The sequence below is a fragment of the Anolis carolinensis genome, chromosome 5 (assembly GCF_035594765.1).
Source record: "Anolis carolinensis isolate JA03-04 chromosome 5, rAnoCar3.1.pri, whole genome shotgun sequence".
NCBI lineage: Eukaryota > Metazoa > Chordata > Lepidosauria > Squamata > Dactyloidae > Anolis > Anolis carolinensis.
Window position 1 is genome coordinate 2,075,618 of NC_085845.1, and position 72,089 is coordinate 2,147,706.

General features: G+C 45.8%; 1 long non-coding RNA gene across 1 annotated transcript; it reads left to right on the top strand.

Annotated features, from left to right (window-relative positions):
• The first annotated feature begins 6,637 nt into the window (after positions 1 to 6,637).
• On the top strand, positions 6,638 to 33,758 carry LOC134299391 (uncharacterized). The gene is made up of 3 exons (XR_010006591.1): positions 6,638 to 6,808; positions 8,230 to 8,379; positions 32,576 to 33,758. It is a non-coding gene; the product is annotated as an uncharacterized LOC134299391 (long non-coding RNA).
• Positions 33,759 to 72,089: the final 38,331 nt, after the last annotated feature.

The window sequence follows — 72,089 nt, forward strand, 5'->3', positions numbered from 1 at the left end:
GGCTGAAGGGGAAAAGGAAAAGGCCTGAGGCTGTTAGGAATGGTGGGAGTTGGAGTCCAAAACACCCGCAGGACTGATACTCACTCTGAGTCACAGAGGAGAGAGAAAGAGGGATTTTTCATCTTCCGCTTAAGCGGCTGGGGGTGAAAAGGAAAGGGCCTGAGGCTGTTAGGAATGGTGGGAGTTGGAGTCCAAAACACCCGCAGGACTGATACTCACTCTGAGTCACAGAGGAGAGAGAAAGAGGGATTTTTTCATCTTCCGCTTAAGTGGCTGAAGGGGAAAAGGAAAAGGCCTGAGGCTGTTAGGAATGGTGGGAGTTGGAGTCCAAAACACCCGCAGGACTGATACTCACTCTGAGTCACAGAGGAGAGAGAAAGAGGGATTTTTCATCTTCCGCTTAAGTGGCTGAAGGGGAAAAGGAAAAGGCCTGAGGCTGTTAGGAATGGTGGGAGTTGGAGTCCAAAACACCCGCAGGACTGATACTCACTCTGAGTCACAGAGGAGAGAGAAAGAGGGATTTTTCATCTTCCGCTTAAGCGGCTGGGGGTGAAAAGGAAAGGGCCTGAGGCTGTTAGGAATGGTGGGAGTTGGAGTCCAAAACACCCGCAGGACTGATACTCACACTGAGTCACAGAGGAGAGAGAAAGAGGGATTTTTTCATCTTCCGCTTAAGTGGCTGAAGGGGAAAAGGAAAAGGCCTGAGGCTGTTAGGAATGGTGGGAGTTGGAGTCCAAAACACCCGCAGGACTGATACTCACACTGAGTCACAGAGGAGAGAGAAAGAGGGATTTTTTCATCTTCCGCTTAAGTGGCTGAAGGGGAAAAGGAAAGGGCCTGAGGCTGTTAGGAATGGTGGGAGTTGGAGTCCAAAACACCCGCAGGACTGATACTCACACTGAGTCACAGAGGAGAGAGAAAGAGGGATTTTTTCATCTTCCGCTTAAGTGGCTGAAGGGGAAAAGGAAAAGGCCTGAGGCTGTTAGGAATGGTGGGAGTTGGAGTCCAAAACACCCGCAGGACTGATACTCACTCTGAGTCACAGAGGAGAGAGAAAGAGGGATTTTTCATCTTCCGCTTAAGCGGCTGGGGGTGAAAAGGAAAGGGCCTGAGGCTGTTAGGAATGGTGGGAGTTGGAGTCCAAAACACCCGCAGGACTGATACTCACTCTGAGTCACAGAGGAGAGAGAAAGAGGGATTTTTTCATCTTCCGCTTAAGTGGCTGAAGGGGAAAAGGAAAAGGCCTGAGGCTCTTAGGAATGGTGGGAGTTGGAGTCCAAAACACCTGGTTTGCCCCTCCTGTTTTGTTCTTTAATCCGATCTGGGACCCACTCCCAAAGAATTGCTTCGTGACCCCCGTCCGCACCCCGTTTGCGGGTCTCGATATCCTTCCAGAACCCTGCGTTTGCTCCTTCCTTCTCCGTCTTTCTTGGCCACGGGTCCCTCTCTGCAGGCCTGCGTTTCTCCCCGGCTATCTCTCGGCCGAACCTGATCCGTCCACAAAGACAGAATAAACGAAGCAATTAGGCAAAAGGAGGTAAACAGGATGAAAGGAGGCCTTTCTTCACCCATCCCGGGCCCAGGAGAGGGAGAGAAAGAGAGGAGGGGAGGCGGAATTAACGTGCGGTTCAATTTCCCCGAGACGAGGGAGACAACAAGAGTGTTCGCTCTTTGTGTAAACTAAAAGAACATGGTCTTATTACATTACAAACTAATTCCTCGTGTCAGGAAGGGAGGGGAAGGGGGGCTGAGAGGAGAGAAGTGCACTCTGGAAAGCATCAAGGCCCTTTGGGTCTCAAGCAAGGACCACAGCTAGGGATTGTGGACCAAGGACTGGGTGCGAATGGTGCAAGAACAAAAACATTGGTGGCACAGGAGAAGGACCCTAGTCCCCCAAATGCCTCCTTAGGGGTCTTCATAGGGCATTGTTGGCATAGGAAAGGGTCCCCAGGAAATAAGAAGGCCCCGAAATGCCTCCTTAGGGGTCTTCATAGGGCATTGTTGGCATAGGAAGGGTCTCCAGGAAATAAGAAGGCCCCGAAATGCATCCTTAGGGGTCCTCATAAGGCATTGTTGGCACAGGAAAGGGTCTCCATGAAACAAGAAAGCCCCCAAATGCTTCCTTAGGGGTCTTCATAGGGCATTGTTGGCACAGGATTACTGCTTCTTAGCAGGGGGTTGGACTAGATGGCCCATGTGGTCTCTTCCAACTCTACTATTCTATGATTCTATGATTCTATGACAGGAAAGGGTCTCTATGGAACAAGAATGCCCACAAATGCCTCCTTAGGGGTCTTCATAGGGCATTGTTGGCATAGGAAGGGTCTCCAGGAAATAAGAAGGCCCCGAAATGCATCTTTAGGGGTCCTCATAGGGCATTGTTGGCACAGGAAAGGGTCTCCATGAAACAAGAAAGCCCCCAAATGCTTCCTTAGGGGTCTTCATAGGGCATTGTTGGCACAGGAAAGGGTCTCCATGGAACAAGAATGCCCACAAATGCCTCCTTAGGGGTCTTCATAGGGCATTGTTGATTCAGGAATGGATCTCCAGGAAACAACAAGCCCCCCAAATGCTTCCTTAGGGGTCTTCATAGGACATTATTGGCACAGGAAAGGGTCTCCAGGAAAAAAGAAGGCCCCCAAATGCTTCCTTAGGGGTCTTCATAGGGCATTGTTGGCATAGGAAAGGGTCTCCATGAAATAAGAATGCCCACAATGCCACCTTGGGGGTCTTCATAGGGCATTGTTGGCATAGGTAAGGGTCTCCATGAACCAAGAAGGCCCCTGAATGCTTCCTTAGTGGTCTTCATAGGGCATTGTTGGCACAGGAAAGGGTCTCTATGGAACAAGAATGCCCACAAATGCCTCCTTAGGGGTCTTCATAGGGCATTGTTGATTCAGGAATGGATCTCCAGGAAACAACTAGCCCCCCAAATGCCTCCGTAGGGGTCTTCATAGGGCATTGTTGGCATAGGAAAGGGTCTCCATGAAACAAGAATGCCCACAAATGCCTCCTTAGGGGTCTTCATAGGGCATTGTTGATTCAGGAAAGGGTCTCCAGGAAATAACAAGCCCCCCAAATGCCCCCTTAGGGGTCTTCATAGGGCATTGTTGGCATAGGAAAGGGTCTCCATGAAACAAGAATGCCCACAAATGCCTCCTTAGGGGTCTTCATAGGGCATTGTTGGCACAGGAAAGGGTCTCCATGAAACAAGAAGTACCACAAATGCCTCCTTAGGGGTCTTCATAGGGCATTGTTGGCATAGGAAAGGGTCTCCATGAAACAAGAATGCCCACAAATGCCTCCTTAGGGGTCTTCATAGGGCATTGTTGGCATAGGAAGAGTCTCCAGGAAATAAGAAGGCCCCAAAATGCATCCTTAGGGGTCCTCATAGGGCATTGTTGGCACAGGAAGGGGTCTCCATGAAACAAGAATGCCCATAAATGCCTCCTTAGGGGTCTTCATAGGGCATTGTTGATTCAGGAAAGGGTCTCCAGCAAACAACAAGCCCACCAAATGCTTCCTTAGGGGTCCTCATAGGGCATGGTTGACATAGGAAAGGGTCTCCATGAAACAAGAAAGCCCCCAAATGCTTCCTTAGGGGTCTTCATAGGGCATTGTTGGCACAGGAAAGGGTCTCTATGGAACAAGAATGCCCACAAATGCCTCCTTAGGGGTCTTCATAGGGCATTGTTGATTCAGGAATGGATCTCCAGGAAACAACTAGCCCCCCAAATGCTTCCTTAGGGGTCTTCATAGGGCATTGTTGGCATAGGAAAGGGTCCCCATGAAATAAGAATGCCCACAATGCCTCCTTGGGGGTCTTCATAGGGCATTGTTGGCATAGGTAAGGGTCTCCATGAACCAAGAAGGCCCCCAAATGCTTCCTTGGGGGTCCTCATAGGGCATTGTTGGCATAGGAAAGGGTATCCATGAAACAAGAAGGCCCCCGAATGCTTCCTTAGTGGTCTTCATAGGGCATTGTTGGCATAGGAAAAGGTCTCCATGAAACAAGAAGGCCCCCAAATGCTTCCTTGGGGGTCCTCATAGGGCATTGTTGGCATAGGAAAGGGTCCCCAGGAAATAAGAAGGACGAGAAATGCATCCTTAGGGGTCCTCATAGGGCATTGTTGGCATAGGAAAGGGTCCCCAGGAAATAAGAAGGCCCCGAAATGCCTCCTTAGGGGTCTTCATAGGGCATTGTTGGCATAGGAAGGGTCTCCAGGAAATAAGAAGGCCCCGAAATGCATCCTTAGGGGTCCTCATAAGGCATTGTTGGCACAGGAAAGGGTCTCCATGAAACAAGACAGCCCCCAAATGCTTCCTTAGGGGTCTTCATAGGGCATTGTTGGCACAGGATTACTGCTTCTTAGCAGGGGGTTGGACTAGATGGCCCATGTGGTCTCTTCCAACTCTACTATTCTATGATTCTATGATTCTATGACAGGAAAGGGTCTCTATGGAACAAGAATGCCCACAAATGCCTCCTTAGGGGTCTTCATAGGGCATTGTTGATTCAGGAATGGATCTCCAGGAAACAACTAGCCCCCCAAATGCTTCCTTAGGGGTCTTCATAGGACATTATTGGCACAGGAAAGGGTCTCCAGGAAAAAAGAAGGCCCCCAAATGCTTCCTTAGGGGTCTTCATAGGGCATTGTTGGCATAGGAAAGGGTCTCCATGAAATACGAATGCCCACAATGCCACCTTGGGGGTCTTCATAGGGCAGTGTTGGCATAGGTAAGGGTCTCCATGAACCAAGAAGGCCCCCAAATGCTTCCTTGCGGGTCCTCATAGGGCATTGTTGGCATAGGAAAGGGTCTCCATGAAACAAGAAGGCCCCCGAATGCTTCCTTAGTGGTCTTCATAGGGCATTGTTGGCATAGGAAAAGGTCTCCATGAAACAAGAAGGCCCCCAAATGCTTCCTTGGGGGTCCTCATAGGGCATTGTTGGCATAGGAAAGGGTCTCCATGAAATACGAATGCCCACAATGCCTCCTTGGGGGTCTTCATAGGGCAGTGTTGGCATAGGTAAGGGTCTCCATGAACCAAGAAGGCCCCCAAATGCTTCCTTGCGGGTCCTCATAGGGCATTGTTGGCATAGGAAAGGGTCTCCATGAAACAAGAAGGCCCCCGAATGCTTCCTTAGTGGTCTTCATAGGGCATTGTTGGCATAGGAAAAGGTCTCCATGAAACAAGAAGGCCCCCAAATGCTTCCTTGGGGGTCCTCATAGGGCATTGTTGGCATAGGAAAGGGTCTCCATGAAACAAGAAGTACCACAAATGCTTCCTTGGGGGTCTTCATAGGGCATTGTTGGCACAGGAAAGAGTCTCCATGAAACAAGAAGTACCACAAAAGCTTCCTTGGGGGTCTTCATAGGGCATGGTTGGCACAGGAAAGGGTCTCCATGAAACAAGAAGTACCACAAATGCCTCCTTGGGGGTCTTCATAGGGCATTGTTGGCACAGGAAAGGGTCTCCATGAAACAAGAAGTACCACAAAAGCTTCCTTGGGGGTCTTCATAGGGCATTGTTGGCACAGGAAAGGGTCTCCATGAAACAAGAAAGCCCCCAAATGCTTCCTTAGGGGTCTTCATAGGGCATTGTTGGCATAGCAAAGGGTCTCCAGGAAATAAGAAGGCCCCGAAATGCATCCTTAGGGGTCCTCATAGGGCATTGTTGGCACAGGAAAGGGTCTCCATGAAACAAGAAGTACCACAAATACCTCCTATGGGGTCTTCATAGGGCATTGTTGGCACAGGAAAGGGTCTCCATGAAACAAGAAGTACCACAAATACCTCCTTAGGGGTCTTCATAGGGCATTGTTGGCACAGGAAAGGGTCTCCATGAAACAAGAAGTACCACAAACGCCTCCTTAGGGGTCTTCATAGGGCATTGTTGGCACAGGAAAGGGTCTCCATGAAACAAGAAAGCCCCCAAATGCTTCCTTAGGGGTCTTCATAGGGCATTGTTGGCATAGCAAAGGGTCTCCAGGAAATAAGAAGGCCCCGAAATGCATCCTTAGGGGTCCTCATAGGGCATTGTTGGCACAGGAAAGGGTCTCCATGAAACAAGAAGTACCACAAATACCTCCTATGGGGTCTTCATAGGGCATTGTTGGCACAGGAAAGGGTCTCCATGAAACAAGAAAGCCCCAAATGCTTCCTTAGGGGTCTTCATAGGGCATTGTTGGCATAGCAAAGGGTCTCCAGAAAATAAGAAGGCCCCGAAATGCATCCTTAGGGGTCCTCATAGGGCATTGTTGGCACAGGAAAGGGTCTCCATGAAACGAGAATGCCCACACATGCCTCCTTAGGGGCAGGCCTGGTCCAAGTTGGAGGCCGTTGAAGTGTCGGGGGTGCACGTCGGGGGAGGGGGGGCACTGTCGAGGCCTCAACAGCGCCCCTGTGTAAATTTACCAAGGAGGGAGGCGGCGGCGGCAGAGACCATGGCCTCCCTCCTCGGCGAAGAGATAGGCCTCAGATGAGGCCTTTGCCAAGGAGGGAGGCGATGGTCCTCGCCGCCGCCGCCGCCTCCCTCCTCGGCGAATGCGGAAGGCCTCAGCTGAGGCCTAGCTCTTCTCGTGAAGTCTCGCGAAGACCTCGCGAGTCCTCACAAGACTTCGCGAGAAGAGCTAGGCCTCAGATGAGGCCTTCCGCGTTTGCCGAGGAGAGAGGCAGCGGCGGGGACCATCGCCTCCCTCCACGGCGAACGCGGAAGGTCTTGTGAGAAGAGCTAGGCCTCAGTTGAGGCCTTCGCCTGGGAGGGAGGTGATGGTCCTCCCAGCTGCCGCTGCGGCCACCAAAGGAGGTATGTGCAGGGCCTTGGGGGTGGGGGGCACAATTTCGGGTGGGGCACAGCCAGTAGGTTCGCTTACAAGGCGAAATTACCTAGGGCTGCCCCTGCTTAGGGGTCTTCATGTGGCATCATTGGAATAGGAAAAACATCACCAGAAAACAAGAATGCCCCCGAATGCCTCCTTAGAGAGTCATGTAGGGCATTTTTGACACAGGAGAGGGAGGGAAGAGAAGAAAAGACAAGAGGAGACGAGAGGAGAGAAAAGGGAGGGATGAGAAGGGAACAGAGAAGGGAAGGGAATAGGAGAAGATTAAGAAGAGAGAAATGAACAGAAGAGAAGGGAGGAGAAGAAAGAGGAGAAGAGAAATGGTAAAAGAGAAGAGGGAAGGGAAGACGAGAGGGAAGGGAAGCGGAAGAAGAGGGATGAAAGAAGAGATGAGCAGAGGGAGGGGAAGAGGAGAAAGAAGGGAAGGACAAAGGGAAGGGAAATAAAGGGAAAGAGAAAGGAAGCGAAGAGGGAAGGGAAGATATAGTAAAGAGTGCATGGCTCTCCTTTTCCGGGCCATAACCTCCTAGTTGCATGAGGAAGGAGCAGGCTGATGGGCTCCAGCTCAATGGACCTTGATGTCTCCCAAGGGTTGAGATCACCAGACTTCTCAGGAGCTCTCCAAAGTGCTGAACTGCATTCCCCAAAGCGCTTCAGCACCATGGATGGCACAGCTTTTTGAAAGCCCGGAAAGGGTCTCCCCTCTCCATTGAGATGGTCGGCCAAGAGGCAGAGCCTGCTGGCCAGATTCCCCATTTGGCATTCCTTTCCCATGTAGGGGCCTTTCCCACTTGGAATAGAACAACCTCATTGCCATTGTAAACGGAACCATGAAATTAAATGTTTTCCCTAGCACATGTCACAAAAACAACACGGCCATCCCTCCACACTTCCCACTGGATGCTATTTCTTTGGATTTTTTTTTTCTGTGTCAGGAGCAACTTGAGAAACTGCAAGTCACTTCTGGTGTGAGAGAATTGGCCACCTGCAAAGACGTTGCTCAGGGGACATTGCCTGGATGTTTGATGTTTGCCATCCTCATGGGAGGCTTCTCTCATGTCCCTGCATTGGGAGCTGGAGCTGACAGAGGGAGCTCATCCGCTCTCCCCAGACTCAAACCGCAGACCTGTCAGTCAGCAGTCCTGCCACCACAAGGGTTTGACCTATTGTGCCACCGGTGCAATGAATATTCTGCATCCATAATGCATGCTTTCCTGGTGACCTCTGGTCCTCCTTTCAGTGCTTTTCACCATGCTCCCAATTGCAAATTAGACAATGTAAAACAACGTAACAGTGTGCAGTATAATATCTGTCCAAATCTTGTGGGCGTCTTCTGTTATGAATGTTGTTCCCCAAGGTTGAAAGTCTGTGTTTTTCAATGTTTTAGAAGCAGAAGTCGAGATCTTAAATGGAGCTTGTGCAGCGGAAATCGATCCTCAGATGGTTACGTCGTGGTTGCAAACTCCATCCTTCCGTTAAGCACCCTGCATTATACTATGGACAAAAAAGGGCAACACATGCACAAGGGAACCTATGGGTATGTAAAGCACCAATGGTTGTCAGAGTAGTGCATGCATTGTCATTGCACATGCCTGTGCATTGCACATTGCATTCCATAGTTCAATGTTAACATGGAGCATAATAATAATAATAATAATAATAATAATAATAATAATAATAATAATCTATCTTGTTTGCTGTGCCATACAATGTCGTTGTGTTGATGATGATGATGATGATGATGATGATGATGATGATAATAATAATAATAATAATAATAATAATAATAATAATAATAATAATAATAAACTTTATTTATACCCCGCCACCATCTCCCCAAAGGGGACTCAGGGCGGCTTACATGGGGCCATGCCCAAAACAATACAATATAAACAGCATATAAAAGAACAACACATCACAACACAATAAGCAATACAATAAATAGTAATATCCATTACAAAATAAAACAAGGAGACAATGAAAAACAAGGGCAGTACTTCATAAGGTTTGGATGGCAGGATTAGAGCATACCTCAGCATACAAAGATTTATGCAACACAATCCTCATATAATAAAATCCTGCCAAGTCTGGATTGCAACTACAATTTCTCTCTTAAATCCCAGATGGTTCTTAATTCAAATGATTTTGCATTTCAATCCCTGGAAGAAGAAGAAATAGCAGTTTGTTGGCTTGATGGTTTAAAAGCTCAGATGGAAGGAGGGGATGCTTGCATGAAATATATGTCCAGGCCGATCCTGGCCCAACCTGTCGCATTTCTGACCATTATTAATGTTGTGGCGAAGGGGTAAATGTGAGAGAAAGGCTCTCTGGGCCTCCAAAACCCAGAGGCTGCCTTTCGAGTCATGCGCTGTGAGCTCACGGAGCGCATTTCTCCCCTCTCCTCTTCCACATTCAACCGTCTTGGATTTCACTGCTGAAAGATACATTTTGTAAAATACACAAAAGGAGGAGAATGTATTAAACAGAAACAGTTGTGTTTCCAAGCCCATAAGGATTGAGGATGCTGCCGTCAGTCGGACGGGTTGCCTTTGCCATACGGTTCATCCAGGCTCCAAGGCCCTTTCCAAAGTTTTGTGGAAAAGCCCACAAATGTTTCCAGGGAGTCTCTTCCTTCTGTCCAACATGAGGTGCATCTACACTGCAGAATTAATGCAGTCTGACACCACTTTAACTGCCATGGCTCAGTGCAGTGGAGTTGCAGCTTTGCAAGGCTTTTAACCTCTGCCCAAGAGGGACGGTCCCTCGCCAAACTACAACTCCCGTGATCCCATCGCATTGAGCCAGGAAAGTACAAGTGATGTCAAGCCGCATTCGTTCTGTAGTGTAGATGCACACTAGAATATGGAGACCAGAGTCAAGTCCTAGTTTCCAACTTTTTCTTGGACACACAGAAAGCTAAATGCATGCTTTCCTGGTGAGCTCTGGTCCTCCTTTCAGTACTTCTCACCATGCTCCCAATTGCAAATTGGGATAGATTTCCTGTTATTGCTGCTGTGTGTCGTCAGGAACATACAGATCTGTAAATGCCATATTGGATGCCCCACTCAGCCACGGAAACCAACTGGGTGATGTTAGGTGAGTCACACTCTCTCAGCCTCAAGGGAATGTCAATGTTGGCAAGCAATTGGGCTGGCATGTGCAAAGAAATTCAACAACAAGCACATAAAGGCACCCATTTTCCGGATTGTTCCCCTCCGTCCCGTAGTCCCAAATCCCAAAATGGGCACCACACAAGCCAACAAGATGTCAAGAGTCTAGAGTTGTGATTGAGGGAAGTCATGGTCATAACCTATTCATCCTTGGTGAGACCTCACTTCACCTGAAACGAGCCTGTGTCCAGTTCTGGGCCCCAGAATTCAGAAGGGAGTGGACAAGGTGGAAGGTGTCCAGAGAAGGGCAGTTCTTAATGAAGGATATACAGTAGAGTCTCACTTATCCAACATTCTGGAATAATCCAACACATTTTTGTAGTCAATGCTTTCAATACATCATGATATTTTGGTGCTAGTAATTACTACGTAGCATTACTGCGTATTGAACTACTTTTTCTGTCAAATTTGTTGTTAAACATGATGTTTTGGTGCTTAATTTGTAAAATCATAACCTAATTTGATGTTTAATAGGCTTTTCCTTAATGCCTCCTTATTATCCAAGATATTCGCTTATCCAACGTTCTGCCGGCCCGTTTATGTTGGATAAGTGAGACTCTACTGTAATAATAAGCTTTATTTGTACCCCACCCACTCTCCCCAAAGTGACAAACAATCCCAGAAAGGGTGGTATCTTAAACTCTAGTGCTTTAAATCCAGTTCTGAATGAAAGGATATAAGGACAAACAATCCCAGAAAGGGTAGTTTCTTAACTTTGGTGCTTTTAATCCAGTTATTATAAGAACAAACGAGCCCAGAAAGGGTGGCTTCTTAAGACTGATGCCGCAAAAATGATGGGAAGGGGAGCCTAGGAAGTCCCCTCCATTGCCACCAATGGGCAGGATCAAAACTAATATTTCGACTTCCTGGATCGAAAACAGATTTTTGTTGTCCCTTATTCAGGAAGCTCCCAAAAACAGATCGGGGGCCCTACTGTAATCCAGAACACCAAAAAGGATCACGGTTTACCCAAATGGCACAACCCTAAAAGATATATCTCCATACACTTGGAGGATCATGGATTTGATGCTGGTGGCCTTTGCTTCTTCTTCCAAAAACACTGACATTTCTCTGCTAGTCTTCTTCCCAAAAGATTTGAAGGGTTTTTTTTGAAGGCAACACTGATGGAATCATTCCAGAAGTTGAGAGGGACACTTGTAGAAAGTCCATATTCTTGCAGGCGTACAACAGAGTTGGAAGGACAATCCTCCCTGGGAATGTATGGCGGGCATGAATCCCTCGGAGGATCAGTTGTGGTTGATGGAAATACTTATCTTGGAGAAGAGATGGTTGAGAAGGGACATGAGAGCCATGTTTAAGTATCTGAAAGTATGTCTCATTGAGGAGGAATGGGCAAGGATTGTTTCTTGCTGCTCCATCGACTGGGACACAGTAGAGCCATGGATTCCAATGGGAGGAAAAGAGTTTCCACCTAAACGTTAGGAAGAAGAACTTCCTGAAGGCCAGAACTGTTCAACCATGGAATATGCTTCCTGGGAGTCTGGTGGAGGATCCTTCTCTGGAGGGTTTTAAGCGGAGGCTGGATGGCCATCTCTTGGTGGTGCTTTGATTGTGTCTTGCTGCCTTGCAGAAGGGGTTGTACCAAATGGGAAGTCTTATGATTCTCGTTATAAGAATTAAAAAAAGAATCAGCAGAGTATCATCTAAATACAGTAGAGTCTCACTTATCCAAGCTAAACGGGACAGCAGAAGCTTGGATAAGCGAATATCTTGGATAATAAGGAGGGATTAAGGAAAAGCCTATTAAACATCAAATTAGGTTATGATTTTACAAATTAAGCACCAAAACATCATGTTTTACAACAAATTTGACAGAAAAAGTAGTTCAATATACAGTAATGTTATGTTGTAATTACTGTATTTACAAATTTAGCACCAAAATATCACGATATATTGAAAATATTGACTACAAAAATGGCTTGGATAATCCAGAAACTTGGATAAGCGAGGCTTGGATAAGTGAGACTCTGCTGTACATAAATTCACAGACACTAACCCACCTTTGAAAAAAGATAAACTTGAGAGAAGAATGTAAAGTGTGTTTCATGTGAATGTACAATTATAAACACACCTGAAGAAGACTAAGTCGAAACCTGTTGTGTGTGTGTGTGTGTGTGTGTTCTACAAGCTCTTCAGTTTCAACTGATTGATTTAACAAGTGAAAACTTATATATATAGAGCAAACATTGATCAGTTATACATTCATTTTGATGTATGGAACATTAGCATCACATTGTAAATTCTGTACTGATTGTGCTTCATTCAATATAAGTTTATCTATATATATAGAAGGAGAATGGCATCGCTCCACCGGGCAAAACAACAAAATTAAAGGCCCCCCAACCTAGAAAATTGACAACACAACCCCTCATCCACGTCTCTATGTTCTTACAAAAAAACTACACCTCCCTAACCTCCATGGGGCAAAAAAAAAAAACCCAAAAACCGGAATGCACCCCTTTGTGACCCACCTTGATTGACACTAAACAGCCTTTCAGCTTCAAAGCCAGGCTGCCTCCTAGGCCACAGCAAAAAACCAAAAAAAAAACAACCCCAAAAAACTCCCCAAAAAAACACCACTTCAGTGTGAATTTTAAATCATTGTGTAGAAGGGGCCTCATATAAGCCTGTTCCAGGCAAATCATATAACATTATCAATATAATGTATAATAATTACTGTGCTCTAATAACAATACACAACAATATAATCTCTAAAATCACGACACTAAATAAACAACCACACTCAGAACCCAGGGGAATTCCACACAGGAAACAACCAGGCCCAGCTAACACCTCCCAACAAAGGATTCCCTCACGCAGGAAGCAGCCAGGCTTGGAAGCTACAAGACCATTCAATGCTAAACAACTTAAATAATCACACCCAGCTAACACGTCCCAGTAAAGGATTCTTCCAACTACAAACCAGGCAGACCTTGAAGCTGCAGGCCTATTCAATGCTAATCAAGCAGATCCATGGCAACACCTGCCTCAACCAGACAACAGTTCTTTCTACCACACTGCACGTTATTCCACACATATATCCACCCCTTTGTGGCCCACCTTGATTAACACTGAACAGCCTTCCACCTTCCAGACTCTGGAAACCACGAGGCTACTCCATCTCATTCAACTTGGCCTAGCAAGCATACCCTATGTAGAAAACGGCCAGGCTTTCAAGCAGCGAGGCTATTCACTGCAATTCCAATTGGCCACAGCAACGCGTGGCAGGGCACAGCTAGTATTTTATATCTGTTTATTGACCGCTTACTAGTGCATATCATTGTACTTGTGGGTATATATTCGCTTGGAAAGTCTCATGATTCAACAGATGCTGGATGTCCACCGTCAAGAGCAGGGGTCCCCAAACTAAGGCCCGGGGGCCGGATGCGGCCCTCCAAGGTCATTTACCTGGCCCCCGCCCTCATTTATAATATAATATTTTATATCAATTTTATCAGTTATGTATACATATGATATTGATAATATTATCATGTTATACAATGTAATACTAATAATAATACCATATAATAATATTAATTACATGTTATATATTACTTATAATATTACAGTATAGTGGTATAGTTCAATATAGTAATATATGATGCTAATATTGTGCTATGCTAATAATATAATATATTGTATGTACATATAATATTGATAATAATATTATAATGTAATACAATATAACACTAATAATAATACCATATAATAATATTAATTATATGTTATATATTACATATAATATTACAGTATAGTGGTATAGTTCAATATAGTAATATATGATGCTAATATTGTGCTATGCTAATAATATAATATATTGTATGTACACACAGCTGCTCTGAGTCCCCTTCGGGGTGAGAAGGGCGGGATATAAATGTAGTAAATAAATGTAGTAAATGAATAAATAAATCATTTTAGACTTAGGCTTGCCCAAAGTCTGAAATGACTTGAAGACACACAACAACAACAACAACAACAACAACAATCCTGATTCATGTGTTGTCGAAGGCTTTCATGGCCAGAATCACAGGGTTGTTGTGTGTCTTTCGGGCTGTGTGGCCATGTTCCAGAAGCATTCTCTCCTGACGTTTCGCCCACATCTATGGCAGGCATCCTCACAACCTCTGAGGATGCCTGCCATAGATGTGGGCGAAACGTCAGGAGAGAATGCTTCTGGAACATGGCCACACAGCCCGAAAGACACACAACAACCCTGTAATCCTGATTAACTTGACTATCTCATTGGCCAGAAGCAGGCCCACACTTCCTATTGAAATCTTGATAGGTTTATGTTGGTTAAAATTATTTTCATTTTTAAATATTTTATTGTTCTTTCATTATTGTTGTTTTGCACTACAAATAAGACATGTGCAGTGTGCATAGGGATTTGTTCGTATTTCTTTTTCAAATGATAATTCAGCCCCTCAACAGTCTGAAGGATTGTGGACCGGCCCCCTGCTTAAAAAGTTTGAGGACCTCTGGTCAAGAGGGATCGGATGGTGCCTTCCTGTCTGGCAAAATAGGTTTGGACTGGATGGCCTTTGGGGTGCCTTCCAACTCCATGAGTCTATGACTCTGTTCTATAGGGTTGTGTCATGCGCTACACACCTCCATGACTCTTCTCTTCTCCTGCTGGAAAAGCCTTCTCTTTTCCTGTGGGGTTTGCCATAGGGCAGGCGTGGGGCGTGGAGGCTCCTTCCCTGCGTTTATTTACTCCTTTGGATGACTTTCCTCCCGCCCTTCCTCGCATGATCCCATGTTTTCCGAAGACGAGGCCAATATGTCCGGGAGGGATTTCTTCCTCTTGCTCTGGCCCTCGTTGGGAAGCACCTACTTTGCAAAATGTATATTTTTTCCTGCTTCACTGGAGCATCCCGCGCCAGCTGGGCTTGCAACAAAGAGCCCTTAAGTGAATCAAAATGGATTTTTTTTTAAAAAAACACACACAACAACAACAACACCAACAACAGCAAGGGCAATACTTCATTGTGCGTCTGTTCGTTGCAGTGTTTTCCGTAGCACCAGAAAGGGATTAGAAGTCATTATGGGGGAAAGTGTCGGTTACAAAGGGATCCGGCGATGCCTCCTTCGGGGTCTGTCCTTCTCATGTTGACTGTTTGTTTACTGTACGCGCATAACATAATTCGGCAAATCCGGGCTTATCGTTTTAAGTAAACGGCCGGTGCTTTGGAATCGAAAGAGAGGAGATCAAGCCGGTCTCAATCAAAGTTGCATTCGTTTTCGGTTCTGCTCCAAGGCCTGTTTTGCACATGCGAGTCTCCCTTGCAAAGGCAAACTCCGTGCATCACTTTCCCCTTGACAGCTTCTCTGGCCAAGGGAAGGGAGCGCATCAATAGGGCTTGCTATTACCCAGGGGTCCCCAAACTTTTGAAGCCGAGGGCCGGTCCACAATCCTTCAGACTGTTGTGGGGCCGAATTATCATTTGGAAAAAAAATACAAATTCCTATGCATACTGCACATGTCTTATTTGTAGTGAAACAACAACAACAATGAAAAAATAATACAATATTTAAAAATGAAAACGATTTTAACCAACATAAACCTATCAGGATTTCAATGGAAAGTGTGGGCCTGCTACTGGCCAATGAAATAGTCAAGGTAATTAGGATTGTTGTTGTTGTTGTGTGCCTTCAAGTCATTTCAGACTTTGGCCGAGCCTAAGTCTAAAATTAATTATTTATTTACTGCATTTATTTACTACATTTATATCCCACCCTTCTCAGCCCGAAAGGGACTCAGAGCAGCTGTATGTACATACAATATAATAATAATAATAATAATAATAATAATAATAATAATAATAATAATAATAATATTGCACAGACAGACTACAAACAGAGGCACAACTATGTGGCCCAAATGATTCATTGGAACCTATGCCTCAAGTATCACCTCCCTGCAGTTAAGAACTGGTGGGATCACAAATCTGCAAAGGTTGTGGAAAATGAACACGCAAAGATACTGTGGGACTTCCGAATCCAGACTGACAAAGTTCTGGAACACAACACACCAGACATCACAGTTGTGGAAAAGAACAAGGTTTGGATCATTGATGTTGCCATCCCAGGTGACAGTCGCATTGAAGAAAAACAACAGGAAAAACTCAGCCGCTATCAGGACCTCAAGATTGAACTTCAAAGACTCTGGCAGAAACCAGTGCAGGTGGTCCCAGTGGTGATGGGCACACTGGGTGCCGTGCCAAAAGATCTCAGCCGGCATTTGGAAACAATAGACATTGACAAAATTACGATCTGCCAACTGCAAAAGGCCACCTTACTGGGATCTGCACGCATCATCCGAAAATACATCACACAGTCCTAGACACTTGGGAAGTGTTCGACTTGTGATTTTGTGATATGGAATCCAGCATATCTATCTTGTTTGCTGTGTCATACAACGTCGTTGTGTCAATAATAATAATAATAATAATAATAATAATAATAATAATAATAAACTTTATTTATACCCCGCCACCATCTCCCCAACGGGGACTCGGGGTGGCTTACATGGGGCCATGCCCAAGACAGTACAATATAGCAAAATATAAAAACAACATATCATAATACAATTACAACAATACAAAAATAATCATGTACAGTACCACACAAAATCAAAAAAGCAATATAACAGGGCTGGCCGCATGAACACTCAGTTAAAACTTGGGGTGAGAAAAAGATAAGAATAAAACCACGGGGAGCAGAGACATAAGATAGCAAACAGTCTGGAGGATAGATGATGGGGGGAGTAACAAAAAAGTGTAATATATTATATTATTAGCATAGCACAATATTAGCATTATATAATTCTATATTGAACTATACCACTATACTATTATATGTTATGTAATATATAACATATAATTAATATTATTATATGGTATTACTATTAGTATTATATTGTATAACATAATATTATTATCAATATTATATGTATATACAATATATTATATTATTAAAACTAATACAAAAATGTTATATTATAAAACTGAGGGCAGGGGCCAGGTAAATGACCTTGGAGGGCCGCATCCGGCCCCCGGGCCTTAGTTTGGGGACCCCTGCTATTACCTATGCTTTCATGTATCCATGTTTGACAACATATGCTCTCCATCGTCATTCTCTAGGTCTTTCAGCACAACTCTGTTATACTTGGGAAACATTTGAGGAAACATGTCATGCATTTGGTGTATTGCACATGAACTGAACTGTATTACTGCTGCATGCACATGGATGCTCGTTGCATATGGATAGAGGCAAATCTGAATTGCACATGGATACACATGTACAAAGGACTGCGCCCTTGGTTATACAACATCTGATGCTTCTTGTGCACAGTGGTGCTAATGATGGGTTGCTGAGAGTTTTCCAGGCTGTATGGACATGTTCCAGAAGCATTCTCTCCTGACATTTCACCCACATCCATGGCAGGCATCCTCAAAGGTTGTGAGGTCTGTTGGAAACTAGGCAAGTGGGGTTTATACATTTGTGGAATAATGTCCAGAGTGGGAGAAAGAACTCTTGTCTGTTGGAGGCAAGTGGGAATGTTGCAGCTGACCATCTTGATTAGCATTGAAAAGCCTGGCAGCTTCAAAGCCTGGCTGCTTCCTGCCTGGGGGAATCCTTTGTTGGGAGGTGTTAACTGACCCTGATTGTTTCCTGTCTGCTAATGATGTTCCATTGCACATCCAATGGGTAACTTAAGGATTATAAAATGAATTTTTTCATATCTGGATGGAGTAGACCTGAAAACCAACTCAAAGCATAAAGACTGCATCTGCACTGTCAAATTAATGCAGTTTGGTACCACTTAAACTGACATGGCTCAGTGCTATGGAATGCCGGGAGTTGTAGTTTGGAGAGGCAGCAGCCTTCTTTGGAAGAGAGGGCAGAAGACCTTGTCAAAGTGCAACTCTGTGCTGTGGATAGTAAAGTGGCACCAAACTGCATTAATTCTACAGTGTAGATGCACCCAAAGGCAGTTCTGGCAAGAGGGTAAAACCGTCCTTCGCATTCTTCTGATGATAAATGTGCATCCCGTTCCAAGTGCAAAAAGGACATTTCCCATTTCAGCGCCGCGTCTGGAGGCCCATCAACAGCGATGAAATATGGGGATTATTCACAGAGCAGAGAGTCATAGCCGTGCGGGACTGTCCCCGGAGGGAAGGGAAGCCGTCTTATAAATAGCGAGGCTGAGGAATGGAAAAAACGGAGCGTCCCCAAAGCTGCGATGGAAACCCCGGTCCCCCTTGGCTTGGCCTGTCTTGGCTTGGGTCAAGGACAAGGGAGGCTCCCCATGAGCTCATCGGCCTCTTCCAGATCACGTCTCCATGGCTCTCCCAGCAGAACCGAGGCAAACACAAGGAACCGGAGCAGGACATCCTAAGTCAGCCGGTTCCTTGTTCGTCATGGAAAGAGACTGGAAAGTCAAGAGCCAAGGAGGCCAGAATTAGGCATCTGGAAAAGACCCAAAGCCACAAGGACACCTGTTCTGGGATCTGCAAGAGGCACAGCCTTTGGAGAGATGCAATGACGGGGCAGCAAACTAGAGCAGATTCCTAAAGAGAACCCGTCTTTAGCCATGTATAGGTCCTCTGGCATGACTCCATAGCCAACGTCCTGCAGAAGATGACCACCGAGATATGCCAAAGGACATAGAGATTCAAAGCAAACCCTTCTCTAGCAATGATGGGTCCTTCAGCATGATTAACGACCCATGGAAGTTGACCACAGGGTTGTACTGGAAGACCTGGAGATTCCTAATCTAGTGTTAAATTTCCAAAACAAGTTGACCAAAGAATTGCACTGGAGGGCCTATAAAAACCTGGAGACTCTATTGTCAACTTCGAAGAGTTGTGCTGGGAGACGTAGAGATCCCTTTTATAGATCCTCCGGCATGACTCCACAGTCAACATCCTGCAGAAGTTGATCATAGAGTGGAACCAGAGGATGATGATGATGATTATTATTATTATTTTATTGTATGACACAGCAAACAAGATAGACATGCTGGATTTCATATCACAAAATCACAAGCCGAACACTTCCCAAGTGTCTAGGACTGTGTGATGTATTTTCGGATGATGTGTGCAGATCCCAGTAGGGTGGCCTTTTGCAGTTGGCAGATTGTTGGCACCATGATGATGATGATGATGATTATTATTATTATTATTATTATTATTATTATTTATACTATATTTATTTATAGCATAAGAGCATCAGTGTACTTCCTGCCAACCTTGCAGTTCAAAAACATGCAAATGTGAGTAGATCAATAGGTACCACTCCGGCGGGAAGGTAACGGCGGTCCATGCGTCATGCCTGTAGCCACATGACCTGGAGATGTCTATGGACAACGCTGGCTCTTCAGCTTAGAAATGAAGATGAGCACCAACCCCCAGAGTGGGTCACGACTGGACTTAACGTCAGGGGAAACCTTTACTTTTATTTTTATTTTATTTATTTACAGCATTTATATTCCGCCCTTCTCACCCTGAAGGGGACTCAGGGTGGATCACATTGCACACATTCAATGCCATGACACAGAACAGAGACAGAGACAAGACGCTGGCCTCGAACTCATGACCTCTTGGTCAGAGTGATTTGTTGATTTGTTGCAGCTGGCTTGCTTTCTAGCCTGCGCCACAGCCTTTACCTATCAGTGTACTATTTAAGATATACAAATGCGCAAACATTAAAATAGGACTAAATATAAACATTGTTAAAACATTCCCAGTTAAAAACCATTAGGACTTTGTGATTCCCAGAAATAACCCTTAAAACTTTATTTATATACCTCCCTATCTCCACAAGGGACTCAGGGAGGTTTCCAACATAGCAGGAAACCATATAGCAGCTTAAAACCATACAACAACTGAACATAGTGCAATAATGAACATAAGTAACACAAGTCATACAAATCACGACAAAATACTCCATCAGGGGCCATGATACAGAGACCAGGGTTCAACGTTGGGGTGGCCAACTATAACCCTTCTCCAGGGATTTCTGGGTCCTGCAACATGCTCATGGCCAACTGCTGCAGAAGTTTATTTATTTACCTACTGCATTTCCACCTTGCTGTATCTCACCCCCGAGGGGACTCAGAACAGCTTCCAGCTTTGGCAATTCTTCAATGTCACATTGAAACAAACATAAAAAGACACAGTACGTTAAACTTTAAAATAAAAATAAAACGTATAAATACAAGTTAAAAACTGTTAAAACATAGCACCTAATCCCATAATCGTCATCCAAGCTGCTTCGTTTATGTCAGTGGTTCCCAAACTTATTTGGCCTACTGCCCCCTTTCCAGAAAAAATATTACTCAGCGCCCTGGAAATTAATTTTTTTTTAAATTTTAATAGCAATTAAACAGAAAGATATATGTACCTGTGGCCATCACCGCTCCCCTGGATTGCTGCAGCGCCCACTAGGGGGCGGTAGCATCCACTTTGGGAATCACTGGTTCATGTCAATGCCGTGGATGTATCCCAAATGCCTGGTTCCACAGCCAGGTTTATGACTTCCTTTCTGAAAACCAGGAGGAAAGAAACAGATCTAATCTCGCTGGGGAGGGAGTTCCATAGCCGAGGGGCCACCACTGAGAAGGACCTGTTTCTCGTTCTCACGAGCCACACCTGCGAAGGAGGCGGGACTGAGAGCAGGGCCTCCCTAGAAGATCTTAAGCTGGTTCATAGGGGGAGATGCATTCAGACAGGTAAGCTGGGTCAGATCCGTTTAGGGCTTTATAGGCAAAGCCAGCACTTGGAATTGTGCTCGGTAGCAGATTGGCTGCCAGTGGAGCTGGCGTAATAAGGGAGTTGTGTGCTTTTCAGGGATTCCTCTTCTTCAGAAGTGGAAGGGGAGCAGGAAAGTGCTCATGAATCTGAGGGTGAGTTGGAGTCTGAGGAGGAGACTTTGCTAATACCCTCATTCCAGGAGAGGCAAAAAGAAACAGAGCAGAGACGTCATTCAGCTAGAATAGCTGCCAGAAATGCAGCTGAATAATTAGGAACTGTCCTAGCAGCTGTGGGGGGACTCAGGGCTATAAAGCAGAAGCAGGTGCAGCCAGCTCTTGCTGGTAATAAACTGACTCTAATGCCTTTGCTCCCCTGGTGCCTGCTCCAAGTCTGCATCTGGATTTATGCCTGTTTCTTTATCTGAATTAAGACTTCCTGGCTCTCTTTTGCATTATTTCACTGAGCGTGCTGTACTTTATGTTTTGCTGAAGTAAAGCAGTTTTCATTAACTTACCACAGTGTCTTAAGGCTGTTCTTGAAAGACAAAACAGGACAGTGCCCCCTGTACGTTGCTCCGGTGAGCAATCTGGCTGCCGCCCACTGGACTAATTTAAGCTTCTGAACAGTCTTTAAAGGCAGCCCCATGTAGAGTGCATTGCAGTAGTCTATTTTAGATGTAACAAGAGTGTGGACTGCTGTGGCCAAGTCTGGTTTCTCAAGGTATGGGCGCAACTGGCACACAAGTTCTAGTTGTGCAAAGGCTCCCTTTGCCATCACTGAAACCTGGGGCTCCAGGCTCAGCAATGAATCCAGAAGAACTCCTGAGCTGAGAACCTGTGTCTTCAGGGTGACTGTAGCCTCATCCAGCACAGGCTGTAACTCTATGCTCTGTTCAGCCTTTTGACTGACCATGAGTGCCTCCGTCTTGTCTGGATTCAGTTTCAATTTGTTTGCCCCCATCCAGACCGTCACAGTTGCCAAGCATTGGTTCAGGACCTGAACAGCCTCCTTAGCAGCAGGTGGAAAGAAGTGATAGAGTTGGACATCATCTGCATACAGATGGCATAAAACTCCAAAATTCTGGATGATCTCACACAACGGCTTCATGCAGATCAGGGGTCCCCAAACTAAGGCCCGTGGGCCAGATGCGGCCCTCCAAGGTCATTGACCTGGCCCCTGTCCTAAACTTTAGACTTAGGGTTGACCTAAGTCTACCTGGTCTTTGAAGGTCTCTTTGCTCAGCTATGGCCTTATGAGACCATCTAGATAGCTTTTGGAGGTCGCTTTCCTTAACTATGGTCCTGTGAAACAATCTAGATGGCCTCTGAGGGTCCCTTTCCTTACCTATGGTTTTATGATATTGTCTAGATGGCCTTTGGGGCCCCCTTTCCTTACTTATGGTCTTATGAAACCATCTAGATGGCCTTTGAGGGTCCCTTTCCTTACCGATGGTCTTATGAGACCATCTAGATGGTTTTTGGAGGTCTCTTTGCTTACCTATGGTCTTATGAGATTGTCTAGATGGCCTTTGGGGGCCCCTTTCCTTACCTATGGTGTTATGAAACCATCTAGATGGCCTTTGAGGGTCCCTTTCCTTATCGATGGTCTTATGAGATTGTCTAGATGGTCTTTGGAGGTCTCTTTGCTTACCTATGGTCTTATGAGATTGTCTAGATCAGGGGTCCCCAAGCTAAGGCCCTCCAAAGTCACTTACCTGGCCCCTGTCCTAAACCTTAGACTTAGGGTTGACCTAATTCTGAAACGACTTGAAGGCACACAACAACAACAATCCTAATTTTGGTCTATTTAATCCTAGTCTGGCCCCCCAACAGTCTGAGGGACTGTGAATCGGCCCTCCACTTGAAAAGTTTGAGGACCCCAGATGTAGATGTTAGACAACATGGGGGAGAGTACTGAACCCTGTGGGAACCCAAAGGACAACAGCTGTGGGGCCGAGAAGGTGTCCCCCAGCAACATCTTCTGGGTGTGATCCTCCAGGAAGGTCTTGAGGCACTGCAAGACAGTGTCCAGAGCCCCATTCCTGCGAGGCGTCCCAGAAGGATACCGTGGTCTGGAGTATCAAAGGCCGCTGAGAGGTCCAGCAGAACCAACAGGGACACACTCTCCCTGTCCACTTCCCTGCTTAGATCATCTACTAAGGAGATCAAGGCTGTCTCAATTCCATGTCCCGGCCTAAAGCCAGACTGTGATGGATCTAGATAAGTTGACTGTAGAGTTGCACTGGAAGACCTAAAGATTCATACGGAAGATCCCCAGATTTGGATCAACCATTCCCAGGATCTCAGTCAAGGCAGAGCAAGTGGTGCCAAATTGCATGAATGCAACAGTGTGGATACAGCCCAGGGTTTCACGTGCAAGGGGAGCGGATGGATGCTCTTTGTTGGGCCTGGGCCTCCCCCTTGACTCCTGGATCCCCCCTCGGCCGGTCGCTCTTTCCAGGACCAAAGAGGCCCAGCCAACACCTGATGGAGTCGGGGTCAAGCCCTGGTTCCTTGCAGTCTGCCCGAGGGGCCTGCAAACTCCAGGAAGGCTTTCCAGCATTGTTTTAAATAGCCGCTTGCGCTTCCAAACAATCAACAGATTTGGAAGCGGGACGGCTGTTTCTTCTGCGCCTGATGCTCCATCATCTTGAACTCGGGCGGGGAGAGGGCAGCCAGAAAAGAACGAGGAAGGAGTTCAAGAAGCACAACCGCACAACACGGCATCCAAAACACACTCCCAAGGACTTCTCCAAAGTTAAAAACAGATGGGCCTGGCTGCTCGCAACCGAGGAAGGATGCATCTACACCGCAGGGTGAATGCAGTTTGACCCTGCTTGAATGGCCATGGCTCAATGCTGTGCAACTGGAGTTGGAGTTTAGTATGGCATCAGCAGGGATGACTAAAGGTCCTTGTCAAACTACAAGTCCCACGATTCCATAAGCATTAAGCCAGTCCAAGTGGGGCCAAACTGCATTATAGGATACAATTATAGAGTTGGAAGGGAGTCTAAGGGCCATGCAGTCCAACCTACAAAAGCCATGTACGAAGACACAATCCAAGCCCTCCCGACAGATGGTCATGCCCATGGCCTCTGCTTTAAAACCTGCAGGCTTGGACACACACTCCACTGGACTTTGATGCAGCTCTGATCTTCAGGGTGTTCTTCCTAATGTTCAGTAAGAAACCATTTCCCAGCTATTTGAATCCACAGCTCCATTGTGTCCCAGGCCCCTTCTACACCACCATATAATCCAGATTGTCAAATCATACGAGGGTTGAATGAAAAGTAATGCCTCCACCTTGATAACTCCTCAACAGATGGCAGTCCTGGTCTGCAGCAAGTACTGGCTTGTTCAGTAGACTCTCCTCTACGGTTAGTTCCATTTGGCGGGAAGCCTTACCATTGAACGGTTGTGTTGTTAAAGTGCCAAGTATGGAACCCTGTGCAGACGGTTCCATTTGGCAGGAAGCCTTAGCATTGAACGGTTGTGTTGTTAAAGTGCAAAGTATGGAAGCAGTGCGCCTTAAGCAACGTGCAGTCACTGAATTCTTGACAGCAGAAGGTGTCGCCCCAAAAGGAGATTCCTCAGAGAATGCAAGTTGCTTATGGTGATTGTGTTGATGTGAGTCCTGTGTGTCGTTGGGCAAGTAAGTTTAAAGATGTTGAGGTGGGAACATCTGACTTGCGTGACAAACAAAGAATTGGACGTCCTGTGATAGCAACCACCAAGTTTCACAAGCAAAAGGTGGACAGATTGATTCAGGATGATTGTCATATCACTCAGACAGAAATCTCAAGCATAGTCAGCATTTCACAGGAACATGTGGGTCACATTATTGCTTTGCTTGGCTGTCGGAAGATCTGTGCACGATGGGTCCTGTGAGACGCCGGTTGCGGAAACAGAGTGTTGACTTCTTCCGTGACGGCTTCAGAAAACCTGTTCATCGTTGGGAGAAATGTTTCCAATTGTCTGGTGATGAAGTGGAAAAGTGAATAGTGGTCATTAAAGAGCACATTCTAAGGATTATTCCTGCATTTGATTGATTAAAATACTCCCATCCAGACTCAAGTAACGAAGGTGGAGGCATTACTTTTAATTCAGCCCTTATATATCCCACATTATCTGCTTGGAACTGGATTATATGAGTCTACACTGGCCAGGGGTGCTGTGGTTATTAATTTTGAATATGTTTTGATGGATTTTAATGGCATCCGGAGCCAATTCCCTAATGGAGACCGAGGTGCCACCATATCCTTATTTTCCCATCTTTGCTGCAGGGCCGTCTCTTAAGAAGCCATTGCGCTGCCTTGGAGCCAGGCCCGACTTGGCCCGCGAAGCGACTCCCTGCCCCATGCTATGCGCTGAGTTTTCTTTTCTTGTCCACTGTTTTGCTTGAGGCCTTGCACATTTCAAGGCTCCGCGGGTCTCCGTGTTGTTGTTTGGGCCACTGGGTGCCGGACAAACAACATTTATTATGATGATGAGAATGCGCTTCCGTTGCCTAAGAACACAAGGCCCAGGAATGCAAAGCATTTGCACTATTTCGGGAATTGGGAGCTTGCGGAGAAATCAACTCCGAGGAGGTTCATCACCTCTATAAGAAAATAGGGTTGCGTTGCATTTGCCTCTGGGTGAATCTACACTGGAGACCTTGCAAAACTAACGCTCCCAGGAGTCCATAGCACTGAGCCTCCTTTTTCTCCTCTTCTCCTGCTCCTTCTCTTCTTTTTCCTTGTCCTCCTTCTCTTCTTTCTTCTTCTTCTCTTTCTTCTTCTTCCTCTTTTTTCTCCCCCTTCAGGGTTCTGTTATGTCATGTTATACAGTTAAAGTGGTGCCAAACTGCATTGATTTTACAGTGTGGATGCACTCTAAATATCTCGTCAAACTACAACTCCCAGGATTCCGTAGCATTGATCTATGTAGCACTTAAAGTAGTGCCAAACTGCATTAATTTTACAGTGCAGATGCACCCAATCGTTCACCAAGCTACAACTCCCAGGATTCTATAGCATTGACCTATGTGGCACTTAAAGTGGTGCCAAACTGCATTAATTTTACAGTGCAGATGCACCCAATCGTTCACCAAGCTACAACTCCCAGGATTCTATAGCATTGACCTATGTGGCACTTAAAGTGGTGCCAAACTGCATTAATTTTACAGTGCAGATGCACCCAATCGTTCACCAAGCTACAACTCCCAGGATTCTATAGCATTGACCTATGTGGCACTTAAAGTGGTGCCAAACTGCATTAATTTTACAGTGCAGATGCACCCAATCGTTCACCAAGCTACAACTCCCAGGATTCTATAGCATTGACCTATGTGGCACTTAAAGTGGTGCCAAACTGCATTAATTTTACAGTGCAGATGCACCCAATCGTTCACCAAGCTACAACTCCCAGGATTCTATAGCATTGACCTATGTGGCACTTAAAGTGGTGCCAAACTGCATTAATTTTACAGTGCAGATGCACCCAATCGTTCACCAAGCTACAACTCCCAGGATTCTATAGCATTGACCTATGTGGCACTTAAAGTGGTGCCAAACTGCATTAATTTTACAGTGCAGATGCACCCAATCGTTCACCAAGCTACAACTCCCAGGATTCCATAGAATTGATTTATGTGGCACTTAAAGTGGTGCCAAACTGCATTAATTTTACAATGCAATTTTACAATGCAGATGCACCCAATCGCTCACCAAGCTACAACTCCCAGGATTCCATAGCATTGATCTATGGGGCACTTAAAGTGGTGCCAAACTGAATTAATTTTACAGTACAGGTGCAATCTAAATATCTCACCAAGCTACAACTCCCAGGATTCCATAGCATTGATCTATGGGGCACTTAAAGTGGTGCCAAACTGAATTAATTTTACAGTACAGGTGCACTCTAAATATCTCACCAAACTACAACTCCCAGGATTCCATAGCATTGAGCTATGTAGTACTTAAAGTGGTGCCAAACTGCATTAATTTTACAATGTAGATGCACCCAATACCTCACAAAGCTACAACTCCCAGGATTCCATAGCATTGAAACATATTGCAGTTAAAGTGGTTCCAAAGTGCATTAAAGTCACAATGCAGATGCATTCTAAATATCTCACCAAGCTACAACTCCTAGGATTCCATAGCATGAGCCACACGGCAGTTAAAGTGGTCCCAAAGTGCATTAAATTTACAGTGCGGATGCTATAAACATCTCACCAAACTACAACTCCCAGGATTCCCCATCACAGAGTCCTGTGGGTTCAAAGAGTTTAAAAACCTGGCTCTTCCAAAAGGCCTTTGACGTTTAATTGTTGTTGGATTGATCTATCTGCCCATTCCATAATAGCCCCATTCTTGATGTCTTGCCATTGTTATACTGCATTTTATTGTCCATTTCAGCTGTGACCTTTTCCCCATTTCGGCACATTCTGCACTTTGCTCGGGATCTATGAACTAGTCTCCAGTTTTTAACATTGTATGCTTCATGTTGATTTTAATGATTGATTTTTACTGATGTTGATGTTTTCATTGGGTTAATTGTGCTTTTGCTTTGTTATTGATATTTGATTGTTTTATAGGGCAAGGCCCCATGTAAGCCGCCCCGAGTCCCTTCGGGGAGATGGGGCGGGGTATAAAAATAAAGTTATTATTGATGAACCAGCCTGGACACAGGATATTATTTGAGAACACAAAAATGCTGGACCATTCCAACAACTATCATGTCAGACAACACAGAGAAGCCATTGAAATCCACAAGCATGTGGACAATTTCAACAGAAAGGAAGAAACCATGAAAATGAACAAAATCTGGCTACCAGTATTACAAAACTCCAAAATCAAAACAGTAGATGGGAACCAAAACTCTGAGGGCTTGACTGACAAAGGATGCCCCCAGGCAAGAGACAAAACCTTTCCAATGCTAATTAGGGTGATTAACTGAAACATTAATGTTGGCTCCCAGTGATAAAGGACTCTTGCCACACCCTGGACTCTACACAGATATATATATTCTTTCCTTACTTAGTTTATCCATACCTCACAACCTCTGAGGATGCCTGCCATAGATGTGGGCGAAACGTCAGGAGAGAATGCTTCTGGAACATGGCCACACAGCCCGAAAGACATACAACAACAAAGTTATTATTATTATATTATTTATTGTGCAGGGCAGATGCAGCCGGGGTGCTTTGATTTGGGAGCCCTGGATTTCTGCCTCCTGGCCTTGTGTCCCCCCTGATAGGCTTGCCGTCCCCTCGGTCACCTTTAAAGCCCGAGCCTCGTGTCTGCCAAGCCTTAAGCAAGCAGGCGGCCTCCTTACAAGGGCCGATATGGCAATTGCTTCTTCTGAAGGCCCGGTTATTGGAAGCAGGTCCCTGGGCGCTGGGGGTCTCCGCAGGGAGCCGAGGGAGGGGACCGGCCGGCCCTGTTTCTGATCAGCGCCTGGTCTTCGGCACAACACGTGGCAGGAATTCCACCCTCTCTGCGTCTCCCTTATAAATCTAATTCTCAGTTTAAGGTGACAGTAATAATATGTTAAATGCCGGCAGATTATTAGAAACACATTCATCCAAAATTGGCCATGTAATAGATGGTTATCCGTGACATCGTGAGGCCTAAGCGCCTGCAGATGTGGCCCAGATGAAGGCGAAGGGCCGAGGCGAAAGCAGGCGGAGGCGCAGGCAGAGGAGGGAGCGTCCGCACTGCAGAGTTAACGCAGTTGGACCCGACTTGGATTGCTATGTTGCACGCTGGGAGTTATAGTTTGGGGAGGCGCCAAAGCTAAAGGCCTCGCGAAACACTAACTCCCAGGATCTCATAGCATTGACATCGAGAAATCAGACCCCAAATTATGAATGGTATCAAGGGTATAAATAATAATTGTGAATTGTCTTTGGATTGTTGCCTAACACAAATGGACCCCAGGCAACGATCTTTCCAATTTCCATAATTTATTTATTTTTAAATTTATTTTATTTACAACATTTCTACCCCGCCTTTCTCATTCGAGGGGACTCAAGGGGGCTTACAAAACTGGCAAAATTCAATGCCCAGAACAAAATTCAATAAAAATCAAACAGCACATTTAAATCAATTTAGAATACTTAATAAACAATATTATACAAAGCTTAAAAACATGTAAGTACATTAAGCCCATTCGTCCAGAACCTTGCACATAAATCTTAGTTCAGACCATGTTGGATCATAGTGCTTACTCATTAAATGCTTGTGCACATAGCTTCTTCCTGAAGCCCAAAAGAGTCGGGGCCTGCTGAATGTTACTAGGGAGGGAGTTCCACAGCTGAGGTGCCACCACCGAGAAGGCCCTGTCTCCCGTTCCCACCTGCTGTGCTTGTGAGGTGGGTGGGACCGAGAGCAGGGCCTCCCCAGACGATCTTAGTGTTATTGATGATGGCTCATAGGAGGAGATGCGTTCGGACAGGTAAGTTGTGCCAGACCGTTTAGGGCTTTATAGGTCAAAACCAGCACTTTGAATTGTGCCCAGTCGCAGACTGTCAACCAGCGGAGTTGGCACAACACAGGAGTTGTATGCTCCCTGTACGCTGCTCCGGTGAGCAATCTGGCTGCCGCTTGTTGGACCAATTGAAGCTTCCGAACAGTCTTCAAAGGCAACCCCATGTAGAGCACATTGCAGTAGTCTATTTGGGATGTAACCAGAGCATGGACCACCCAGGCCAAGTCAGACTTCTCAAGGTATGGGCGCAGCTGGTGCACAAGTCTTAGTTGTGCGAATGCTCCCTGGCCACCGCCGAGACCTGGGGTTCCAAGGTCAGCAATGAATCCAGGAGAACACCCAAGCTGCGAACCTGTGTCTTCAGGGGGAGTGCGACCCCGTCCAACACAGGCTGTAACCCTAAACCCTGTTCAGTCCTGCGACTGACCAGGAGGACTTCTTTCTTGTCTGGATTCAGTTTCAATTTGTTGGCCCTCATCCAGTCCAACACAGCGGCCAAGTACTAGTTCAGGACCTGGACAGCCTCCTTAGTGACAGGTGGGAAGGAGTGACAGAGCTGGACATTGTAATGAAGTGTGAGTTTTTTTGGTTTACAGATGTCATGTTTAATTGTATTTTAAAAGGGTCAATATTTCAGTTATTACATCTTTGCACTCATGAGTTGGTTGCCATGGAGAAGTGGGGGGAGCCAACTGCCATTTTGGTGGAGAAGTGCAGGTTTAAAAAAGAAGCAGTTAGTCTGTGACCTGATGAGGTACAGTGAAGACTGATCCTCAGTTGAAGGGATCAGGGAGACTCAAGTGCTTATTTTTGAGTCAGTTTAAAATACGTTTGGTGACTTATTTTAAGGTAGTCTGTCTCCGGATAAGGAACAGATAATCTGTGATTGTAATTCACAGGGTGACTGCAGTTTAAAGCAGTAGAGAAAGAATTGACATTTTGAAGAGTTTGAAACACCTCATTCTAGCTTTGCAACTGTTAATCAAAGTGCCTCTAAGTAGAAACGTTACCGTAACCACTAAGCTTTGTGCCTGAATAAACGTGTTATTGTTCTTTCTAACATCTCAGCTTCTGTCAAATATATTACCATCAAGAGTAAATAAGAAGAGAAAGAAAACCAAAGGTCTCCTCTCTGAGTAGCTAGTGGCTGCATCTTCTTATAGTGGTGGCTAGCGTTGATAATCCCCTTTACATCTGGTGACCTCATTATAAAACTTTACTAATTGGTGGCAGCGTTTAAATAAACATCTTTATAATTTAGTGGCAGCGGTTATATATTTTATATCATATATAATACTAGCTGTGCCCGGCCACACGTTGCTGTGGCGAAGTCTGGTGGTATGGGAAATAAAGTATTGAGGAATTGGTGGTAGTTAAGGTCAAGGGTAAAGGTTTTCCCCAGACATTAAGTCCAGTCGTGTCTGACTCTGGAGGTTGGTACTCATCTCCATTTCTAAGCCGAAGAGCTGGCGTTGTCCGTAGACTCCTCCAAAGTCATGTGGGATGACTGCATGGAGCGGCGTTACCTTCCCGCCGGAGCAGTACCTATTGATGCACTCACATTTGCATGTTTTTGAACTTCTGGGTTGGCAGAAGCTGGGGCTAACAGTGGGGGCTCTCTCCGCTCCCCCAGTTCAAACCTGTGGCCTTTCGGTCCAGAAGTTCAGCAGCTCAGCGCTTTAACACGCTGCGCCATCAGGGGATATTATTTCCTAAAGGTTGTGAATATACAATATTTCTGATTGGGTTTTTTTGTTTGTTGGAGGCAAGTATGAATGCTGCAATTAGGAAAAATGATTAGGATGTAATGGCCTTGCAGCTTTAAAGCCTGGCTGTTTCCTCCCTGAGTGAATTTTTTGTTGGGAGGTGTTAGCTGGCCCTGATTGTTTCCTGTTTGGAATTCCCTTGTTTTCAGAATGGTGTTGTTTGCGATATTTTATGTGCTTCTACTGTCTGTGGCCCTGAGAAAACAGAGGATTTTCCAGACTTTGATGATAGGAATACTTTGTTGGGAGGTGTTAGCTGGCCCTGATTGTTTCCTGTGTGGAATTCCCCTGTTTATTTACTGTCCTGGTTTTAGAGATTATATTGTTCTGCATTATTCTATCCCAGTAATTATTTCATATTAAAGAAGAATCTCACTTATCCAACATTCGCTTATACAATGTTCTGGATTATCCAACGCAGTCTGCCTTTTCATAATCAATGTGTTTGTAGTCAGTGTTTTAAATTCATTGTGATATTTTAGTGGTAAATTTGTAAATACAGTACAGTAGAGTCTCACTTATCCAACATAAACGGGCCGGCAGAACGTTGGATAAGCGAATATGTTGGATAATGAGGAATTAAGGATAACCCTATTAAACATCAAATTAAGTTATGATTTTACAAATTAAGCACCAAAACATCATGTTAGACAACAAATTTGTCAGAAAAAGTAGTTCAGTACACAGTAATGCTATATAGTAATTAATGTATTTATGAATTTAGCACCAAAATATCATGATATATTGAAAGCATTGACTACAAAAATGTGTTGGATAATCCAGAACATTGGATAAGTGAGACTCTACTGTAAATACTACATAGCATTACTGCGCATGGAACTACATTTTCTACATTTGTTGTATAATATGATATTTTGGTGCTTAATTTGTATAACGATTACATAATTTGATGTTTAATTGGCTTTTCCTGAATCCCTTCTTATTATCCAACATATTCACTTATCCTGCCGGCCTGTTTACGTTGGATAAGTGAGACTCTACTGTATATTTCTAATCTTATATTATCTGCTCAGAACTGGATTATATGAGGCTCCTTCTTCACAGCTGTATAAAATACACACTGAAGTGGATTATATGGTAGTGTGGAGTCAAGATAATCCAGTGCAAAGCAGATAATATAAGATTATAAATGGGTTATATAGCTGTGTGGAAGGGCCTTGAGTCTACACTGCCATATAATCCAGTGCAAATTAGATAATCTGTGGAAGAAGCCTAAGTGAGGCCTAAATCTGCCTGTCCCCTAACTGAAACCTGGCTGTCCCTTGGTTGCTAGGCAACCAAGTGGGCAGAGATTAGCCCTCTAAACTGGCAGCAATTGGATAAAAAAATTATTGCTCTCCCTCTAATTAGGACTTTCTTTTTCTTTTCTTTTTGTTGTATCAACCTTGAGGCGTGGATGATGGGTTGTGTTGTCAAATTTTGAGGTTGGGGGGCCTGTAGTTTTGTTGTTTTGTGAATTGCCGTGATGCCATCACTCTTTTATATATATAGATTTATTTAATAAAAACATCTCCATCTCCGCAGACATCATCTGCGTACAGATGACACCGCACCCCGAAACTCCGGATGATCTCTCCCAGCGGCTTCATGTAGATGTTGAACAACATGGGGGACAGTACCGAACCCTGTGGGACCCCATAAGTCAACGGTTGTGGGGCCGAGCAGGCGTCCCCCAGTCTCCTCACAATGAACTAGGAGATTTGAGGGGAGCATGTAATGGATTTGTGCCAGAGCTCCATGGTCTGCTTCCTGTTCTTTCCTGAGATGATGATGATGATGATGATGATGATAATTTATTTATATCCCGCCACCATCTCCCAGAGGGACTCGGGGCGGCTAACAGAACACTCAAGGTGTGACATACAAAATACAACAAGTGCAAACAAAACATAGGCAATAAACAGTCATATGAACACGGATATCTGTGGGAAGGATCCATCTCCCATGCTCCAAAGCCAGCCAACTCCCACAATTTCTAACAGCCAGAAGGAGACAAGAGGGCTGAGAGAAGGGGACACGGGGGGCAGGTTTAAATATTTGAAAGGATGTCATATTGAGGAGGGAACAGGCTTGTCTTTTTCTGCTACACAGACTGGGACTCTCTTGCTGGTACGTGAAGCGATTTATAGTTTCCAAATCACAACTTCCCTGAACCACTGCAAGCTGGATAGCAAGCAAAATACAGCGGAGCCCTTTCAAAGCAAAAACACGCTTCAGCCCGTCTATCAGCAGAGTCCAACTCCCAGCATCTGTCCTTATCTACACACTGTTTAGTAAGCTCACAGATTCAGGTTTTCGTTTAAAAAATTCCAAAATATCCAGAGGCTTTAATCTTCACCATTTACAATCAGGAATCAGGATTCACAGATCCTCATTCCTGGTACTTGCAAACAATCAGAGTAATTAAACAGTCACATACAACACAGGCAGATACTCACACTGAGTCACACAGGAGAGAAGAAGAGGGATTCTTTCATCCTCCTTATATAGCCACCTCCTGATAGGTTATACATGTCTCGATACAATGCCACATGAATTTTGAATTTATATTGTAGTTGTTTTTCTTAATTTGTTAATTTTATTATGCTTATATTTATTGTTGATGTACTCTGATGGTCGTTTATGTGATTTTAATATGTTGTAAGCCACTTTGGGTCCCATGAGGGAGAAAAGCAGTATATAAATAAAGATTTGTTGTTGTTGTTGTTGTTGTTGTTGTTGTTGTTGTTGTTGTTGTTGTTATTATTATTATTATTATATCAGTAAGGGACATTGGCTGATGCAACCTCTTTGCAATAACCCTCACATAGTTGTGATTCAGCCATTACCACAGGGATTGCATCATGACATTCACAGTCATACCCAAGTGTTATTGATATGCTACAAGTTCATCAAAGAGTATTTCGCCATGACTAGAAATGCTGTGCCATTTCCATGCAACAGGCTCAATAGAGCCATGGATTCAAATTGCAGGGAAAGAGATTCCACCAAAACATTAGGAAGAACCCCCTGATGGTAAGAGCTATCTAGCAATGAAATCTGTTGCTTCTTGGGAGTCTCCTTCTCTGGAGGCTTTTCAACAGTGGCTGGAAGGCTATCAGTCAAGAGGGCTTGGTTTTGTTAGTGATTCCTCTTCTTCAGAAGAAGAAGGGAAGCATGAAAGTGTTCATGAGTCAGAGGAGCAGTCGGAAGCTGAGGAGAAGATTTTGCAAGTACTCACATTTCAGGAAAGGTGAAAGGAAACAGAGCAGAGACGTCGTTCAGCTAGAATAGCTGCCAGAAATGCAACTGAGTAATTGGGAACCGCCCTAGCAGCTGTGAGGGGACTCAGGGCCATAAATCAGAAGCAGGTGCAGCCAGCTCTTGCTGGTAACAAACTGACTCTAATGCCTAAGCCTTCGCTCCCCTTGTGCCTGCTTCGAGTCTGCATCTGGAAAACTGCTCCTAAAGATTTATTGCTGTTTCTTTGTCTGAAGTAAGACTGCTACTTGATTTGGGAATTTATCAGAGACTAAGAACTGTGCTTGCCCTAAGACTGCCTTGCTTCATTTTGTATTATACCACTGAGTATGCTGTTCTTTATGTTTTGATGAAGTAAAGCAGTTTTCATTTACTAACTACATTGTTTTAAGGCTGTTCTTGGAAGACAAAACAGGACTGGCTTGTGTCTTCCTGCCTGGCAGGAAGGGGCTGGAATGGATGGCCTTGGGGGTCCTCCTCCAGTTCAAGGATTCTATGACCCCAGCCATACATTTTTGTGCTCTGATGAGTCCACCACTGGATATTGTTCTTGCCAGTGACCTCATTGTTGCACCTCCTCCCAGTTCCCCTTCCAGTCCCAGCAAGCCAGCTGTGGTGACAAATGGAGGAGGGTGCCTTGGCTTTCCGCTCATTAATCCTCCTCTCCCCCAGAGAAAAGGCAGGAGTAATGGTTCCACTTTCATTGGGTTGATTAATGGGAGCGTTTCCTCTGTTGGAGTCCAACCACCCTTGGAACACACATGATACCACCGCAGCCCTAATTAACTGGCCCGAATCTTAGCAGTCCTCCTCTTTGGGCTTCTGGGGAGGAAATCCATCTGCTTCCAGTGTGGAGACAAAGACCTTGCAAGACTTTCGAATGGCATTGATTCCACAGTGCAGACGCACCCTTTAAGGCAGGCCTGTGAAAACTTCAGCCCTCCAGGTGTTTTGGACTCCAACTCTCACAATTCCTAACAGTCAACTGGCTTTTAGGAATTGTGGGAGTTGAAGTCCAAAACACCTGGAGGGCCCAAGTTGTCCCATGCCTGTTTTAAGGGGTCTCAATTTTCTATTGGTGGTGTGGACACATCGGTAGAGAATTGCATCTCCAACGTAGAATTGACGCAAGTTCATGCTTCTTTAACCACTACGGCTCAATGCCATGGGATCTTGGGAGTTGTAGTTTCACAAGGCAGCAGACGGTCAGTCAATGGGAATTAACCAACGTGCAGTCACTGAATTCTTGACCGCAGAAGGTGTCATCCCAGAGGAGATTCATCTGAGAATGCAAGATGTTTATGGGGATTGTATTGATGTGAGTCCTGTGCCTCGTTGGGCGAGTACGTTTAAAGATGTTGAGGTGGGAACATCTGACAAACAAAGAGTTGGATGTCCTGTGACAGCAACCACCGAGTTTCACAAGCAAACAGTGGTCAGATTGACTCAGGACAATTGTCGTATCACTCAGGGAGAAATTTCAAGCATAATCGGCATTTCACAAGAACGTGTGGGTCACATGATTGCTTTGCTTGGCTCTCGGAAGATCTGTGCACGATGGGTACCTGGGATGCTGACGCCTGAAATGAAAGCGGTTCATGTACAAGGTCTTGTGGACGAATGGCTCAAGTATTTTATATTGTATTGTTTTAAATCTATTTATTGTACTTTGTTAAATTATTTAATTGCTTTAATTGCTTATGCTTTATCTTTTTGTATTGTATATTGGCATTGAATTTTGCCAGACTGTGAGTCGCCCTGAGTCCCTTCGGGTGAGAAGGGCGGGATAGAAATGATGGAAATAAATAAATAAATAAATAAAGCGCACAGACTTGAAATTTGCCAGGAACTCCTCTTTCGTTACGAGAATGAAGGTGATACCTTTCTCCTTTGGGGTGACACCTCTGCTGTCAAGAATTCAATGACTGCACGTTGCTTGAGTCTCATTGACTGACCGTCTGCTCAGGGTTCCATATTTGCCACTTTAACAACACAACCGTTCAATGCTAAGGCTTCCCGCCAAATAGAACTAACTGTAGAGGAGAGTCTACTGAACAAGCCAGGACCTGCCGCAGACCAGGACTGCCATCAGTTGAGGAGTTACGAAGGTGGAGGCATTAGTTTTCATTCAACCCTTGCAGATAGATAGATGATAGATAGATAGATAGATAGATAGATAGATAGATAGATAGATAGATAGACAGACAGACAGACAGACAGATAGCCCTGTCCAAAGTATTTGGCCTCTCCAAAGGCCTTGGCTGCCAGCTCCAAGTTTAGGAAGCATTGGGGTTTGAAAGGCAAGATATTATAGATATAGATATGTGTTTACGTGTATATGTTTTTCCTCTACTCCAAATGGTATCTTTTTCAAACTTTCCCATTTCCCCAGGGTTTTCAAGCTCAAACTGACAAAGCAATTATGGAGGAAACAGGTGACGGCCGAAGGAGACGGCCGCTCTCAATAGCAAGGCTTTCACAAAGGATCAGTGGCTCTCCGTCCGCTGTCACGGTCCGGGCGTTTCGGGGCCGTCGCTCCCAAATGTCACTTCTACCTCCTGGGGGGTCACAAAGCCCCCTCAAAGGTCAAGGCTGGCCCTTTGCGCCAATGGGGGAAACTCCAAAACGGCAAAACCAGGGAGCAAACGACATGGCAGAAGTCAGTTGCAGGTGGACTTTGGACAAGTACACTTTTTCAGCGTAGACTTCTTGGAGTGTGTAGTATCTACACTGTAGGATGGACACACTTTGACAGCACTTTAATGATATATCTTTCCCCTTGAGGACCTTATCTGGTACCTTCACAGCTGCTCTTCCAAGGATGCATCTACGAGGGCAGAATGAAAAGTAATGCCTCCAGCTTCGTTACTTGGGTTTCGATGGGAATATGTTAATAAATCAAATGCAGAAATAATCCTTTAGTGATCACTATTCACTTTTCCACATAATCACAATTGGATACATTTCTGCCAACGATGAACAAGTTTTCTGAAACCGTCACGGAAGAAGTTGACACTCTGTTTCCGCAACCGGCGTCTCACAGGACCCATCGTGCACAGATCTTCCGATCGCTAAGCAGAGCAATAATGTGACCCTCACGTTCTTGTGAAATGCCGATGATGCTTGAAATTTCTCTCTGAGGGATACGGCAATCGTCCGGAATCAATCTGTCAACCTTTTGCTTGTGAAACTCGGTGGTTGCTGTCACCGAACGTCCAACTCTTTGTTTGTCACACAAGTCAGATGTTCCCACCTCAACATCTTTAAACTTATTTGCCCAACAACACACAGTACTCACATCCACACAATTACCATAAACCGCTTCATTCTTTGATGAATCTCCTTTGGGGTGACACCTTCTGCTGTCAAGAATTCAATGACTGCACGTTGCTTAAGCCGCATTGACTGACCGTCTGCACAGGATTCCATACTTGGCACTTTAACAACACAACCGTTCAATGCCAAGGCTCCCCCCTCTGCACAGGGTTCCATACTTGACACTGTAACAACACAACCGTTCAATGCCAAGGCTCCCCCGTCTGCACAGGGTTCCATTCTTGACACTTTAACAACACAACCGTTCAATGCCAAGGCTCCCCCGTCTGCGCAGGGTTCCATACTTGACACTTTAACAACACAACTGTTCAATGCTAAGGCTCCCCCGTCTGCGCAGGGTTCCATACTTGACACTTTAACAACATAACTGTTCAATGCTAAGGCTTCCCCGTCTGCACAGGGTTCCATACTTGACACTTTAACAACACAACCGTTCAATGTTAAGGCTTCCCCGTCTGCGCAGGGTTCCATTCTTGACACTTTAACAACACAACTGTTCAATGCTAAGGCTTCCCCGTCTGCGCAGGGTTCCATACTTCACACTTTAACAACACAACCGTTCAATGTTAAGGCTTCCCCGTCTGCGCAGGGTTCCATTCTTGACACTTTAACAACACAACTGTTCAATGCTAAGGCTCCCCCGTCTGCGCAGGGTTCCATACTTCACACTTTAACAACACAACTGTTCAATGCTAAGGCTTCCCCGTCTGCGCAGGGTTCCATACTTCACACTTTAACAACACAACTGTTCAATGCTAAGGCTCCCCCGTCTGCGCAGGGTTCCATTCTTGACACTTTAACAACACAACCGTTCAATGCTAAGGCTTCCCCGTCTGCGCAGGGTTCCATACTTCACACTTTAACAACACAACCGTTCAATGTTAAGGCTTCCCCGTCTGCGCAGGGTTCCATTCTTGACACTTTAACAACACAACCGTTCAATGCTAAGGCTTCCCCGTCTGCGCAGGGTTCCATACTTCACACTTTAACAACACAACTGTTCAATGCTAAGGCTCCCCCGTCTGCGCAGGGTTCCATACTTGACACTTTAACAACACAACCGTTCAATGCTAAGGCTTCCCCGTCTGCGCAGGGTTCCATACTTCACACTTTAAAAACACAACTGTTCAATGCTAAGGCTTCCCCGTCTGCGCAGGGTTCCATACTTGACACTTTAACAACACAACTGTTCAATGCTAAGGCTCCCCCGTCTGCGCAGGGTTCCATACTTGACACTTTAACAACACAACTGTTCAATGCTAAGGCTTCCCCGTCTGCGCAGGGTTCCATACTTGACACTTTAACAACACAACCGTTCAATGCTAAGGCTCCCCCGTCTGCGCAGAGTTCCATACTTCACACTTTAAAAACACAACTGTTCAATGCTAAGGCTTCCCCGTCTGCGCAGGGTTCCATACTTCACACTTTAACAACACAACTGTTCAATGCTAAGGCTCCCCCGTCTGCGCAGGGTTCCATACTTGACACTTTAACAACACAACCGTTCAATGCTAAGGCTTCCCCGTCTGCGCAGGGTTCCATACTTGACACTTTAACAACACAACCGTTCAATGTTAAGGCTTCCCCGTCTGTGCAGGGTTCCATACTTGACACTTTAACAACACAACCGTTCAATGTTAAGGCTTCCCCGTCTGCGCAGGGTTCCATACTTGACACTTTAACAACACAACCGTTCAATGTTAAGGCTCCCCCGTCTGCGCAGGGTTCCATACTTGACACTTTAACAACACAACTGTTCAATGCTAAGGCTTCCCCGTCTGCGCAGGGTTCCATACTTGACACTTTAACAACACAACCGTTCAATGTTAAGGCTTCCCCGTCTGCGCAGGGTTCCATTCTTGACACTTTAACAACACAACTGTTCAATGCTAAGGCTCCCCCGTCTGCGCAGGGTTCCATACTTCACACTTTAAAAACACAACTGTTCAATGCTAAGGCTTCCCCGTCTGCGCAGGGTTCCATACTTCACACTTTAACAACACAACTGTTCAATGCTAAGGCTCCCCCGTCTGCGCAGGGTTCCATACTTGACACTTTAACAACACAACCGTTCAATGCTAAGGCTTCCCGCCAAATGGAACTCACTATAGAGGAGAATCTGCTGAACAAGCCAGGACCTGCCGCATACCCGGACTGCCATCTGTTGAGGAGTTACTATGGGGGAGGCATTACTTTTCATTCAACCCTAGTATCTACCTATCTTTCTATCTAATCTATTATCTTATCTGTCTGTCTGTCTGTCTTTCTGTCTAACATCTGGCTCTTTCTCCCAGCCCTTTTGCTTTCTAAACTTGGAGCCTTTGCAGAGGTCAAATAGCTTGGATGGTTTTTTTCCAAAAGGCTAATGAAAATGGACATATTTAATCCTCCCGATCAGTTCAACCTGATGTTTATTTCTTTTCGAAAGAGCAAGGATTTGTCAAGCCCTCGTTGTTCCAGCAAAAAGTCATTCTCGGTTTCGTAAAGCTGCAGCCCCAGGAGGAGGGTGGGCTGGGAAGGGGTGAAAAGCAGGAGCCCAGAAACAGGCACCTCCTTCCTCCGTGACCCCAAACTTGGCAGGTGAGCAAAAGTGAAGGAAGGGGGTCGGAGGAGGGCTGCTTGGCATTCAGCTTTTGTCTTGCTTCTCCAAAGTTTTGTTTTTGCTCTACTACCGCTGTCAAAGTCCAGCTTGAGCCTTCCTCGTCGGAAATTCCGAAACCCCAAATGCTCCGAAATTGAAAGTTCAATGGACTGGACACATACTGCATGCACAAAATTATCCAAACATATGGTGTATACAAGGACTTTTGGGAGGAACATTTAAAGGGTCTACGAGACATCAACGAATGTGTCTTTTACAACCGGGTTCTATCTCTCGTTGCATTTTTAATATATTCTACATGCAGATCTATTGCAGTCTCTTCCAACTTTGTGATTCTATGATTTCTCTTGTTTTAAAATTCTATTGTTGTCAAGACACAAAGGCCTTAAAGAGCCACACACACTATTTAGTCCAACAAAAGGTTTATTATAGAGCAATAATACGCTCAGAGACACTTACTTTCAGTGTCTCTAGCCAAACCTCAAAGGGTTTGCCCAAACTGGGCTTCAAAAAGCAACCGGAAAATAATCCGGATTAAACAGAAAGAAAACCCGGATTTAACAGAAGGAAAACCCGGATTATAACTCAGTCAAAATAAACAGTAAGCAAACAGCGCTGTAACAAAAGGGTTCCGACAGACAGCGCTGCACCCAAAGAGTCAGTTGCAAATAGGAGTTGCCAAAACCAGCCGAAGTCCCAGAGTCGCCGTAAAAGGAGTCCGAACAAACGTTGTTTCCCAGGTGGTCAAACAGAGCCGTAGTTGAGTAAATCCAAGGGTCCAGGAAGGGAGAGAGCCACACTCACAATAAGCCAGTCTAAAACGTCGTCACTAAGGTGGCCAAACAGAGCCGTTGTCAAATCAATCCAAGAGTCCAGGAAGGGAGAATGTCACACTCACGATAAGCCAGTCCAAACGTTGAGAATTCTCAGGAAACAGAACTCCAGGCTGCAGAACCCGAACCCAAAACCCAACACGAGAGCAGGCAGCGACAAAATACACACGATACGAAACCGACACTTTGCCTTCTGCAAAGATTCCCCATTTCAGAGCCTACTTTTAACTTACACATCATTTTCTGATGATGAGCTGGCCTCCACCCCATCATCATCTCTAACAGCTGTCCTTGTCTCCACACCCGACCCCCTGTTTCCATCTCTCCAGTTCCTCCATCTCCTGTCAAGACTTAGGTTTCCCCATGACTCGGATGTACCTCCCATTTGCCAATCCTCACGTCCTGAAAACCCCACAAACGTGTCGCTAGAAGCTGGTTCTGCACATATGTTCCCAATCTCTTGTACCTTAGTCCAATCCAAGGGGCCGGGCTGTGGCGCAGGCTGGTAAAGCAGCCTGCTGCAATAAATCACTCTGACCAGGAGGTCATGAGTTCGAGGCCAGCCCGTGGCAGGGTGAGCACTTGTCAATTAAAAATAAAAAATAGCCCCTGCTCGTTGCTGACCTAGCAACCCGAAAGATAGTTGCATCTATCAAGTAAGGTACCACTTACAAAAAGTGGGGAGGCAAATTTAACTAATTTACAACGTTTGAATGAGGAAGTGAGGAAGTGCGGTCAGAGTGGATGATGAAGCAGCTGCTCCCCCCTGTGGCCAGAATCAAACATCCCCTCAGGAGAAGGTTAAATTGCCTCTGCGTCTGTCTGTCTCTGTCTCGGTTCTATGTATATGGGCATTGAATGTTTGCCCTGTGTAGGTATAATGTGATCCGCCCTGAGTCCCATTTGGGGTGAGAAGGGCGGAATATAAATGCTGTAAATAAATAAATAAATAAAATCCAATGTATTCTCCCCCTCCTTATCACTCCCAGGCCCATCACTCCCAGAGAAACCCATAAACGACTCATCATCTGTGGGAGCAGTAAATATATCCCGGATCTTCTTCCTCTCCTGTCCTTCATCCGATTCCTGCTCCCGAGTAACCCTCTTAGTGCCTCTATTCCCATCCACCACATCTCCTTCCTCGCTCATCGACTCCCCGCCACTTGAAAACCCTTCGAATGTGTCTTCATCAGTAGGTGCCATAAGTATATCCCGGATCCGTTCCCTTTGCTGTTCTTCATCTGACACCTGCTCGCGATTACCCCTTTCCCCCCTCCTGGTACTGCTACTACTGCTTGCAACATTACTTACTGACTCAACTACAACAATTGTATTGTGTCATGTTGTTGCAGGACACCTTATGTCCAAGTACATCATCCCCAGCTCCTCAGAATTATTCATAGTTTCTAGACCTTGGACCATTTTCTTGGCCTTTCTCTGGAGATCTTCCATCTTGTCCATCTCCTTCTTGAATCGCTTTGCCCAGAAATGGACACGGGGTTATCATTCCAGGTAGAGGTCAGACCAAAGCAGAAGAGAGCGGGCCTATCATAGAATAATAGAGTTTGAAGCAATTGCTTGGGCCAGCTAGTCCAACCCCCTGCCATGCAGGAAAAGCACCATCAAAGCACCCCTGACAGATGGCATTGGCCACCCAGCTTCTGTTTCAAAGCCTCCAAGGAAGGAGCTTCCACAGTACACAGAGGAAGAGAGTTCCATTGCTGAACAGCTCTTCTTACGGTCAGGAAGTTCTTCCTAATGTTCATGCTGATCTCTGAGCCATGTGGTGCTCTTGCCATGATGCTCACTTGCAATGTGGATCTCTCTCCGTGATCCTGTGCCACGGTTCGCATTGTGTTCTTGCGAGTATATCTCCGTACATATTGATAGCAGACCTGATGTGTAAATATCTGTATATGGTAATGAGTGAAGAATAAAGCCTCCAAATGGCTTTGGATGAAAGGCAAAGCTCAAGTGTATTATTCAAGCGGTGAGCAGCAAACAAGGTCAGAAGCTGTGCTTTAAATCTCTGCTGACTACAGATAAAGACTCTGCAGTGTTTTGGTTTGAATTAACTGCTTGCCTTGAGAGACATTAAGTCCCATGTGCAGCTTCTTTTTACTTTCCTTTTTTTAATATCATTTTTATTGAAAACTTTTTTGATACATAATTTTTTAAAAAAAAAACAACGAGAGAAGGAAAAAGAAGAAGAAAAGAAGTGGGAAGGGGAAAAGGTAGGGAAGGGTAGTAAGTGAAAGTTTATAGGGTATCAGGGGGAGAGACATATGGGGGGGGGGGTGAATTAGTTAGTTGATAGTAATGGGGTGAAGATTCCTTCTCGCAGTTCTTAAGTATTGTGAGGGAGGGGATAGTTTCAGTTTTTTGTCGTTTCTTTTTTTTTTTCTTCTTCTTTTGAGGCAGGAGTTTTCTCTTTCTTGACTATTGTATTTGATGCTTTAATTCTTCCTTGGGTTTCCTAGATCTTGTTTCACTACCTTGAACTGTATCTTTGTTTGTTTTTATGTAATCTTCCAGATTTGACCAATCTGTTTCTTTTATTGGTTTGCCTTGATGGTTTCTCATCAAAAATGATAGCCTGTCCATATTTCTTATCTCCCATATCTTCGTTAACCATTGGGCTATAGTTGGTATCTGGGTTGTTCTCCAAATTTTGGCATAAACAATTCTTGCTCCTATAACTAAATAGTTTAATATCTTTTCTTCGCTTTTGTTTAACTTCATGTTCGTTAGACCGAGAAGGTAAACTTCTGGTCTCATTTTGAATTTTCTTTTCATCATTTTCTCGCATTCTCTATGTATTTCAGTCCAGTACATCTTTGATTTGGTACAGGACCACCACATGTGGTAAAAGTTTCCCTCGTGGTCTTGGCATTTCCAACACTTTGTGTTTATATCCTTGTTTATGTGTCCTGGCTTTTTCGGGGTGATGTACCATCTATAAATCATTTTATATTTATTTTCTTTTAGATCGGTGGCATAGGTGGATTTAATGTTTTTCTTCCAGATCTTTTCCCATTCCTCGAAATTTATGGGTCTCCCAATGTCCCTGACCCATTGGATCATGCAGTCCTTGACCTGTTCTGTCTCGGTGCTCCATTCCAGCAATTTTTTTATATATTTTTGTAATTAACTTATTTTCTGATTCTAATATTTTTTCCCATTCTGAGTTTTCCTTTTCCACTTAAGCAGCTGAGGGGGGAAAGGAAGGGGCCTGAGGTTCTTAGGAATGGTGGGAGTTGGAGTCCAAAACACTTGGAAGGAGGGCCCAAGTGTGCCCATGCCTGGTGTAGATGCTCCACTTGTTAGTAGAAAAGCTCTGTGGTTCCCATTTTTTTGCTGGAAGCACAATCAAGTGAAATGCCACATTTTGAGCTTTGCTGGACGTGGTCTTTCCTCCGTTCTATCTGCAGATCTCTGGCTCGAGATGTTGTCGACCGCGTTTTAGGGGATCGGGCCCTTAAGGAGAGACCTGATCCGGTCCTGAGAGAACGGACCTTGGCGGAGCCAATAGGAAAATATGAGCCGCAATACAACCTGAAGCCGAAATGAAGAAGGTCCGCCAAAGTTGAAGGAAAATCCGCCAAGGAGTCTTTATTGAGCAATTCAGCTGAAGAGGACTCTAGTAGCGATCATTCAGTCTACTAGGGCACCACATAATCAAAATAAAGCCATATTTATACAAAATTTCAGTCTGACAGCCCTTTGAATTTCCCGCCCTGCTCCCCCGCCTATCTGATCGTTGATAGGCTAGAAGGTTGAACGAGGCGGGCTTTCGTTTCCCGCCTTGCTCCGTTGGCCCAATAGGAAGCTGCCTTTTGTCTCTACTCGGGCCAATCAGGAAAGAGAAGGCGGGAGTTATTGAAACAATGGGGTGACAGGGCAGGAACTGTCGGATTAAGACCTGCTAGACCGATTTCTAAAGGGATTAATGGCAGCAATCAAGGATGTCCGGGTTTCTGTCACGTATACAGATTTTAGATATGCCTTGGGGTGTCAGAGGTGGAAGCAAAGATGGGTGGTGATGAGCCATATTGACAGGCTCTGCAGGGCGCCTTCCTGAGGTGTCCTGGTTTTTCCTTTGGAGGAGATATGACAATGTTTGCCTTGGGGCGAATCACCTTTAGGTCAACACTCCGAATTCAGCGACTCAAGCCCTATATTGTCCATGCAATCTGAATTTGATTGGATTTAGCGGTGGCAGATTATCCTTTTGTTTTTGGGAAAGGAAGCCTGGGTCATAGGAAATGGGATAAGTTCTGGGGTTCAGGTTGAGTTCAAAATATTTCCTATTTGATTTCATGATTTGACAATTATATGAAATAAAATGAAATATAAAATAAAGTTGGAATATAAACCATGCTGGGAAAAATACATATTTTCCGGGGATCCCAAAGAGTACAGATACATATAGGCAGATAGATAGATTTCATGGAAATAAGGGAGAATCCATAAAAGTGAGTTACATTGCATAAAGGGGAATCATGAATGATATAAACAATTGAAAATATTTGATAAGAACGAAGTTCATAACATCTGGAGAACCCAGCATGGAAATCCATAAAAGTGGAGTTTTAGCAGCATGATTTTACAATTCACGAAGTTTTTATCTCTTGCCTCAGGCTAAAAGGTCAAACACCTTTTGTGCAGAGAGTCACAGTAAACTCCAGTAAAAAGTCTCAATCACCTTCTACTATAAATATATGGAATATAGAACATAAAGTCTTGATTTTTGAACTATCTTTTACAAAGTCCTGGGGGGGAGGGTGGTCACCTCGATCACAGAGACCTTTGGTGAGGTCTGGTTACCCAGCCGGGGTCCTGAGCGCACCAGAGGCATGCCAATTTATGGAACACAAAAAGTGCCTTCCCACACCGCTCATTTATTTGTTCAGTGCTTGAAGCGCCAAGTGAGCGTGTTGGCTCCTGCCTTGGCCTGACTCATTGTGAAGGAAACATCTCAAGAGCCTGTTGTTGGCCTCCAAGCCCCTCCGGACTGAGGGAGGGAGGGAGGGAGGTGTCCAGCTCTTTTCTTCTCCTCCTTCTCCTCCTTCCCCAAGAAGAAAGCTACTATTCTCCCGGCTTCTTCCCTCCCCGGGTTTGATTGCTTCCTTTCCACATCCATTTCATGACAAGCCTGTTTGCTGCTTTTGGCGGACGGGCTCCTGCGGCCGGCGGCGGCGGGGAACACAATGGGGCCTCTATTCCCCAAATCCCGCTCTTGCACCCCGCCTCTGCCCGTGCCCATGCGCATTGTTGCGGGGGTCTCTTTGGCAGCAGAGGGGTCTTGGAAAGGAGCACGGCCCACGGCCTTCCGCTTGGAGGGTCACGTTGACCTCTTTGCAAGATTGCAGGAGACTTTGGGAGGGGAAAAAAGGAAATGGAGCAAAGAACGCCACTCAGAAGGTTTCCTAGGGGTGCAACTACTCTGTAGAATTCCCTTCCCATTGGGTTGCTCTCTGGACATGTTCCAGAAGCATTCTCTCCTGACGTTTCGCCCACCTCCATGGCAGGCCTCCTCAGAGGTGGTGAGGTCTGTTGCAAACTAGGAAAGTGGGGTTTATATTTTAAGACAATTACCTTCTAAGGGTCCTGGCTCAGGAGGGAAGTCAGACAGAAAAACTCAGTCTCGTGAGAGATGCAAAAAACAAAGTTTATTTTCACCACAGCTGTGAGAAGGCGGGACAGCCATACACTTCAAAAGGTTTGTACAGTAGAGTCTCACATATCCAACATTGGCTTATCCAACGTTCTGGATTATCCAATGCATTTTTGTAGTCAATGTTTTCAATATATTGTGATTTTTTGGGTGCTAAATTCATAAATACAGTAATTACTACATAGCATTGCTGCATATTCAACTACTTTTTCTGTCAAATTTGTTGTATAACATGATGTTTTGGTGCTTAATTTGTAAAATCATAACCTAATTTGATGTTTAATAGGCTTCTCCTTCATCTCTCCTTATTATCCAACATATTCGCTTATCCAACGTTCTGCTGGCCCGTTTATGTTGGGTAAGTGAGACTCTACTGTACTTGCAAATGGCTGCCACAACATGTGTGTAGCAAACAAAGAATTTATAGGTAAAGGTAAAGATTTTCCCCTGACGTTAAGTCCAGTAATGTCTGATTCTGGGGGTTGGTGCTCATCTCCATTTCTAAACCGAAGAGCCAGCGTTGTCCATAGACACCTCCAAGGTCATGTGGCCACTGGCATGACTGTATGGAATGCCATTACCTTCCCACCAGAGCAGTACCTATTGATCTACTCACATTGGCATGTTTTCGAACTGCTAGGTTGTCAGAAGCTGGAGCTAACAGCGGGAGCTCACCCTGCTCCCAGGATTCAAACCGGCAACCTTTCGGTCAGCAAGTTCAGCAGCTCAGTGGGTTAAGTTGCTGAGCTACCGCGGAACTACCTGACATAGCTGTATCAGTATGCAAAAAGTTTTTGTTGCACTTGGAGGCTAATTGGGAGAAGGAGCAGTGATGCTACCAAGTTTGTTCTCAACAGCAATAATAATAAGGCGAAGGCGGCTCGGAAAAGCCGCAACAGGCTCCTGTCGGAAGGCTCTGCAGGCCTCATTAGCCGGAGACATTGTTTTCGGGCTTAGCGGGTGATGGATGGGATTTCCCAGCCATATTTCCAGCCTGCTTGCAGGGAGCCCCGGGGAGCCATAACTTCCCTGCAACGCGAGCTCTGAGCGGAGGAGCCAAGTGTTAATCGCCATTAGTCTCTGTGCCGACGCTTCCCGTTCACCTCGCATGCCTTGGCGCTCCTCGCCGGCCGGCCTGCCAACCGGTGACTCGGGAGCGACATCAATCAGACTGCAGTGATCAGGTCCCTGTCCGCCGTGCCAGCTCCGTAAATCTGCCCGGCGGCACAGGAGCCGGGCAGGAGATATACGTATCCATCGGCACACCTGTGATATTTCACCGAGATTCACCGCTTCAGGTGTAAGCAGGTGCAAAGGGATGGTGCCGGCCTTAAGTCAAGGAGGTTTATGGCCGGAAGGAAGGGGCACGGCTCAGCCTGGCACTAAATCTCCTGGCAGAGACGCAGCCTCAAAGGCCAACCCAGCGCTTCCGAGGTGCCCACGACCCTATTTCTTAGCACTTTCCAAGCCAAATCCCTGGCCTTTCTCTTCCAAAAGTTGCTCACATTAGCATCTTGTACGCCAGTGTTTCCATGGGCAAAGCCATCCCATGCAACTAGGTGCATCTGAAAGCACATAACACAGAGGAGAGCCAGCTTGGCATCTTGGAGTATGTCTACGCTGTTGAGTGGATGCAATTTGGCCCCACCTGAACAACCAATGCTATAGGAGTTGTCGTTTTACATGTTCAGCTGGAAGCAGGTGCAAAGGGATCGTGCCGGCCTTAAGTCAAGGAGGTTTATGGCTAAGAAGGGGGCACGGCTCAGCCTGGCACTAAATCTCCTGATGTCAAAATACAACTGCAGGTGTCAAACTACAACTGGAAAATACCCACTCATAGAATAATAACAATGTATCAGATATCATTAAACATTGTATTATGTACAATAAACGAATATAAAATGTCAGATAAGTGGTTACAAATCACAAGCAAACTGTTGCAATCACTGTATGATGAATGGTAGTTGCATTCACAATGTAGCAAACCTTCTTGTTTATTTTCTTGATTTTTCATAAAGAATGAGTAGATCCCTGATCCACAACCAGTTTCGACTGCCTATAGTCTTTGTCTGGTGGTAGGGTCTGCAAGTATTGGGTATCATTAATATAATTGTACAAAGTCTTTTCTGGCCTGATAAAATTGGCTGCTATTAATGCATACTACTTACTTTGGTTATTTAGTTCAAACAATTCAAGAATGTACTCAATGAGCTGTAAAATCTTTCATAGACATCGTGGAACCTATTGGGAACATAGAGTGACTTAAGAGGTTGTTCTCTTAAAACATTAAACACAGTGTGAATAAACATCAAATAATATATATTGAAAAGATATTATGCCTATACTTACAAATTTTTCTGTTTCCAATCAGTGATACTCTGCATTCAGGTTTTATTCTACTGCGAGTATTCATTACCCATTTTCTCTTATAGTCAAACTACAACTCCCAGGATTCCACAGCACGGAGTTGTGGCGGATCAAGGCAGGCCAAGCTGCATGCATCCTGCAGTGCAGATGCATCTATGAAGGAGGAGGCTGGGATACGATAGAAGAGGCACATTTGCACCAATCCCTTCAAAGTATTTGATCTGGAAAACTAAGCAGGGTTGGCTGTGGTCACTCCTTGGATGGGAGATCGTCAACAGATAGAGAGAAGGGGTTGTAGGCGGCACATCAGAGGAGGGAACTGACCCTCTCGCCTTCCCGTTCCCAAGAAAATCCTCCCAAATTTATGGAGCTGTCATAAGTCAGTCAGTGACTTTAGTCCTTTTCCCATCAAGAACATGTGAAACGGGCCCTTTTGGAACTGTCACCCCTAGGTAGCTGGGGGATTCTGGGAATGGCAATCCAAAAAGGAGACCCAGAAGGATTTCCAATGAATCCGAGGCAGGATGGGCTTCACTTCAGGGGGAGGGACTGGCAGAACCACCTCTGAGTCTTCTTTTCCTTCAGATAAACCCTTGAGATGCATAGGGTCCCTATGAGGCGGCTTGAAGGCACATGCATGCAACTCCAATGTCCAGCATCCTGCCCCATTTCAATCTCTCTCTATATATATAAAAATGTAATGTGCATAATTAGGACCGAGTTAACAACAAAACCACTGGGCCAAATCACACCAAATTTGGCCACAAAACTAATCACTTTCCAAAGGATGACCATTTAAAAAAAAAGAAAACACCATGCCCATATGTAGAAAGCAGCCAGGCTTTTAAGCTGCAAAACTATTCAGTGCAATCAAGCTGGCCAAACAAGGATTCCCCTACAAAGGAAGTAGCCAAACTTCAAAGTAGCTCTTTGATTGAAGCTGCTACTCCAGCTCGCCAAACAAGGATGTTCCCCTAGGTATAACGCAGCCAGGCATTGAAGCTGCAAGGCTATTCAGTGCAATTCAACAAGACCAACAAAGGATTAACCTTGGTAGAAGGTGGCCAGGCTTTGAAGCAGCGATTCTACTCTGTACTATTGAAGCTGACCAACCAAAGATTCCCCTGGGGAGCAAGCAGCCAGGCTTTGAAGCAGCGGGGCTATTCATTGCAATTTTAGCAGCCCAAAAAACCATTCCTCTAGAATGCAACTTCCCAGGCTTCCAAACAGCAAGCCTATTCCATTGCATTCCAGCTCACCAAACAAGGATTCCCATAAGAAGACAACGGCCAGGCTTTGAGGCTGCAAGGCTATTCAGTGCAATTCAACAAGACCAACAAAGGATTAACCTTGGTAGAAGGTGGCCAGGCTTTGAAGCAGCGATTCTACTCTGTACTATTGAAGCTGACCAACCAAAGATTCCCCTGGGGAGCAAGCAGCCAGGCTTTGAAGCAGCGGGGCTATTCATTGCAATTTTAGCAGCCCAAAAAACCATTCCTCTAGAATGCAACTTCCCAGGCTTCCAAACAGCAAGCCTATTCCATTGCATTCCAGCTCACCAAACAAGGATTCCCATAAGAAGACAACGGCCAGGCTTTGAGGCTGCAAGGCTATTCAGTGCAATTCAACAAGACCAACAAAGGATTAACCTTGGTAGAAGGTGGCCAGGCTTTGAAGCAGCGATTCTACTCTGTACTATTGAAGCTGACCAACCAAAGATTCCCCTGGGGAGCAAGCAGCCAGGCTTTGAAGCAACGGGGCTATTCATTGCAATTTTAGCAGCCCAAAAAACCATTCCTCTAGAATGCAACTTCCCAGGCTTCCAAACAGCAAGCCTATTCCATTGCATTCCAGCTCACCAAACAAGGATTCCCATAAGAAGACAACGGCCAGGCTTTGAGGCTGCAAGGCTATTCAGTGCAATTCAACAAGACCAACAAAGGATTAACCTTGGTAGAAGGTGGACAGGCTTTGAAGCAGTGATACTACTCTGTATTATTGAAGCTGACCAATGAAAGATTCCCCTAGGTAGCAAGCAGCCAGGCTTTGAAGCAGCAAGGCTATTCATTGCAATTCTAGCAGCCCCAAAAAACATTCCCCTAGAATGCAAGTTCCCAGGCTTCCAAGCAGCAAGCCTATTCCGTTGCATTCCAGCTCACCAAACAAGGATTCCCATAAGAAGACAACGGCCAGGCTTTGAGGCTGCAAGGCTATTCACTGCTCTCCCACCTGGCCAACAAAGGATTCCCATAAGCCACAGCAATGTTTGGCCGGGCACAGCTAGTCCTTTATAGACCTGTTCCCATCTGGATGACTGCTTTGAAAAATGCACATCACCCTTTCCTTGCATTCCCCTCGAGAGCTGAAACTATTTCATCCTTCCGCTTGGAAAACGGTTGGGTTTGATCGAGGCCTTTGCAACCTTCCTGCAGAGAATCCGAGAGGCACGCGAGGAAGTGTGCCAAACCCTCGAACTCTTTGTTTTAAAAATAGTGTCCTAAGCCGGGAGTCACTGAGGTGCCGGGAATGAAAACAAGGAGGAGGCGCAGGTCCCGGCTGCTTATTCAGCACACGCGGGGGTCCGGGGTCTCTCTCTCTCTCTCTCTTGCCTGGAATGGCCTGGCAAAGAAAGGCCTTCTGCAAATAAGCTCCGGCCGGGGGGAGGAGAGCCGTGGGTTGCAAAGGCAGGGGGCCTGGAACCAAGAGGCGCTGAGCCCAAAATATGCCGGGAATGTCGGAGAGGGCCCAGGGAGCGCATGCCTTTTGCACTGCAGCATCACCCCCAAAGGAGTGTGTCAACCACTCCTGACTCAGGCTGGACAGCCCAAAGGATATGAGGGTCCAAATATCTTGATTTCAGGAAAGGCCTTCAACCAAGTCTCCCATGACCTCCTTGCAAGCAAACTAGTCCAATGTGTGCTGGGCAAGGCTACTATTAAGTGGATCTGTCATTGGTTAAGCGACCAAACTCTTCTTTATCCTGGAAAGAAGTATCTGGGTGCCATGAAGAGGGTTCGGTCCTGGGCCCATTTAAGTTCAAACCTACACACACAGATAGGTACCTTCATAAAAACTCCAACCATCACCCAAATCAAAAAAGGAGCACAATCAAAGCCCTGACAGACTGTGCACAAAGAATCTGAGAACCTCACCTCCTCCAAGGTGAACTCAACCACCTAAACTGGGCTCTCCAGGCCAATGGAGACTCCACCACAGACATCAGAAGAGCTGCAAGGCCAAGAACAAGCCATGAGAGTCAAGACAAAGATCCACCCAGAGGAAAGGTGTTCTTACCAGACATCAAGGGAACCACTGACCGCATAGGGAAGCTGATGAAGAAGCACAACCTACAAACTATCTACAGACCCACAAAGAAAATCCAACAAATGCTATAGTCAACGATTGTTCCGTTCTATCTGGTTAGATCTTTCAGCAACAAACATAAATAAATACAGAGGCAACCACAAAGTGGTTCGTGAGAGGCATCCAATGCCTAGTTTCAACAATTTATTTGGTTTTACTAGGACCTTAGAGTCAATTATGAGGGTTGAATGAAAAGTAATGCCTCCACCTTCCTAACTCCTCAACAGATGGCAGTCCTGGTCTGCGGCAGGTCCTGGCTTGTTCAGTAGACTCTCCTCTACAGTTCCATTTGTTGGGAAGCCTTAGCATTGAACGGCTGTGTCATTAAAGTGCAAAGTATGGAACTAAACCAAGGTGAACTAAACCACCTAAACTGGGCTCTCCAGGCCAATGGAGACTCCACCAGGGCCATCAGAAGAGCTGCAAGGCCAAGAACAAGTCATGAGAGTCAAGACAAAGATCCACCCAGAGGAAAGGTGTTCTTACCAGACATCAAGGGAACCACTGACCGCATAGGGAAGCTGATGAAGAAGCACAACCTACAAACTATCTACAGACCCACAAAGAAAATCCAACAAATGCTACGGTCAGCGAAGGACAAGAGGGATCCTCTCTCCTCTGCAGGAGTCTACCTGATACCATGCAGCTGTGGACAAGTCTTCATAGGGACCACCAAATGCAGCATTGCCCAAACAAGATTCAAAGAACATGAAAGGCACTGCAGACTAATTCAACCAGAGAAATCAGCCATAGCAGAGCATTTGATGAACCAGCCTGGACACAGAATATTATTTGAGAACACAGAAATGCTTGACCACTCCAACAACTATCATGCCAGAATAAACAGAGAAGCCATTGAAATCCACAAGCATGTGGACAACTTCAACAGAAAGGAGGAAACCATGAAAATGAACAAAATCTGGCTACCAGTATTAAAAAACTCAAAAATCAAAACAGTGGATGGGAACCAACAATCTGAGGGCAGAGGGCAGCTAATGACTGAACAAAGGATGCCCCCAGGCAAGAGACAAAACCTTTCCAATGCTAATTAGTGTGATTAACTGAAACATTAATGCTGGCTTCCCAGTGACAAAGGACTCTTGCCACACCCTGGACTCTCCACAGATATATATATATTTTCTTTCCTTGCCTAGTTTATCCATACCTCGCAACCTCTGAGGATGCCTGCCATAGATTGGGTGAAACGTCAGGAGAGAATACTTCTGGAACATGGCCACACAGCCTGAAATACATACAACATCCCGGCCATGAAAGCCTTTGACAACACATTCAACATCATTATTAATGACTTGGATAAAGGTTTAGAGAAGAGGTCCCCAAATTAAGGCCGTGGGCCGGATGCTGCCCTCCAGGGTCATTGACCTGGCCCCTGTCCTAAACTTTAGACATAGGGTTGACCTAAGTCTACCTGGTCTTTGGACGTCTCTTTGCTTACTTATGGCCTTATGAGATATGGCCTTTTGGAGGTCACATTCCTTACCTATGGTCTTTACTCTGGACTCCTGTGTGAGGCTATGGTCATAAGTGGCTTCAGGCCCGGGGTGTGACAGACTGTGATGCAGCAGCTAAAAAAGCCAATGCGATTGATTCTAGGCTGCATCCAGAGGAGAGTTGTGTCCAGATTGAAGGAAGTCCTGGTCCTGCTTGATTCTGCATTGGTCAGACTTCCCCTGGAATAACCCTGGATCCATTATTCAAGATATGGATGTTGTATTCAAGGCTATATCAAGAGGAGGATAGTGTCTTGATCAAGGGAAGTCCTAGGCCCTTTCTACACTGCTGCATGAAATCCAGATTACCCGTTTATGCTTTGAACTGGCTCCTTCTACAATGCTATAGCAAATTTGGATCATCTGCTTTGAACTGGATTATATGGCAGTGTAGACTCATATAATCCAGTTCAAAGCAGATAATGTGGATTATCTGCTTTAATAATAATAATAATAATAATAATAATAATAATAATAATAATAATAATAATAATAATAATGCGGTTTTCTGGCATTGTATATTTCTGCCGCTTCTGTGACTGTTCATTTGGGTTTTGATGATTCCGTAGCCCACTTGTCGATGGATGTCCAGAATCAGCAGCATCCACCGCGGTCCTTTTTATAGAATCATAGAATCATAGAATAGTAGAGTTGGAAGAGACCTCAAGGGCCATCTAGTCCAACCCCCCGCTAAGAAGCAGGAAATCGCATTCAAAGCACCCCCGACAGATGGCCATCCAGCCTCTGCTTAAAAGCCTCCAAAGAAGGAGCCTCCACCACGGCCCGGGGGAGAGAGTTCCACTGCCGAACAGCCCTCACAGTGAGGAAGTTCTTCCTGATGTTCAGGTGGAATCTCCTTTCCTGTAGTTTGAAGCCATTGTTCCGTGTCCTAGTCTGCAGGGCAGCAGAAAATAAGCTTGCTCCCTCCTCCCTATGACTTCCCCTCACATATTTGTACATGGCTATCATGTCTCCTCTCAGCCTTCTCTTCTGCAGGCTAAACATGCCCAGCTCTTTAAGCCTCTCCTCATAGGGCTTGTTCTCCAGACCCTTAATCATTTTAGTCTCCCTCCTCTGGACGCTTTCCAGCTTGTCAGCATCTCCCTTCATCTGCGGTGCCCAAAACTGGACACAGTATTCCAGGTGTGGTCTGACCAAGGCAGAATAGAATAAGGGGGAGCATGACTTCCCTGGATCTAGACGCTATTCCCCTATTGATGCAGGCCAAAATCCCATTGGCTTTTTTAGCTGCCGCATCACATTGTAGGCTCATGTTTAACTTGTTGTCCACGAGGACTCCAAGATCTTTTTCGCACACACTGCTGTCAAGCCAAGCGTCCCCCATTCTGTATCTTTGATTTCCATTTTTTCTGCCGAAGTGAAGTATCTTGCATTTGTCCCTGTTGAACTTCATTTTGTTAGTTTCGGCCCATCTCTCTAGTCTGTCAAGATCGTTTTGAATTCTGCTCCTGTCTTCTGGAGTGTTAGCTATCCCTCCGAGTTTGGTGTCATCTGCAAACTTGATGATCGTGCCTTCTAACCCTTCGTCTAAGTCGTTAATAAAGATGTTGAACAGAACCGGGCCCAGGACGGAGCCCTGCGGCACTCCACTTGTCACTTCTTTCCATGATGAAGACGACGCATTGGTGAGCACCCTTTGGGTTCGTTCGCTTAGCCAATTACAGATCCACCTAACCGTAGTTTTGTCTAGCCCACATTTTACTAGTTTGTTTGCCAGAAGGTCGTGGGGGACTTTGTCGAAGGCCTTACTGAAATCTAGATATGCTACATCCACGGCATTCCCTGTATCGACCCAACTCGTAACTCTATCGAAAAAAGAGATCAGATTAGTCTGGCATGACTTGTTTTTGGTAAATCCGTGTTGACTATTAGCAATGACCGCATTTGTTTCTAAGTGTTCGCAGACCACTTCCTTAATGATCTTTTCCAGAATCTTGCCTGGTATTGATGTGAGGCTGACCGGACGGTAATTGTTTGGGTCGTTCTTTTTTCCCTTCTTGAAGATAGGGACCACATTCGCCCTCCTCCAATCTGCTGGGACTTCTCCTGTTCTCCAAGAACTCTCGAAGATGATTGCCAGTGGTTCTGAAATAACTTCCGCTAGTTCCTTCAATACTCTTGGATGTAGCTGATCTGGCCCTGGGGACTTGAATTCGTTTAGAGTGGCCAGGTGTTCCTGGACAACTTGTTTCCCTATTTGGGGTTGGATTTCCCCCAATCCTTCGTCCATTCCATGTTGCTGAGGTTGAAGATGGCTTTCTTTTTGTGAGAAGACCGAGGCAAAGAAGGCATTAAGCAGTTCTGCCTTTTCCCTATCCCCTGTCACCATCACCCCATCTACTCCTTGCAGTGGCCCTATCGCCTCCTTTTTCTTCCTTTTTCTACCAACATAAGCAAAAAAACCTTTTTTGTTGTTTTTTATGTCCCTGGCAAGCCTGAGCTCATTTTGCGCTTTAGCCTTGCGAACCTTTTCCCTACAGGAGTTGGCTATACGTTTGAATTCTTCTTTGGTGATTTCTCCCCTTTTCCACTTCTTGTGCATGTCACTTTTGAGCTTTAGCTCAGTTAGAAGTTCTTTGGACATCCATTCTGGCTTCTTTGCACTTGTCTTATTTTTCTTCTTTGTTGGCACTGTTTGCATTTGCGCCTTGAGTATTTCACTTTTGAAAAACTCCCATCCATCCTTAACTCCCTTGTTTTTTAATATCGGCGTCCATGGAATGCCGCTCAGTAATTCCTTCATTTTTTGGAAGTCAGCTCTCTTAAAGTCCAGAATGCGTGTTTGACTTGTCTTAGTTTCAGCATTCCTTTGTATTGCAAACTGCAGGAGCACATGGTCACTTGCCCCTAAGGATCCAACCACTTCAACTGTATTGATCAGGTCTTCCACATTTGTTAAGATTAGATCAAGAGTTGCTGATCCCCTTGTTGCCTCTTCTACCTTCTGGACCATAAAATTATCTGCAAGGCAAGTGAGGAATTTGTTGGACTTTGTACTCTTGGCTGAGTTTGTTTTCCAGCAGATATCGGGATAATTGAAATCGCCCATGACTACTATATCTCTTCTTTGTGCCTGTTTGGTCAGCTGTTGACAGAAGGCTTCATCAAGTCCTTCATCCTGACTCGGAGGTCTGTAGTAGACACCCACGACAAGATCTTTTTGAGTCCCGGTTCCCTTGATTCTTATCCAGATGCTTTCAAGCTGGTTTCCCGGATTACAGTCTTGCATTTCTTCTGCAATGTAACTGTTTTTGACATATAAAGCTACTCCCCCTCCTCTCCCCTTTGTTCTATTTATATGAAAGAGGTTATAGCCCTCAATGGTTAAATTCCAGTGATGGGAGTCATCCCACCAGGTTTCAGTGATGCCTATGACATCGTATGTGTGGTGCTGTGCTAGGAGTTGGAGTTCGTCTTGCTTATTTCCCATGCTCTGAGCATTAGTGTAAAGACATGTAAGCCCCTGTGACCTCCCCTCGAACTGTTTATTTGGGATTATTGTGCTCTCTGTACTTGGTCCTTGCTGTGTTTGTGCAGCCCTCCGTTTAGCCTTACGGCGGTTCCCTGTGGTCGTGGGTAATATAGTGTTCGCCAGGCTGTTGTTCCCCTCCCCCAGTGGATTTAGTTTAAAGTGCGCCTGATGAGGTTTGTGAGTCTGTGTGCAAAAAGATGTTTTCCTACTTGTGTGAGATGCACCCCATCGCTTGCCAGTAGTCCATCCTCTTGGAAGAGTAGACCATGGTCAAGGAAGCCAAAATGCTCCTCTTGACACCATTTTCTGAGCCAGTTATTGACCTGTACTATTTTTCCGGCCCTTGTAGAGCCATGTCCTACAACGGGGAGGAGGGATGAAAAGATCACATGTACATTATACAGTTTTAGCTTTGTTCCCAGAGCTCGAAAATCATTTGTGATCTTTTGAAAAGTATGCCTAGCGGTGTCATTGGTACCTACATGAATCAACACAAGGTGGGGAGGGTGATGGGGCTTTAGGAGCCTGCTGAGCCTCTGAGTGATATGGTGTATTTTTGCCCCCGGGAGGCAGCATGTTTCTCGAGCCATCCCATCCGGTCTGGAAATGATGGCTTCCGTTCCTCTAAGGAGGGAGTCACTGGGCGACAACCGACAACCGTTATCCTGGGCGACAACCGTTTTGGTTTGATTCTCCATAATGCTAATGGGTTAGGTGCTCTTGGTTTCATTCCTCATGCCCTGGCAGAATATGTAAAGCAAAGTGAAGAACCTGCTTTGAGTGAAGTCAAAAATCAGAAAATCCTCAAAGCACAGCAGACAAAAAACCAGTACAAGAAAACCGCACTACAAACTAGAGCTGACACCTGGCACAACAAAACATTACATGGAAAGTTCCTTGACAAAATTGAAGGAAAAGCTGATAAGGAGAAGACCTGGCTCTGGCTCACGAATGGGACCCTGAAGAAGGAGGCAGAAGGCCTGATCCTTGCAGCCCAGGAGCAAGACATCAGGACAAAGGCAATTAATAATAATAATATAATAATAATAATAATAATAATGGAAGACCTGGCTCTGGCTCACGAATGGGACCCTGAAGAAGGAGACAGAAGGCCTGATCCTTGCAGCCCAGGAGCAAGCCATCAGAACAAATGCAATCAAGGCCAAGATCGAAAAATCAGCTGATGACCCAAAATGCAGACTGTGCAAGGAAACCAACGAAACCATGGATCATATCCTCAGCTGCTGTAAGAAAATCGCACAGACAGACTACAAACAGAGGCACAACTATGTGGCCCAAATGATTCATTGGAACTTATGCCTCAAGTACCACCTCCCAGCAGCAAAGAACTGGTGGGATCACAAACCTGCAAAAGTATTGGAAAATGAGCACACAAAGATACTGTGGGACTTCCGAATCCAGACTGACAAAGTTCTGGAACACAACACACCAGACATCACAGTTGTGGAAAAGAAAAAGGTTTGGATCATTGATGTTGCCATCCCAGGTGACAGTCGCATTGACAAAAACAACAGGAAAAACTCAGCCGCTATCAGGACCTCAAGATTGAACTTCAAAGACTCTGGCAGAAACCAGTGCAGGTGGTCCCGGTGGTGATGGGCACACTGGGTGCTGTGCCAAAAAATCTCAGCCGGCATTTGGAAACAATAGACATTGACAAAATCACCATCTGCCAACTGCAAAAGGCCACCCTGCTGGGATCTGCGCGCATCATCCGAAAATATATCACACAGTCCTAGACACTTGGGAAGTGTTCGACTTGTGATATTGTGATACGAAATCCAGCATGTCTATCTTGTTTGCTGTGCCATACAACGTCGTTGTGTTGATAATAACTTTATTTGTATTCCACCCTATCTCCCCAAGGGGACTCAAGACGGATTCCAACATACAGTGGCAAACATTCAATGCCTCCATAAACAAAAAAATACTAAACATAAAATCCCAGAGAAACCCCGCATATGAAACTAACATTAAAACCTAACATCAATTTAAAATCTAACATCAGTAAATTAAACCGTACATCAATAAATTAAACTACATGTAGTCAAACAAAATTATGTAATAACCTAAAATCCAAACACACATCAATGCAACTCCATCGCTTGATCTAGAAGCAAAACTGCTTTCCTATGCCAAGTTTGCTTTCCTATAATATCTTGTGGATATATTCTGTTTGTTGGGACTTTTCCATGAAAAGGACCTCGTTTTATGCTCTATGTTTCCATGGACTTACTGCTTACATCCTTGGTTTTGTACCTATCTTTTGGAACTGAACTTTTTCCCTTTTATGAACTATCTTTTGTCTAAATCTATATATATAAAAGGGTAATGAAATTTCGGCCTAGGACAAAACAACAAAACTACACATCCCAGAAACACTAAACTTGGCAACACAACCCCTCATCCATGCCTCTATGTTCATACAACAAAAAGAAAAGAAAAATAAAGTCCTAATTAGAGGGAGAGGAATAATTGCTTTTATCCAATTGCTGCCAGTTAGAAGGCTAAGCTCCACCCACTTGGTCTCCTAGCAACCCACTCAGCCCAGGGGACAGGCAGTGTTAGGCCTCACTTAGGCCTCTTCCACACTGCCTATAAGATACACATTATCAGATTTTAACTGGATTATATGGCAATATAGACTCTAGGCCCTTCCACACAGCTATATAACCCATTTATAATCTTATTTTATCTGCTTTGAACTGGATTATCTTGACCAGGGGTCCCCAAACTAAGGCCCGGGGGCTCGATGCAGCCCTCCAAGGTCATTTACCTGGCCCCCGCCCTCATTTATAATATAATATTTTTATATCCGTTTTGATAATATAATATATTGTATATACATATTATATTGATAATAATATTATTTTATACAATATAATACTAATACCATATAATAATATTAATTATATGTTATATATTACATATAATATTACAGTATAGTGATATAGTTCAATATAGTAATATATAATGCTAATATTGTGCTATGCTAATAATATAATATACTGTATATACATACAGCTGCTCTGAGTTCCCTTCGGGGTAAAAAGGGTGGGATATAAATGTAGTAAATAAATGTAGTAAATGAATAAATAAATAATTTTGGACTTAAGCTCGCCCAAAGTCTGAAATGACTTGAAGACACATAACAACAACAACAACAATCCTAATTAACCTGACTATCTCATTGGCCAGAAGCAGGCCCACACTTCCTATTGAAATCCTGATAGGTTTATGTTGGTTAAAATTATTTTCATTTTTAAATATTGTATTGTTCTTTCATTGTTATTGTTGTTGTTTTGCACTACTAATAAGATAAGTGCAGTGTGCATAGGATTTTTTTCCCCAAATGATAATTCGGCCCCTCAACAGTCTGAAGGATTGTGGACCGGCCCTCTGCTTTAAAAGTTTGAGGACCCCTGATCTTGACTATTTCCCATACCACCATACTTTGCCACAGCAACGCGTGGCCGGGCACAGCTAGTAAACTACAAAAGACTACTTCCTGTGTGTGGCTTGGTGTCTTTAGCAAGGTGAAGCTAACCTGAGGTGCAACACAAAGCCACATAGGCAAAAGTTTACTATTTTCTGGCTCATGGTCCCTTCACTATGGAAGTGTAGAATGGGCTTTAGTCTCACTCTGCTCTGCTTTGGCCAGACCTCACCTGCAAGAACCCTACCTCCAGTTCTGGGCACCAAAAGCCAAGAAGGAGAAGGACAAGCTCATAGCAATGAGTTATGGCAATTCAATTGGTGTCAAATTGCATCAGGTCTGCGGTGGAGACAGATTCTTGGTTTGCAGTGCGTCGTCTCTGGGAGAAGGCAGAGCATAAATCCTGCTCCCAACCCTCTCGGGCCCAGATCCCTTGGACGCGGCCATTGCCCAGAATGGACATTCCTCTGCTCTGAGATGCCTTGGAACCAACCAAAGCTTTTCATTCCATAACAGGATAGACGAAGACAGTTTGGCTATGGGGGGAATTTCACATCCTGCCGTGCAGATCCCGCCGGCTCTTTGCCGGGACAGGAATCCAGGCAGGAGATGGGACCTCTCCCAAGGCCTGTCCATCTGTCCTTCCTTCCTTCCCAGGAGGAGCAAAGCCCATCGCCCCCGTCTCCTTGGGCCTCTTCCCCAGCCTCCCAGCCATGAGAAGAAGGAATAGCTCAGATAAGACGCGGAGCAAAGTATGCCTAACAATGAGCAGAAATAATAAATAATGGCAGGCAAAGGGGTCCCAGGAGCTCCGCGCAGCTCCAAGAATGGGATGTTTTTGCTTTCTCTGGCCATCAAGATGGCGGCCGCAGAGGTTGCTTGTCTTGGCCCAAAGGATGGGAAGCAAGAGAAGGAGGAAGAAGGGAAGGGAGGAAGGAAGAAAAGGAGGGAGAGAGTCAGACAGAGATCCTGGCACAGGCATGGGCCAACTTGGGCTCTCCCTCCAGGTGTTTTGGACTCCAACTCCCACAATTCCTAACAGCCGGTAGGCTGTTAGGAATTGTGGGAGTTGGAGTCCAAAACACCTGGAGGGAGGGCCCAAGTTGGCCCATGCCTAGCCAACACTGTTACATTAATGCAGTTTGAACATATTTTTAACTGCTGTGGCTCAATGTGATGAAATCCTGAGATATATACTTTTACAAGGCCTCTAGCTGCAACTACACGGTGGAATGAATAATAATATAATAATATAAGAAAACTTTATTTATATACTGCCCTATCTCCTCAGGGTTCTCAGGGTGGTTTCCAACATAATAAAAAGCATCTTGGTAGCCTTTAAACTTCTATTGGTCCATGACATGGCATCCTGGCGAGGAGCTGCAGTTTTGCAAGGCTTTGAGAAAGCTAAATACCTTGTGCCGGACCAAACTGCAACTCCCGGGTGTTTTAACGATATCTCTTTATCAGAGGCGGTCCAACCATAAGGTGAACTAGGCACTTGCCTGTGGTGCCATCGTGCCAGGGCTCCATCGTCCCAGGAGGATGGTGCCACCCCCGCCTCCTTCTACTTTGGGTCTCCCAGTGCCCGCACTGGGCCTCCCGGTGCCCACACTGGGCCTTCCAGCGCCCACACTAGGCCTTCCGGTGCCCGCGCTGGGCCTCCCGGTGCCTGCGGTAGGCATTCCGGTGCCTGCGCTGGGCCTTCCGGTGCACGCACTGGGCCTTCCAGCGCCCACACTGGGCCTTCCAGCGCCCACACTAGGCCTTCTGGTGCCCACGCTGGGCCTTCCGGTGCCCGCAGTAGGCATTCCAGTGCCTGCACTGGGCCTTCCGGTGCCCGCAGTAGGCATTCCGGTGCCCACGCTGGGCCTCCCGGTGCCCACGCTGGGCCTTCCGGCGCCCACACTAGGCCTTCCCGTGCCCACGCTGGGCCTTCCGGTGCCCGCAGTAGGCATTCCAGTGCCTGCACTGGGCCTTCCGGTGCCCGCAGTAGGCATTCCGGTGCCCACGCTGGGCCTCCCGGTGCCCACGCTGGGCCTTCCGGCGCCCACACTAGGCCTTCCCGTGCCCACGCTGGGCCTTCCGGTGCCCGCAGTAGGCATTCCAGTGCCTGCACTGGGCCTTCCGGTGCCCGCAGTAGGCATTCCGGTGCCCACGCTGGGCCTCCCGGTGCCCACACTGGGCCTTCCGGCGCCCACACTAGGCCTTCCCGTGCCCACGCTGGGCCTTCCGGTGCCCGCAGTAGGCATTCCAGTGCCTGCACTGGGCCTTCCGGTGCCCGCAGTAGGCATTCCGGTGCCCACGCTGGGCCTCCCGGTGCCCACGCTGGGCCTTCCGGCGCCCACACTAGGCCTTCCCGTGCCCACGCTGGGCCTTCCGGTGCCCGCAGTAGGCATTCCAGTGCCTGCACTGGGCCTTCCGGTGCCCGCAGTAGGCATTCCGGTGCCCACGCTGGGCCTCCCGGTGCCCACGCTGGGCCTTCCGGCGCCCACACTAGGCCTTCCCGTGCCCACGCTGGGACTTCCGGTGCCCGCAGTAGGCATTCCAGTGCCTGCACTGGGCCTTCCGGTGCCCGCAGTAGGCATTCCGGTGCCCACGCTGGGCCTTCCGGTGCCCGCAGTAGGCATTCCAGTGCCTGCACTGGGCCTTCCGGTGCCCGCAGTAGGCATTCCGGTGCCCACGCTGGGCCTCCCGGTGCCCACACTGGGCCTTCCGGCGCCCACACTAGGCCTTCCCATGCCCACGCTGGGCCTTCCGGTGCCCGCAGTAGGCATTCCAGTGCCTACACTGGGCCTTCCGGTGCCCGCAGTAGGCATTCCGGTGCCCACGCTGGGCCTCCCGGTGCCCACGCTGGGCCTTCCGGCACCCACACTAGGCCTTCCCGTGCCCACGCTGGGCCTTCCGGTTGGCACAGACCCACCTTTGCACTGCGCAGGCCCTCCTTCGGGGCCTTCAGAGATTGTGAGGTCTGTCGGAACTTGGAAGCTAGGTAAGTGGGGTTTATATATCTGTAGAAGGTCCAGGGTGGGAGAAAGAACTCTGTCCCTGTCCCCCGAGGTTTTTATTTTGATCCCTTTCTCACCCCGAGTTTTTAAACTTAGTGTTCATGCGGCTCGCCCCTGTTAGATTGCTTTCCTGATTTTGTGTTGTACTGTATATTTTATCAATTGTATTGGTTAATTGTATTATGATTTGCTGTTTTTTATATTTTGTTATATTGTATTGTCCTGGGCATGGCCCCATGTAAGCCGCCCCAAGTCCCCGTTGGGGAGATGGTGGCGGGGTATAAATAAAGTTTTATTATATTATTATTATTATTATTATTATTATTATTATTATTATTATTATTCTTTGAAGCAGGTGTGAATGTTGTAATTAATCACCTTGATTAGCATTTAATGGCCCTGTGGCTTCAAGGCCTGGCTTCTTCTCTGGGAGAATCATTTTTTAGGAGGTGTTAGCTGTCCCTGATTGTTTACTGTCTGGATTTCTCCTGTTTTCAGAGTGTTGTTCTTTATTTGTTGTTCTGATTTTAGAGGGGTTTTTTTTAATACTGGGGGCTATCTGGGTTATCTAAGTCCACACTGCCCTATATCCCAGTCAAAGGCGGTTCAACCACCAGGCCAACTAGGCAGTTGCCTGTGACGCCATCTTGTTGGGGGCGCCATCGAGGCAACTTCTGTCTCCTGCGGACTGCCTCTGCAAGGTATTAAACTGCTCTTTTTGTTGATTTGTTGTAAAACATGATGTTTTAGTGCTTTATTTGTAAAATCTTAATGTAATTTGATGTTTAATAGGCTTTTCCTTAATCCCTCCTTATTATCAAACATTTTCGCTTATTCAACGCTTTTATTTTTCAATGATTGGTTTGGGGGGGGGGGGGTGCCAAAATTCTGTTTGCCTACACTTGAAAAATACCTAGGGCCGGCTCTGTAGTTCAATGTTTGGTGCTAAATTTGCAAATATAGTAATTCCTATATAACATTACCATGTATTGAACTGCTTTTTCTGTTGATTTGTTGTAAAACATGATGTTTTGGTGCTTAATTTGAAAATCGTAATGTAATTTGATGTTTAATAGGCTTATCCTTAATCCCTCCTTATTATCCAACATTTTGCTTATCCAACACTTTTATTTTTCAGTGATTGGTTTGGGGGGGCGCCAAAATTCTGTTTGCTTACACTTGAAAATTACCTTGGGCCGGCCCTGGATGGGAGTGGAGCTCCTGGCGGCCTGCTCCACCTGGGCCTTGTCGCTGCTTCCCGGCTGCAGGCAGGCAGGCAAAGGGCCAGGGTTCAAGGCAGGGGCAGGCCGTATATGTGTCAGGATGAGGGATGCCTTTGGGGTCACCTCTCCTCCTCGGGGGCCCTGGCGCTGCTGCTTCATGTCAGCCGTAAAACTAATAGGTGGGAAGGAGATTTATTCCTCCCTGCTGCATGTTAGCTGCTTGTTAGGTTAAACTCGTCGATTTCCTCGTACAAAAGCCCTAGTTAAAATAATCACCCTGGAAACATTCCCCGGGGATTCATCCATCTTAGGGAAGCAGGCTTGCTCCAAGGAACGGGAAAGTTGCATTGAAACCGGTGGGACAAAGGAGAATCCGGGTTCAAGTTTTAGCATTCTGCAAGAAGAGCCCATTTAGGCCCCATCACCCCTGCCATATGAACCCCATGAAACATGATTTTTGTTCCTGGCTTATAAGCATCGTTTCCTAATTGGTTCTATCATAAAAACATGGGGAAAGTTTGTCTAATTCCAACAAAACTTTACATTTTCCAACAGTGTTTCGCTGAATATCTATCTTGAATATCTACTTGAGTACAAGCCGACCCAAATATAAGCCGAGGGACCTAATTTTACCACAAAAAAACTGGGAAAACATTGACTCCAGTATAAGCCGAGGGTGGTAAATTTCAGAAATAAAAATAGATACCAATAAAATTACATTAATTGAGGCATCAGTAGGTTAAATGTTTTTGAATATGACCAAGGCAGAATAGAGGGGGAGCATGACTTCCCTGCATCTAGAACAGCAGTTCCCAAACTTATTTGGCCTGCCCCCCCTTTCCAGAAAAATATTACTCAGCGCCCCCTGGAAAGGGGTGCGTGGCTTAGAGGGTGGGCATGACTCCTGCTCAAGAGGGCGGGGCTGAGCCTCTCCCCAGTCCAAGATGCAGGGCTGGGAGGGGGAGGGGGAGGTGGGCGGGGCCACACATGGGCGGCCAGGACTGGGATGGGCGGAGTTTATTTTTTCATGTCAGGAGCAACCTGAGTCGCTTCTGGAGTGAGAGAATAGGCCGTCTGCAAGGACGTTGCCCAGGGGACATTGCCCGGATGTTTTGATGTTTTACCATCCTTGTGGGAGGCTTCTCTCATGTCCCCGCATGGAGCCTGAGCTGATAGAGGGAGCTCATCTGCGCTCTCCCTGGGTGAAATTTGAACCTGGCAGCCTTCAGGTCAGCAACCCAACCTTCAAGTTACAAGGCTTTAATCCTCTCCGCCACCGGAGGCTCCTATGGGTGGAGTTACAAGCTCTGAAGCAGGGCTGAGCTTCTATCCCTGTCCTGTGGCTCCTGCCAGGACACGGGGGCGGGGCTAGAGGAGGGGGCGGGGCCTCTTCCCAAGTGCCTGACGGGCTGAATCTCTCTACCCCGCCCCCATGTTCTAACAAGCGCCTCAGGGGAGGTATACAGAGGCTCAGCCTTGTCTCGTGCTCTTGGGATGAGGCCCTGCCCCTAGCCCCACACTTTTGTCCTAAAAGTCCTCTCAGGAGAGGTAGAGGCTCAGCCCTGTCTTGGATTCTTGGAAGGAGGCCCCGCCCCCTTCCCTATCTCCGTCCTCTGTGTCCCAACAAGAGCCTCAGGAGAGGTATAGATTCTCAGCCCTGTTTCGGGCTCTTGGGAAGAAGCCACGCCCACTCCTCTAGCTCCACCCCCTGTGTCCTAACAGGCACCTCAGGGGTTCAGCCCTGTTACTTGGGAAGAGGCCTCGCTCCTCCCCTGGCCCCATCCCGTCTCCTAATAGGTGCCATCACCGCCCCACTGGATTACTGCAGCACCCACCAGGGGGCGGTAGATTCCACTTTGGGAATCACTGATCTAGATGCTATTCCCCTATTGATGCAGGCCAGAATCCCATTGGCTTTTTTTGTTGACGCATCACATTGTTGGCTCATGTTTAACTTGTTGTCCACAAGGACTCCAAGATATTTTTCACACGTCCTGCTGTCTAGCCAGGGATCGTCCCCCATTCTGTATCTTTGCATTCCATTTTTTCTGCCGAAGTGAAGTATCTTGCATTTGTCCCTGTTGAACTTCATTGTGTTAGTTTCGGCCCATCTCTAGTCTGTCAAGATCGTTTTGAATTCTGCTCCTGTCTTCTGGAGTGTTGGCTTTCCCTCCCAGTTTGGTGTCGTCTGCAAACTTGATGATCGTGCCTTCTAACCCTTTGTCTAAGTCGTTAATAAAGATGTTGAACAGAACCGGGCCCAGGACGGAGCCCTACTGATGGCACTCCACTCGTGACTTCTTTCCAGGATGAAGACGACGCATTGGAGAGAATCACCCTTTGGGTTCGTTCGCTTAGCCAATTACAGATCCACCTAACCGTAGTTTTGTCTAGCCCACATTTGACTAGTTTCCTTGCCAGAAGGTCGTGGGGGACTTTGTCGAAAGCCTTACTGAACTCCAGGTACGCTACATCCACAGCATTCCCTGTATCGACCCAACTCGTAACTCTATCGAAAAAAGAGATCAGATTAGTCTGGCATGACTTGTTTTTGGTAAATCCGTGTTGACCATTAGCAATGACCGCATTTGTTTCTAAGTGTTCGCAGACCACTTCTTTAATGATCTTTTCCAGAATCTTGCCTGGTATCGATGTGAGGCTGACCGGACATTGGTAATTGTGTTGTCCTTTTTTCCCTTCTTGAAGATAGGGACCACATTCGCCCAAGAGATTGGAGGACCACCTCTCAGGAGCGCATGAGCTCCGTGTCTCCATCCAGTTTGAGGTTAGATTGCAAGGCGTCATGCTGCAAAGGAGAACTTTCTTGGAGCGATGTTCCCCTCGAGGTGCAATTTCACACCACCTGGGTTATTGTCAGGCATAACGAATAGGTGTGTGCCATGCCCAGATTTGCTGCTCGGGATTGTTTGTGTTTTTGTAGCAAAAGTTTTCCCAACAAATAATAACACCTGGCAGCAAAGAGGGGCTTGATTTATCTCCTGTTTGGAGAGGCTTCAGGAGGAAAAGGGCTGAGCAAAAATGGATGGAAGCGGCTTGTCGGGGTCGTAAATTAGGTTCCTTGAGAGTAACCAAAGATGCCAAGGGTAGAGGCACATAACTCACACGCTGGGAAGGGAGGGAGACACAAATTTATAGAGTGTTTGTGCTGAGAAATCCAGGAGGCCAAGGGTTGTTGTGAAAAGGAAAAAGATAGAGAGAGAAAGAGGAAGGGAAGGGGAAAGGGACACATCAGAGTGGGGTTTATGACACTTGAAAAAGACCGAGATGTCTAAGCTAGGTTTAATTTCTTTTATTTCTTCTTTCCCTTTGCTAATTGCATCTTCAATTTATAGCCTTTGGTTCCCCAGAAACTGTCCCTGGAAGTCTTTGGACTTCTCTCTGTGTCTCTGTGTCTGAGATAAATCTGATATAAGAATTTTTCTCTGTAACACGATTTTTGTTCCTGGGTTATCAATGTCATTTCCTAATTGGTTCTATCATAAAAACCCGGCCACGTTGTCCGAATGCCCAAAGATCACCGTCTCCCAAAGCAGTTACTCTACTCTCAACTCAAGAATGGAAAACGTAATGTTGGTGGATAGGAAAAGAGACTTAAAGATGGGCTCAAAGCCAACCTTAAAAACTGTGGCAAAGACACTGAGAACTGGGAAGCCCTGACCCTTGAGCGCTCTAGTTGGAGGTCAGCTGTGACCATAAGTGCTTTGGAATTTGAGGGATTGGCTGGTGACTACTGGAAGAACACTTTGCTTTTCCCAATATTCAATGAGAGGCCGAGGTTCTCATATGCTTCTGCAAAGGTGTGGCTTGTAGGTCTTCTTCTGAATGCACATAGGCTATGTTATCATCGGCATATTGGAGTTCTATAATAGATGTTGTTGTGACCATGGTTTTGGCTTTCAGCCTGCTGAGGTTAAATAGCTTGCCATCTGTCCGATTGATGATTATCGCACCCCAGGGCTGCATGAACACCTTGAAAACCACACTGGAGCCCAGAATATAAGCAATCATGAAAGAGGAAATCATATCAACCTATCCCACCCACCAAAAAAGTCCAAGATAAGTCACATAGGAAAACATAAGATCCAGGAGTGGAAAAAAAGGTTCCTGCAAGTTTCTAGATAACTTGGCGAGGTTGACCAGAGTCCTGAAGGAGGTCAATGAGAGTTCTGACCATGGCCTGGGGTATAGGGAAACATCTGAATGACTCCATCGAGTTCGTTATAGGGTCCAAAATTCCTTAGGCAGCGAGAAAAGGACGGCAAAGGGCAGCGCAGCGGAAGAGAGCCGCGGATGACAATCAGCTGTTCTTTCCCTTTTAATTTGAATCCTTGGAACAAAAAGTTATTTCCTGGAGCGTAGGAGTCCAAAGTGCAGAAAGTGAGATGGCAGTTAGTCTTAGAATTAGTCTAGGAAAGTATGATGCCAATATGGTGCCGATCCGTTGACGTGTGGATACCGGGGCCAAATGGTTCTCAGTATCCACAGTTCAAAGCTGGCAGCCCGGGAAGGGAGTGTTGGAAGGCTGGGGTCAGTGGAAAGGAAAGGTTCATATGTTAGTATCAGTAAAGAAACACACAGTATTACTATGAGAGGGAGAAAGTTAAAATGCAATGATACTTTTATTTGGGGATCAGTTACAATGTTAGGGTTGGGGAAGAAGCAGAGAAAAGGGTAGTCCCATCTCATTGAGGCTGCTGCTGGGGCGCACATTTCATTAGTGGCTGGCCCAACGGGGCTTTCTGGATCCGCGGAACTCCCTGCTGCAGGTCAGATCAGTTTGAACGCAGGGGGCCCCAGGGGGCTCAATCTCAGATCCATCCTAGAGTCACATCTCCCCTTTCCGTTGTCCTTGGCAGGCTTCCTTAGAATCATAGAATCATAGAATAGTAGAGTTGGAAGAGACCACATGGGCCATCCAGTCCAACCCCCTGCTAAGAAGCAGGAAATCGCCTTCAAAGCACCCCCGACAGATGGCCATCCAGCCTCTGCTTAAAAGCCTCCAAGGAAGGAGCCTCCACCACGGCCCCGGGGAGAGAGTTCCACTGTCGAACAGCCCTTCTCACAGTGAGGAAGTTCTTCCTGATGTTCAGGTGGAATCTCCTTTCCTGTTGTTTGAAGCCATTGTTCCGTGTCCTAGTCTTCAGGGCAGCAGAAAACAAGCTTGCTCCCTCCTCCCTATGACTTCCCTTCACGTATTTGTACATGGCTATCATGTCTCCTCTCAGCCTTCTCTTCTGCAGGCTAAACATGCCCAGCTCTTTAAGCCGCTCCTCATAGGGCTTGTTCTCCAGACCCTTAATCATTTTAGTCGCCCTTCTCTGGACGCTTTCCAGCTTGTCAACATCTCCCTTCAACTGTGGTGCCCAGAATTGGACACAGTGTGATTCCAGGTGTGGTCTGACCAAGGCAGAATAGAAAGAGGGGGAGCAGGACTTCCCTGGATCTAGACGCTATTCCCCTTTTGATGCAGGCCAGAATCCCGTTGGCTTTTTTAGCTGCTGCATCACATTATTGGCTCATGTTCACCTTCCTCTCCACGAGGACTCCAAGGTCTTTTTCGCACACACTGCTGTCAAGCCAGGCCTCGTCCCCCATTCTGTATCTTTGATTTCCATTTTTTCTGCCGAAGTGAAGTATCTTGCATTTGTCCCTGTTGAACAAAGGGACAAATCTCCTTCTCCTCTCCTTGCAAAAGAAGCGGGGACAACAGGAGACATTAATCTCCATGAATCTTCGCACCTGTTCTGTGCCTCACCTGGGGATTAGCCTGCTCATTAAATGAGGCATTCAGGACTTGTTTGCCAATCCGTTCCCATTTTTGGAAGAATTTTTTCCTTCCCTCGCTCTCAGGTCACGCTGACACGGGTGAAAGGAAGGATTGCACAAGCCACAGGATTCCTGGCGACTCCATTGGTGCTGATGGAGCTGCAGAGGGAAGGTGTCCTTGCTTCCTGCAGTAAAATTAAAATAACCGAGAGATGCAAGAGCAAAAGAGAGGAACCCACAAGCGCTCCCAAGGGAACAAACCCAAAAAAGCCCATTAAAACCACGTAGTTGGCCCTTTGGCCTCTGTGGATCCGCCATTTGAAAACAGATATATTTAAAATTTAATTGTTAATTAAGCTGGTGAATTTAATGATGGGTTAGGGTAGATTTCATTGCTGATTAAATCAATACAATTCATTGATGATTAAACCAATGCATTTAATTATTTTCACATTAATATGGGCTACGTCTAATTATCGATGGAACTGATAGATTTAATTATAGATTAAATTAATACATTCCACTGCGGGTTGAATTAAAATGTTTAATTATGGGTTTAATTAATAAATTTGATTGTAGGTTGAATTAAGGTTTAATTAATAAATTTGATTGTTCATCAAAATAATAAATACAATTTTAATTAGAATAACAAATTCGGTTATTGATTAAATGGATGACTTGAATGATTGATGAAGCTAATGAATGTAATTATTGATTGAACTAATAAATTTAAATATTGGTCAATTTAATACGTTTTATTGTTAATTAATATAATAAAATTAATTATTGATTAAATTGATACATGGGTGTGGAAATCAGAAGACGCCACTCAAAATGAGCCGATGGGATCCGCATTCAATGCCAGCCTGGACAAGCCCTAAGGTGATTGACGGCTGAGCGACTGCCGCGGATTTGGATGGAATCTATGACGTCCCAAAAGAGGAAGGAGTTTCAAAGCCATGCTTGGATTCAGTACCAGAACGGCACCCCCATTCTGGACAACAAGTTAAACATGAGCCGACAATGTGATGCGGCAGCTAAAAAAGCCAATGGGATTTTGGCCTGCCTCAATAGGAGTATAGCGTCTAGATCCAGGGAAGTCATGCTCCCCCTTATTCTATTCTGCCTTGGTCAGACCACA